Genomic DNA, 70781 nt, shown 5'->3' with positions numbered 1-70781 from the left:
AATCAAACTGATTGGATTTGTAAAAAGTCATGAATGTGGGGAATTTCATCATTTTTTCACCCAACTTTTAACCTAAATACACTGAGTGAATTTGAACATTGAATTGACGTTAGTTGACAACTCAACCAAATGTAAATCAAAACTAGACGTTGAACTGACATCTGTGCCCAGAGGGGAGGTTCTCCCCTCAGACCTTCTCCTCCAACATGCTTTGAGAAGGAGGTGAGGACATCAGACTCAAAGAATTAAGGAAATACAACTGAGATGCACCCTTCATCACTCCCAATCATTTATAACAGAACCAATATTCTGGAACCCAGGGCCTTTTTCAGGGTTGAACAAGCATCACACTTTACATTACGTTTTACAACTCCACAGTGGGTGGCCTCCTCGTCCAATTAGAGGGCCCTACCCACAATATCACACTTTACATTACGTTTTACAACTCCACAGTGGGTGGCCTCCTCGTCCAATTAGCGGGCCCTACCCACAATATCACACTTTACATTACGTTTTACAACTCCACAGTGGGTGGCCTCCTCGTCCAATTAGAGGGCCCTACCCACAATATCACACTTTACATTACGTTTTACAACTCCACAGTGGGTGGCCTCCTCGTCCAATTAGCGGGCCCTACCCACAATATCACACTTTACATTACGTTTTACAACTCCACAGTGGGTGGCCTCCTCGTCCAATTAGCGGGCCCTACCCACAATATCACACTTTACATTACGTTTTACAACTCCACAGTGGGTGGCCTCCTCGTCCAATTAGCGGGCCCTACCCACAATTTCGGAAACACTGTGCCATATCAAATTGAATCAAACTGTTATTTAAATGCCACCATGTGAATGGTCAATTACGTTTTACAACTCCACAGTGGGGCCTCCTCGTCAATTAGCGGGCCCTACCCACAATATCACACTTTACATTACGTTTTACAACTCCACAGTGGGTGGCCTCCTCGTCCAATTAGAGGGCCCTACCCACAATATCACACTTTACATACCTGTGCAGTCGAGTAGAGCAGAGAGAGAGCTAGCCCAGTCTCCCAGAGCAGGAACAGGAGTGGTTTCATCTTAGCTCCGCGGTTAAACGTGCTGTTATGTGTTGGTGAGGTGCAGCCTGGGATAGGGAGCACATGTTTCAGTCAGTGTCAAGACAGGGGAGAGAAAGGCAAAAACCCAGAAGGTGCACCGCTCTTCCCATCAAATCAAAATATTATTATGGCCAGTCTAATACTTACACAATACAGTGATGTTGCAAAAACATGTGTGAAAATACAGGAATAGGCGCAGCTGATTGTCACCGATGATAAAGTTAGATTGTATAAATTAGCCTAAATAGAAGGAATCAGATTGAGATTGAATGTATAGCCTATAAAAAATAGAGATATTGGCATATATGCGTCTGTAAACTACTATGAATGACACTAGGTAGGTAGTTTCTTTGGGTATCAGGGTTCAATATTGCATGAATGTGATTATAACGATGTACTGAAAAGCTGTTGGATAACTGACACATGTAACAGCACAACCGCTACATGGATGGAATCCTAGGAGAAGCACTTCCCTCCGCTGGAAATAGCATTGGCCAATTATTGATTTCTAGCTAATTCATTCTACTTGTCAGATAGGCTCCCGCTTTCTCGAAAGTTCATTCTAGACAGTGAAGGATGCTCCCGCAGGGTAGGGGTAGCTCTAATGGCACAGTTCAGCGATGTCTAAGGCTGTATAGCAGGCAGTTCACGTGTCTATAAAACGTATTTAGGATAATAACGATATTGACAACAGCGACAGAGAAGGTCTACCGTGTCAAAAAGATGACGCGGCGCATTTCTAAATGTAAACGGTGTTCTGTAAACATAAAATGCCAGAACAACAACAATATTTAGGCTGAAATAATCAACTTGCACTTGGTTAAACTGATTCTGTGGCGCGATAGAGACCATTCACAGGCACCAAATATTAAACAGACATTTGGACAGAATGACAGTACGATGTAACAGATATATAATGTTACCTTCTTTCGGAAGAATGCGCTGCGCTCATGTACAGATCAACATATCCCACTGATTCCTCAAACCTGATTTCCACCCGGCGCGACACTCCCCGATTTCAGAACCGCAACCAAAACTCGAAGTCAAATATGATGTATCAAATCGATACACAACTAATTCGCACACAACAACTAAATATTCCGTTGTGCTGTGGCCTACTACGGAGTCACAATAAAAGTCTGAATTCTCTCCCTCTTTCTCTCGCTCTAAATGTAGCGCGACTGGGAAGTAGCGATATGGAGCTCAAATAATGACCCGACAAAGTTAGAGCGCTGCGCAGCTGATTGCCGCCCTCGTCCCATCGCCAATATGGATTTGAGAATCGGCTACAGGAGAATAGGGGTACGTGATTATGCCAAATTTGTTCGAGCTTCACGTTTACTCAGTAGATTTCAACATCGTTATCATCATCATCATGATGATCATAATATTCATCTTCGTCACATTAATAATAACTATAATAACAACAATCATCCTCCTCGCCATCATCATCATCATTATCTTAATAATCATCATGGTCATCATACTCATGATTTTCACCATCATCATGATTAACAATCATCATGCAGTCATCATCATCTCATTTATTACAAGGGGCAAACAGTAAAGAATGAAGATAATGGCAATATTATCAGTACACCAGTTTCCAACCGTATGAACTGTAACTAGTTCCATAGGTCTTTTTTCTTGCGTACCCCAGCCACATTTTCATTCTGAAACTAGTATAACGTTTCAAGACCTCCCTAATAAACTTGTGTGCCACTGTCACACTGTGATCTTGGGCCTTTAATCAACCTAGATAGGCAAACTCCAGCACAGTTTTGTCTACATCTGAAATGACACCCTATCTCCTATATAGAACACCACTTTTGACCAGAGCCCTATGAGCCTTGGCTAAAAGTAGTAGCGAATAGGGTGCCATTTTGGACTCATATTATGCTGTTGCTGTCACCGCTGCTCACTCGCCTGGCCCTAATACAGGCACTGTAGAGAAGTGGTGTATTACAGCCATCACTCACCATGCCCTGTGGTGTGCCAGATCAAAGTGGCTATTACAACATGCTGGGGAGGTTCTCCTTTATTATGAGGTGAGGAATAGATGTTGGCAAAGCATAGGGGAGATACAGGGGGAGATAGGGCAGTGAGAGGGGGAGGGAGAGATGAGAGAGTGAGACGAGTGAGGGCAGTGAGAGGGGGGGGAGAGATGAGAGAGTGAGACGAGTGAGGGCAGTGAGAGGGGGGGAGGGAGATGAGAGAGTGAGACGAGTGAGGGCAGTGAGAGGGGGAGGGAGAGATGAGAGAGTGAGACGAGTGAGGGCAGTGAGAGGGGGAGGGAGAGATGAGAGAGTGAGACGAGTGAGGGCAGTGAGAGGGGGAGGGAGAGATGAGAGAGTGAGACGAGTGAGGGCAGTGAGAGGGGAAGGGAGAGATGAGAGTGAGACGAGTGAGGGCAGTGAGAGGGGAAGGGAGAGATGAGAGAGTGAGACGAGTGAGGGCAGTGAGAGGGGAAGGGAGAGATGAGCGAGTGAGGGCAGTGAGAGGGGGGGCAGTGAGAGGGAGAGATGAGAGAGTGAGACGAGTGAGGGCAGTGAGATGGGAGGGAGAGATGAGAGAGTGAGACGAGTGAGGGCAGTGAGAGGGGAAGGGAGAGATGAGCGAGTGAGACGAGTGAGGGCAGTGAGAGGGGGAGGGAGAGATGAGAGAGTGAGACGAGTGAGGGCAGTGAGATGGGAGGGAGAGATGAGAGAGTGAGACGAGTAAGGGCAGTGAGATGGGAGGGAGAGATGAGAGAGTGAGACGAGTGAGGGCAGTGAGAGGGGAAGGGAGAGATGAGCGAGTGAGGGCAGTGAGATGGGAGGGAGACGAGTGAGGGCAGTGAGATGGGAGGGAGAGATGAGAGAGAGGGCTTTGGACATGGATGAAATGGGGTATTACAAACTCACTTCACTTTCAACCAATGATCCTATTGTCTTTGTAACTCTGGCGTGCTTACCTGTAAACTCACAGCTAGGATAGATAGGGGGATGGATGGATGGACAGACAGATGGATCAAATGGATTGGTAGGTGGATGGATGAATGGATGATTCCACCCCCTGCACAACCCAATTGAATGCCTGGGTACAGTACAGGTGCCTCTTTAGTATTGACCCTAGGCATCACAGTCAGGAGGTAGTCAGCTTGCCAGTAATTGAGAGGTCAGGAATGAAGGCTGAGACAGAATTGGGGGCTTTTGATTGAACTAGGACATTACAAACCCTCTGTTCCTATACTGTATTGGGCTTGCCACAGTTTTTGTGGTATGCTTTTCTAGTTTTTGTGTGAGTCATTCTACTAAGATCACAGCCGGTGCAGGGGGACAATCTGAAACATACTTTCTCCTTTACACTCGATTGCTGCAGGGCTATTTTCTGGAGATTTGTCTCCCTCTGCTGTTTGATTAACCAAATGACCCAGAATTTTCCTGTCAAATTATTGTCAAGTGGGACTGTGACTGTTCTCATCCTGTCACAATCTCATAGAAATGATAATGAATGCCTAGGTACTATGTCATTGTTTATTTAGTACCGTGGTGTAAGATGTTCAGCAGTGTTTGGAGCTCGAGGCCAGACACATAGTGGGCACACAGTATGTAATGATCAAACACATTTCACCGATCTCTTGTCCATTATTACAACGACCAACTAATATTGTTTAGAATCGTTATATTGTGCTCGGTATATGATTAGCTGCGCCACAAAGTTACCACATCAAACTCACCCCAACCCTCATGCTCCTACAGAGCACCACCCGAATACCAGACTTTTATTAAACAGGCATGACAGAATGGAAGTGACATAATCAAATAATGAAAAACACAGATACTATAAAAGTAAAAATAGTGATATCAATTCTAATTTGGGTTAGTTTGTGAAATTAGCTAGGTCCATGTTTTCTACAAAAGATAAGAAAAGTTGCCAGATATCATACAATTGAATTGCAGATCATTTTAAGGAATAGTACCTTTTCTCTAGCTTGAGATGACCATGACTTCCTTTATCCAATGGCTGACAGTGGTTAGAGCGTTGGACTAGTAACCGGAAGGTTGCAAGGTCAAATCCACGAGCTGACAAGGTACAAATCTGTCGTTCTGCTTCTGAACAAGGCAGTTAACCCACCGTTCCTAGGCCGTCATTGAAAATAAGAATTTGTTCTTAACTGACTTGCCTAGTTAAATAAAGGTGAAATATAAAAAGATATACCTGTCCAGAGGGGAATCCTGTGGTGCCACTCCCAATAATACAACAAAGCAGTGGCCCATTGGTGCAGTTAAAGATGAGGGAGATTATACCTTTTTTTATGAACATGGCCTTATTTCTATTACAGCATATTGGATGACTGTTATTCATATTCCATTCACCCAGTTCAATGTAACATCGATAGGTTCAGGCGACTACATGATACTGTTATTTTCCCTATAACCATCATGAGGTTGCTACAACCTAGCCTGAATCAAAGTTTACAGGTCCATAGTATTTTGAGTAATCTAGGTGACAGACAGCGACACATTCAATACTGACTTTCACACTCTTGCCTGCATCTAGCTGATCTAGGGTGTAAGCATTAGTCTAACAGTTGCAAACGAGAGTTTCTATTGGACAAATTCAGATATGTTTATCCGGTTTCGTCCTGTTTGCTTCCGTTTAAGAATTGTTTTTCAAAATAATTGGTGCAATGAATACAGCCCTGATTACACGCAAACAAAGTCCACTTTCATAGCAGCCACATACAAACAGCTCATTGTATATATATAATTCCATATATATAATTCCTTCTCGCATCTATCTACGTGCTCTCCTCTCACTTTTTCCCTTCCCTTGTGGACTTTACATCAGCTGTCTGTGACCAGGCAAAAAAAACTCCCGCTAACCTCTACACACACCCTACATCCATGCCATGTCATAGTCAATGTAGCTCCACTACAATCATGCAGTACAGTGTACAGTCAGCAGCAAGCAGTTTAGCCGTTACACCCCGGTGCAGTACAGTGTACAGTTTAGCAGTTACACCCCGGTGCAGTACAGTGTACAGTTTAGCAGTTACACCCCGGTGCAGTACAGTGTACAGTTTAGCCGTCACACCCCGGTGCAGTACAGTGTACAGTTTAGCCGTCACACCCCGGTGCAGTACAGTGTACAGTTTAGCCGTTACACCCGGTGCAGTACAGTGTACAGTTTAGCCGTCACACCCGGTGCAGTACAGTTTAGCCGTTACACCCCGGTGCAGTACAGTGTACAGTTTAGCCGTTACACCCAGGTGCAGTACAGTGTACAGTTTAGCCGTTACACCCAGGTGCAGTACAGTGTACAGTTTAGCCGTCACACCCCGGTGCAGTACAGTGTACAGTTTAGCCCCGGTGCAGTTACACCCCGGTGCAGTACAGTGTACAGTTTAGCCGTCACACCCGGTGCAGTACAGTTTAGCCGTTACACCCCGGTGCAGTACAGTGTACAGTTTAGCCGTTACACCCAGGTGCAGTACAGTGTACAGTTTAGCCGTTACACCCAGGTGCAGTAGTGTACAGTTTAGCCGTTACACCCCGGTGCAGTACAGTGTACAGTTTAGCCGTTACACCCCGGTGCAGTACAGTGTACAGTTTAGCCGTTACACCCCGGTGCAGTACAGTGTACTGTTTAGCCGTTACACCCCGGTGCAGTACAGTGTACAGTTTAGCCGTTTACACCCCGGTGCAGCACAGTGTACAGTGTACGCTGGCAATAATAAAACCAAAAGCTTACGTTGATTTGGAAGAGTTCCAGTGTTGGACAGCCATAGCCAACTAGCTAACATAGCCCCCCTCTCTGTTGGATAGCCATAGCCAACTAGCTAACATAGCCTCCCTCTCTGTTGGATAGCCATAGCCAACTAGCTAACATAGCCTCCCTCTCTGTTGGACAGCCATAGGCAACGAGCTAACATAGCCTCCCTCTCTGTTGGACAGCCATAGCCAACTAGCTAACATAGCCTCCCTCTCTGTTGTATAGCCATAGCCATAGCCAACTAGCTAACATAGCCTCCCTCTCTGTTGGATAGCCATAGCCAACTAGCTAACATAGCCTCCCTCTCAGTTGGACAGCCATAGGCAACTAGCTAACATAGCCTCCCTCTCTGTTGGATAGCCATAGCCAACTAGCTAACATAGCCTCCCTCTCTGTTGGATAGCCATAGCAACTAGCTAACATAGCCTCCCTCTCTGTTGGATAGCCATAGCAACTAGCTAACATAGCCTCCCTCTCTGTTGGACAGCCATAGCCAACTAGCTAACATAGTCTCCCTCTCTGTTGGACATAGCCATAGCCAGCTAGCTAACATAGCCTCCCTCTCTGTTTGAGCCTGGTGTTGGAGTAGGCTAAACTAGCTAGCCAAGTAAGTGAAAGTGGAAAAAAAATACACTCTCTCTCGCTTCTCCTTAATTTTGAAAGAAATATTTTTTTCATAATTGTTCAAATATAGTCTTTCTCTTTGAGTCAACTACTCAACACATTTTATGCACTGCAGTGATAGCTAGCTGTAGTTTTTGCTTTCAGTACTAGATTAATTCTGTGATCCTTTGATATGGTGGACAACATGTCAGTTTATTCTGCAAGAGTTCTGACCGGTTTGGAAGACCTCCTCTGGGAAGTTGTCATAACTACTGTGTAAGTCTATAGAACGGGATGAGAACCAAGAGCCTACTAGCTTTTGTATTGAAGTCAATGTACCCAGAGGACAGAAGCTAGCGGTCTGCTGGCTATACCATGGTGCTACCCTACAGAGTGCTGCTGAGGATTCTGTAGACCTTCATTGAAAAACAGTGTTTCAATGAATTATTTGGTGACATGAATAAATATTTAGTATTGTCTTATCTAAAAATAATGACTATTGAAATGTATTTTTCTTAAATGAACTGTGGAGGATGGTCCTTCCCTTTCTCTTCTGAGGAGTCTCCACTGCAACAAAGGCAGAAGGTTCTATAGGCCTCTCCAGTACCTTGGAAAACATCTCAGAAATGGACTTACAGAAATCAATACATTTCATGTATGTCCAAAGCATGTGAAATAAGGTAGCAGGAGCCTTCTTAAATACATAGGTCACAAGTTTAGACCATTTCTGGTCTAAACTTGGATCATTTTGCCTTTGACCAATGCAGCCGAAGGACTATTTTAAATTGTATTATAGCATGTCTCAAACATGAAGAAGAAGAATGTATCTCTGAAGCATACTCTGCCAAATTTCATCTGAAATTCCTAAATCCTCTTCCACTGGTATGTCTGTCTGTTTAACAGGGGCTCACATCCTTTCGAGAGGAGTACCTCAAAATCCCTTCTGAAAGAAGTATAATTTCAGCACCCGTCCTGATGCTCACTAGAAGATGGCCGAGTCCATTGAGCGCATGGACCGCTCCATGAGCTCCGTTGAGATGATGACTGTTCTTCCTAGTCTGTGATTGTGGCTACTTCCTCCTTTATTAGTTATAGCTTATACAGTGCTTTTGTCCAGCCCATGATTGTGAAATTATTGCATGTTTCATTGTCACATGTTCCATGATGTGGATGCTACAGTAACTATACAACTGGGCTTGTGTATCATCAGATCCAAGACTGACCCAGAATCTAACTGTCTGTCCATAGCATCAACATCATAGTTGAGGGGCCATGGCTGGTGGATAAATTGAGAGAAAGTGGCAGAGAAGAGGTCAAGGTCATAGTGTACTGCAGATTTGTTGATTCCAAGGGAACCTACACCCTTTTTGAGGCACTGAAATGTTGTGTTATGCAGCATGCAGTACAGTACATCCACTGTCGTAACTATACATGATGCAATTGGCAATTCCTTCATGTAAAAAAAGACATGTAGGAATGTATGTAGGAATGAATTATTAACAAATCAGTACCAATATTATTTGTCTTTGATGACTGCAGGACCATTAAACGGGTCACAGAAGTTTACTTCCGCCTTCGGGAAGCACTGGAACCTTATGCCTGGACGACATCAGACGGGTGGTGCATTTGGGGGCTTCCAGTGACTTCCTTTCCTACTGGCAGGAAGTTGGGAGGGACCACAGGGAAGGATGTTTCCCTAGGTGAGGAAGGTGATCCTGTCCATTGGTCTTAACAACAAGGACAAGGGCACGACTCAGTCCCACAACAAGAGTGTTCACCTTTTGTTCAACACGGCGGCTCGAGTGTTCCCCAGAGCATCAATCTGGGTGCCAAGGGGCCCTCTCCAGTCACTTCTGCCTGACATTGGCTCAGATGACTTTACCACGAGGTTTGTCATTTATTCCAACGCTGGGCATTACATGGGGCTGCAAGACACAACTACGCACAGAGATAAGTTCCTACCACAGACAATTGAAACTGGCTGCATTTTTTGAAGATGACGAAACTGATCTGTCTAACAGGCATCGTTTCATGCCCAAATCCGTCTGGGAACCTCGGTTCAACAAACTACCTCCTGTCATCCTGTGCCTGATTCAAATCGGATAAAGATTCCATATCCAGACTGCCTGTCGTTGACAAAGAAACATCACACTCAGGCTGGTTAAAGGGTTATACTTTGCACAAAGTGAAAGCAGCATTTTAGAAACAAGTTTACCATCTGCATGTCTGCTGTTAGAGGTGTTCAATGGTTACACCATAAAGGAGATAAACACTCCAAATAGACATAATGGGACAACACCTGGGATAGTGAAGACAGACCAGAAGGAATGTCAAGCATCATTTGTTTTCCTTTTTCAACAGTTTAACCCTTTCTTTCTGACTCATAAGCATCTGCTGAAGAATGTGCTGCATGGCAGCCACTCCCTCCAGGCAGCCACTCCCTCCAGGCAGCCACTCCCTCCAGGCAGCCACTCCCTCAAATCAAATCAAATCAAATCAAATCAAATTTTATTTGTCACATACACATGGTTAGCAGATGTTAATCGAGTGTAGCGAAATGCTTGTGCTTCTAGTTCCGACAATGCAGTAATAACGAGCAAGTAATCTAACTAACAATTCCAAAAAAAACTACTGTCTTATACACAGTGTAAGGGGATAAAGAATATGTACATAAGGATATATGAATGAGTGATGGTACAGAGCAGCATAGGCAAGATACAGTAGATGATATCGAGTACAGTATATACATATGAGATAAGTATGTAAACCAAGTGGCATAGTTAAAGTGGCTAGTGATACATGTATTACATAAGGATGCAGTCGATGATATAGAGTACAGTATCAACGTATGCATATGAGATGAACAATGTAGGGTAAGTAACATTATATAAGGTAGCATTGTTTAAAGTGGCTAGTGATATATTTACATCATTTCCCATCAATTCCCATGATTAAAGTGGCTGGAGTAGAGTCAGTGTCATTGACAGTGTGTTGGCAGTAGCCACTCAATGTTAGTGGTGGCTGTTTAACAGTCTGATGGCCTTGAGATAGAAGCTGTTTTTCAGTCTCTCGGTCCCAGCTTTGATGCACCTGTACTGACCTCGCCTTCTGGATGACAGCGGGGTGAACAGGCAGTGGCTCGGGTGGTTGATGTCCTTGATGATCTTTATGGCCTTCCTGTAGCATCGGGTGGTGTAGGTGTCCTGGAGGGCAGGTAGTTTGCCCCCGGTGATGCGTTGTGCAGACCTCACTACCCTCTGGAGAGCCTTACGGTTGAGGGCGGTGCAGTTGCCATACCAGGCGGTGATACAGCCCGCCAGGATGCTCTCGATTGTGCATCTGTAGAAGTTTGTGAGTGCTTTTGGTGACAAGCCGAATTTCTTCAGCCTCCTGAGGTTGAAGAGGCGCTGCTGCGCCTTCCTCACGATGCTGTCTGTGTGAGTGGACCAATTCAGTTTGTCTGTGATGTGTATGCCGAGGAACTTAAAACTTGCTACCCTCTCCACTACTGTTCCATCGATGTGGATGGGGGTGTTCCCTCTGCTGTTTCCTGAAGTCCACAATCATCTCCTTAGTTTTGTTGACGTTGAGTGTGAGGTTATTTTCCTGACACCACACTCCGAGGGCCCTCACCTCCTCCCTGTAGGCCGTCTCGTCGTTGTTGGTAATCAAGCCTACCACTGTTGTGTCGTCCGCAAACTTGATGATTGAGTTGGAGGCGTGCATGGCCACGCAGTCGTGGGTGAACAGGGAGTACAGGAGGGGGCTCAGAACGCACCCTTGTGGGGCCCCAGTGTTGAGGATCAGCGGGGAGGAGATGTTGTTGCCTACCCTCACCACCTGGGGGCGGCCCGTCAGGAAGTCCAGTACCCAGTTGCACAGGGCGGGGTCGAGACCCAGGGTCTCGAGCTTGATGACGAGCTTGGAGGGTACTATGGTGTTGAATGCCGAGCTGTAGTCGATGAACAGCATTCTCACATAGGTATTCCTCTTGTCCAGATGGGTTAGGGCAGTGTGCAGTGTGGTTGAGATTGCATCGTCTGTGGACCTATTTGGGCGGTAAGCAAATTGGAGTGGGTCAAGGGTGTCAGGTAGGGTGGAGGTGATATGGTCCTTGACTAGTCTCTCAAAGCACTTCATGATGACGGATGTGAGTGCTACGGGCGGTAGTCGTTTAGCTCAGTTACCTTAGCTTTCTTGGGAACAGGAACAATGGTGGCCCTCTTGAAGCATGTGGGAACAGCAGACTGGTATAGGGATTGGTTGAATATGTCCGTAAACACACCGGCCAGCTGGTCTGCGCATGCTCTGAGGGCGCGGCTGGGGATGCCGTCTGGGCCTGCAGCCTTGCGAGGGTTAACACGTTTAAATGTCTTACTCACTTCGGCTGCAGTGAAGGAGAGACCGCATGATTCCGTTGCAGGCCGTGTCAGTGGCACTGTATTGTCCTCAAAGCGGGCAAAAAGTTATTTAGTCTGCCTGGGAGCAAGACATCCTGGTCCGTGACTGGGCTGGGTTTCTTCCTGTAGTCCGTGATTGACTGTAGACCCTGCCACATACCTCTTGTGTCTGAGCCGTTGAATTGAGATCCAGGCAGCCACTCCCTCCAGGCAGCCACTCCCTCCAGGCAGCCACTCCCTCCAGGCAGCCACTCCCTCCAGGCAGCCACTCCCTCCAGGCAGCCACTCCCTCCAGGCAGCCACTCCCTCCAGGCAGCCACTCCCTCCAGGCAGCCACTCCCTCCAGGCAGCCACTCCCTCCAGGCAGCCACTCCTCCAGGCAGCCACTCCAGGCAGTCACTCCCTCCAGGCAGCCACTCCCTCCAGGCAGCCACTCCCTCCAGGCAGCCACTCCCTCCAGGCAGCCACTCCCTCCAGGCAGCCACTCCCTCCAGGCAGCCACTCCCTCCAGGCAGCCACTCCCTCCAGGCAGCCACTCCCTCCAGGCAGCCACTCCCTCCAGCATTGAGGTCTCGAACCACCTTCTCCTCTGAGTTCAAGTGTTATTGTCACATGCACAGGAACAGTGAAATGCATAAGAATAGAGCCAACCATCCCAATTTCAGTTTAGATGTTTTTCTTGGTCCTGTGCAGACTTTGTAAATCAAACAAATACACGTGTGAACACCAAAATATGTTTGTTTTTTTGTTACAACTTTTGTTAGAATAAATAGTGAATGATTTATAAACTGTATGTCATTCATTACCTGAGGGGAATAAGAAATCCTGAAGATCATATTGTGTTAATCATAACCCTATGCACCAGAGAGACATTAACCTCAAAACACAGCCAAGTGGTTCTCCCTTGGCCTGTCTCCCGGCAACGTTCTTTGGCCTGTCCCGGCAACGTTCTTAGCATGTTTCCCAATTTACAGGGTAACCAGTGACAAATGACAGTAATCAGATGGGACATATTTCCTGTATTTATATTGTACAAGTGCTTGATTATTTATTGCATGAAGCACTTTCAGTGTTTACAACATTGAGACCCTTTTGGAAATAGGCCCCTACCTTACAAGACGTGTTGTGTGAAGTTTGCTCTGCTGAACTTGATATCTTGACATTTGCTGTGCCTGAACTACATTACTGAATAATTGAATATTGCATGTTACACTGAAATTATTATATCAGCCTTTTGTATTGAAAACACTGAACCTGCCATTCTAAGCCCACCAGCCCCTACAGCTTGTGTACTATTTTAAACATCTTTGTAATAAAATATATATTTTGTGATAATCCTGTGTTGTGTGATTCCATTACCAGCATCCAGGTGTGGTCTCCATTGATCCTGCCCTATCATAAAACCTGTGGTTGTTACAATGTTCTATTCAGATTTTTGCATATGTTACAAAGGAGGTCAATGAGAGGGTCCGATTTGGTGAGCAAAATATGCAATTGCTAATTTGCTACATGAGGCTTCGTTGATCGAATAAAAGTTTCGTTATGGTTAGGTTGTTGCGAATGCACTGATATAAGTGGACGCATGTGGAATTTCGGCAACTTTGAAAAGAAAGCGGTGAGGGAGGAGCGCCTCTCTCAAATGGAGCAGTAATCTGCGCCGATCGGCCATGATGTCAAATTGAAGGCAGCATGTTGTATCTTCCAGAAACATACAACATATTTTTTCGGTAAAATATACGTTTGAATTTTCAAACTAGTTTTCATTGGGAAGGCACGTAAAGCATTTTTATCAAAACGAATCACTTTTGCATGTGAAAACACAGAATCCTACTCATAATTATGTCACTTTTTGTAGACGACGTCACCGTGAGATTTGAACGGGGCGCCTGGCTCACGCCCAGGAGGCAATTCGGTTCCAAAACTAATGCAATCAACTTTCACTCGATACACAACACGCAATCCCGGGCGCTCGGCCAGATTAATCGAATCCCCTTAATGAAAGTAGGTTTGCTGCTACAGGAGGTTAGGTCTGCGTCCAGTACGAAAAAAACATACTGCAACGTTCAATTAAACGGAAATGGTGCTGTTCTGAATGACCAGTTGAACAACTAGGAGGGGTTGGGTTGTGGGTTCAAAATGCATCGTAGCTCCGTTTGCAACGTAGCAAACATTTAATCGAACTGAATTGGTGCATTTTCCAGAGCCACTCCTGCAACTAATCAGAGCAAACAAACAATTCATTCAAATGGACCAATGGCCTTAAAATTCACAATCAGATGACTACAGTATTGTTTCTAGTAATGGTACCTCCACACTCTTAGAACATTTAATTGTGTAGGAATGTCATGTGAAATCTCTAATAAGTGTAATGCACGTTTCTTTTGTCATTGATAGGCTTTACACGTACCTGCGTATTCCACGTTCTTCTACGGATGCCCTCCATTTATTTATAACATACACTGATTATTCATTTATTCTCCATTCCTCTGCGCCACCACCTCCAGCACAGTAGGTGTCAGCATTCACCTCAAACGTTTGTTTGCGGACCACCATTATACCAAAGAAGAAGAAGAAGAAGAAGAAGAAGAAGAAGAAGAAGAAGAACTCAGTGCAAACCAATAATGTATAACATCCTGGAATGTAATTCTATCTATTGGCCATTGAGAGCACACCCCAGTAGGAGCAGTCCTCCACAGGAATGAATGGAATTCTACAGTATTTCAATTAATTGTTTCAAGGACAAAATGACATCTATTTAAGTACTTATTTTGTCATGTTGGGGACAGTAACATTAGCTATCTCTAAAAAGTATACTTGTTTTACTTGCAATGTTTATATATTTTTGTCATGTTTTATTTGTATGTTTAGCTCACAGAATAGTAATGTAAACGTATTTATTAAGGTGTATGTAATATAATGAATGTGGCAAAAACGAATGTAGACATTAATACATGCATATCTATAGCTTTCTAAATGTTTTACAACGTTGGGGGAGTGCCAAGATGGAGGCACGGTGGCTTCAACACAGCGCCCCCTAAAAGTCATCTAGTTGTATACATAAATTATTGGTGCAAACTCATCCCAAACCCAGCGCATGCAGTCACATGAGAACGCGCCATGGCTTCAGTTACCTCAACCAGTCGCTCAACTCGCTCCTCCCGACGAAGCGGCGCCGGCCCGTCCAGCACCAGCCCAACCCGGCTCTCCCGAAGCCAGGAGAAAGAGGAGCTTAGCCACCTGAACGACCGCCTGGCCGCCTACATAGAGCGGGTCCGCCAGCTGGAGAATGACAAGTCCTCAATGCTGCTTCTCCTGGAGGAGAAAGAGGAGTCTACGACCCGGGAGACGGCCAACGTTCGGCGGCTGTACGAGACCGAGTTGGCCGACGCGAGGAAGAGCTTGGACGTGCTGGCTAACGACAGGGCCCGGCTGCAGATAGAGATGGGTCATCTCTCTGAAGAGCATAGCAACCTACAAGCCAGGTAACGTTAGATATAATAATCTACAAACCAATCTATGTTTGTACTGTGTATTCGCGCTGTTGTCATTGAGTGTTGAGATCCATAGTTTTAAAAAATAAAAATAGCATAAATTGTTAGTTTGCAATTAGGCCTAAATTGTTGCAGTAAAAAGTTTTTTATATTTTGGGATAGGGTACGAAAGTTGAACTAAGCTAATGATGCATTTCTAAGTTAAATTCTTCAAAAATCAATGTCTAGCCTTTATCATTAATTAAACAATCTCAAATTCTCCATTTAAATAATACTTATTAGGTGGGTTTTTTGCCTATCCCAACTCCCCTTAGACACTCTTGGAGTATGGGGTTCCCATTTAAATAATATTAATTAGGTGGGTTTTTTGCCTATCCCAACTCCCCTTAGACACTCTTGGAGTATGGGGTTCCCCATTTAAATAATATTAATTAGGTGTGTTTTTGCCTATCCCAACTCCCCTTAGACACTCTTGGAGTATGGGGTTCCCCATTTAAATAATATTAATTAGGTGTGTTTTTGCCTATCCCAACTCCCCTTAGACACTCTTGGAGTATGGGGTTCTCCATTTAAATAATATTAATTAGGTGTGTTTTTGCCTATCCCAACTCCCCTTAGACACTCTTGGAGTATGGGGTTCCCCATTTAAATAATATTAATTAGGTGTGTTTTTGCCTATCCCAACTCCCCTTAGACACTCTTGGAGTATGGGGTTCCCCATTTAAATAATATTAATTAGGTGTGTTTTTGCCTATCCCAACTCCCCTTAGACACTCTTGGAGTATGGGGTTCCCCATTTAAATAATATTAATTAGGTGTGTTTTTGCCTATCCCAACTCCCCTTAGACACTCTTGGAGTATGGGGTTCCCCATTTATGATCATATTGTTTGTCTTTGCAAGATATGATCTACAGATAGTAATGATTACCTTTTGAGGCAGAGACCTCAAGAGATTTGGTTGTCATCTTTCTTTCCTAATAAGAAGCATGAGAATATCCTCCTGTTATTATTATCCTTCTGCTATCTCTTGTTTGAATAACCACAATATCATTATAGTAACCTAATATCATAATAGTAGCCTAATATCAATAGAACCATATGCCGTGTATTAACATCCACAATTAAAGTAACAATTGAATTACACCCAGAATAAAAAACGATCTCTAAAATCACTCCCTTCAGGAAGTGAAGCATATAAGCACTTGACTTCTGTCATCTCTTTTCTATCCTAACAGGAACCATAGTAACCATCAGACTTCTGTCATCTCTTTTCTATCCTAACAGGAACCATAGTAACCATCAGACTTCTGTCATCTCTATTCTATCCTAACAGGAACCATAGTAACCATCAGACTTCTGTCATCTCTATTCTATCCTAACAGGAACCATAGTAACCATCAGACTTCTGTCATCTCTATTCTATCCTAACAGGAACCATAGTAACCATCAGACTTCTGTCATCTCTATTCTATCCTAACAGGAACCATAGTAACCATCAGACTTCTGTCATCTCTATTCTATCCTAACAGGAACCATAGTAACCATCAGACTTCTGTCATCTCTATTCTATCCTAACAGGAACCATAGTAACCATCAGACTTCTGTCATCTCTATTCTATCCTAACAGGAACCATAGTAACCATCAGTCTTCTGTCATCTCTATTCTATCCTAACAGGAACCATAGTAACCATCAGACTTGGTTCCAAGCCTCTCTGCCAATAACAGATAGTTGTCAGTTTTCCCCTCCACATTCAGACCACTCTGACAGTCCTAGCAAAATTCTTGCTTGAGAAATTACTCTTTGCTAAGAAGCTATTTTAAATATATATAAATATATTTTTTTATACTGTTTTCAAATAAAATGTTCACAGTAAGATACTTAATTGTTACCCAGAAATGATTTGATATTGAGGTAAAAATGGCACCCGTGGACCTTTTTTTTATTTAAAAAAAAAAAAAATTAAGAGAAATTAGGTTTCAGTCTTGGGGGTGTGGTTTGATAACACGCCCACATCGAACCACACCCACAAGACTGAAATCTTTTTTTCTTTAAGGTCCATGGGAGCTGTTTTTCTCTGAAATATTTTCTCTTTTTTATTTGTCGCTTTTGACACACCGTAGCAACAACAGAGCCACTAGCTTACCACCTCCCCAAAATAGTCACAATTGATCTAAGATTAATCAAGAAATCTGTAATTAATTTTGACGTTTTTGCAGAGGACATTTTTGTTGTGCAATTTTACATCCTAGCTAGGTGTTTGGTGCAGTATTTCTCAAGTTCAAAAATGTGCATGAAAACTAGCATTGCAATGCAGATGAATATCCCGTCTGCTGCTGCACACACGGAGCTGTTTATTTGGTATTTTATTCGGATCCCCATTTCACTGTTGCAAAAGCAGCAGCTACTCTTCTTGGGGTCCATACAGAACATGACATCATACAGAACATGAATAAACAACAGCTGCACAGGACTGATTCGTTCCAACCTTAATCAGCAAGCTGACAAACAATTGTAAATAAAGCATAAGCTACACGCTGTTTATCAGCGCTCAAAATCACTAGCAGGCTAAGTTCCATCTGTGTTTGTCAATGAAGCTAGCTAGCAGGCACATTGAGCAGGAAAGCCACGTTAGATGAATCAGCCTATCAAATCACTGGTGGGTGTGACGTGTGTGCCTCGGTGCCGTTATGTTTTTTTTCAACTTTCTCTCTATTAGTATGCATCTTTCTGGCACTGTTTCATAGTGAATCATGTAAAGCGGCAGGTCGCCTAGTGGTTAGAGTGTTGGACTAGTAACCGAAAGGTTGCAAAATCAAATCCCCGAGCTGACCAGGTATAAAAAATATTTTGTTCTGCCCCTGAACAAGGCACTTAACCCACTGTTCCTAGGCTGTCATTGATAATAAGAATTTGTTCTTAACTGACTTGCCTAGTTAAATAAAGGAAAAATAAATAACAAAGCAAGTCATGGCAGGATACAAGGCTACCCTGGGGCGGCAGGGTAGCCTAGTGGTTAGAGCGTTGGACTAGTAACCGGAAGGTGGCAGTTAGGATACAAGATGCTCACTACTGGGTTCAGAATGTTGGAATGTTGACAAGTGGCAGTTAGGATACAAGATGCTCACTACTGGGTTCAGAATGTTGGAATATTGACAAGTGGCAGTTAGGATACAAGTGCACACATCATCTCCAGTCAATTCTCAGACTGCTTGACTTGGGCAAGAGGTCAACTGCTTGAGTTCCTGCACCTCAAATAGAATATTAGCTCCAAAGTATGATGGAGTTCCTGCACCTAAATATAAACAGTACCTGCACCCAAAAGGAGTATCACCTATCAGTTCAAGTCAACCACTAGGCAGACTACAGTGATCCCTATCAAACACCTCAGCAAGTGGCCACTTCATAAAGGGCTTCTGGGCCAAGTTTTCTTTCAACATAATAATGGTCAAGTTCATTTTGCTTGGCCCGGTGCCCCCAGGTAGGCAGAGTTTGCTCATTTTAGACCATTCCATTGGTTCTTAATGTGAAATCTCCACCCACCCGGGGCATCGGTCCCTGGCGCCATGCAAAACCAACTCCACCATTTGGCAATGTGTTGTCTTATGTAAACAAGTCCGAGGTGCAAGTCTCTAACTGTACGTGTTCTTCGGTATGATTAGACAGAGCGCAATCTGCACAGCTGTTTCTCGGTGCATGACAATTCGCCATAGGCGCTACAATCCCTTTATAGTGGGCATGATCGAAATCAAAACCCAACCCCAAATAACTCGTTAGACAAATATCCCACTACTTTGTTTTGGAATAATACTGATTTTATGCCCAAAATTATCATACTTACACTTTTTTTGTCAATTTTGACACTGGAATACATGTTTGACTAATGCCACATTTCAACCAGAGAAGTTGGTTCTTCCATTCATTTGCACTTTAACTTCAGTCATGTTCAGAACAGAACGCTAGGATGGATAGACAACAATGCAACGTCACATACTATTGGTGCAATACACATGAAGGCCACTAGATGGGGACCTAGTCCCACTAACAGGTAGTCCCTGTAACACCATAGTTGGCTAACCTGAATTTTGTAGTCATGAAAGGTTGCCAGTTCGTATCCTGAGCTGACTAAATGAAAAATTTGTCGATCTGCCCTTGAGCAAAGCACTTAACCCAAAATGCTCCTGTAAGTCACTCTGGATAAGAGCCTCTGCTAAATTACTCAAATTTAAATGTGATCTCTTTTTCCTCCCACCAGGAACAATGGAAGCCATCTCTTGTCATCTCTTCACTCCTTCCAGGAATCATACTAACCTCCCTGACCTCTCACTTCTTTCTATCACTTTTGCCTCCTTCCTGGAACCAGAGTAACCACCTGTCTTCTCTCTGCTCTCCTCCTTCCAGAAACCATAGTAGCCACCTGTCTTCTCTCTGCTCTCCTCCTTCTAGGAACCATAGTAACCACCTGTCTTCTCTCTGCTCTCCTCCTTCTAGGAACCATAGTAACCACCTGTCTTCTCTCTGCTCTCCTCCTTCCAGGAACCATAGTAACCACCTGTCCTCTCTTTTTCATCCTACCAGGAACCAGAAGAAGGAAGCAGAGTGTAACATGGCCATGGGTCAGTGGAGGAACTTGGAGGCGGTCCTCAACTCTAAAGACGCAGAGCTGGCCAATCAACTGGCAGATAACAGAAGACAGGCGGATGACGTCACTGACCTACAGGCCCAGGTGGCCAATGTAAGGACTAGACTGCCATCTATAGGCCTTCTAGTGAGGTTCATTTAATGTTTGTTTAAAGTTAAATACAATTAAACCAACACCACATACAGATGTTTTTGCAGCATTTTGACAGTGTTATGCATCAGGTTCTGTGTCGGCTGTGAACGCAGCTCTGAGAAGGAGTGGTTGACAACGCAAAAGGCATTAAAAAGCATCAGACAAAACAAAGTATATTCTGCCTAGAGATGCGCTGATTCAACCTTTTGATTCTCATGTTATCATGTTTTTTTAAATAGTTTGGTTAGCCATAGGTTTAAGCTGGTACTAGTGTAGGGTGGCTAACATTAGCTTGCGAGCATCTACTGAGAAGACGCTTATGGGCTGTTATGAGACGTGGCTAGGTCATTTATGAGGGGGGTTGCTTCGTTTTGGCTAAATGTAAAGTCCTTGAATGCACCAGGTGATCTCTTTGACTCCTTGTCTCAGTTGGAGTGTGGGCTGGCGGAGACTAAGACCCAGCTGAACTCTGAGATGTTGAGGAGGGTGGACCTGGAGAACCAGGTGCAGACACTACGGGAACAGCTGGAGTTCCAGAGACACATTGGCGAACAGGTAACACACACAAACACTTGAAACCGGACACACACAAACACTTGAAACCGGACACACACAAACACTTGAAACCGGACACACACAAACACTTGAAACCGGACACACACAAACACTTGAAACCGGACACACACAAACACTTGAAACCGGACACACACAAACAAACACACACACAAACACTTGAAACCGGACACACACAAACACTTGAAACCGGACACACACAAACACTTGAAACCGGACACACACAAACACTTGAAACCGGACACACACACTGAAGTATCTGCTGCATAAGAAAGACCTCACGTGGCCCACTATTACCACAGAAGCGACACAGAAGTCAGATTGATTGGTTGTTGAAGTGGGTAACTACTTACAAATACTAATAATAGTAAGATATCAAACTCAATGTTGTCTCTGCCTGTCTTTCTAGGAGGTGTGGGGTATCCACAGCATGCAGGAGGGAAGGTGTTAATGAAGTTGCTAGGGGTAGGAGGGTGAGAAGAAATGGTTAAGAGCTGGGGATTGAAATGGAATGTGGCCCATGTCGTTTCCTCCATGTTGAGTAGAAGGGGTCGTGGTGGGGGGAATAGGGTCTGGGAGAGGACCAGGGGTTCGAATGGAATGTGACCCATGTCGTCTTCCTGCGGTAGACGTGTGTGTCTGTTCATGTCTGTGTGTGTGTGCGCACGCACGCGTGTGTGTAGGAGGTCAGGGAGATCCGGAGCAGACATGAGAGTCGCCTGGTGGAGGTGGATTCTGGGAGACAGAAAGAATTTGAGAGTAAGTTGGCTGAGGCCATGCAGCAGCTACGACAGGAGCACGACGGACAAATCCAGCAGTATAAAGAGGATCTGGAGAAGAATTTCAATGCCAAGGTACACACTCTTTCTTTCATCCTCTCACTCTCCCTCTCTGCCTCCCTGCATCTTTTACTTTTTTAAATATATACTTTCCCCTCGCCCTACCTCCCCTAATTGGAGTAAACTAATGGACAACAACAGTTAGGCTTCTACTTCCAGCGTATTGTTTTTGGGTTAAGTGCTTTGCTCAAGGGCAGATCGTTTTAGTCCCACCCAGCAATCCTCAACCCATCCCATCTATCTGAAGACCATTCAGTTTTGATTTCTATATGCCATGTATTTTTCAACTATGCTGTGATGTTTAACAAAGTTCTGAACCTATGTACATTTTACAGACACAGTATATTTTGGATTATGTTGAGGTTTGTGTGTATGTACAGTACCAGTCAAAAGTTTTTATTTGTACTATTTTCTACATTGTAGGATAATAGTGAAGACATCAACACTATGAAATAACACACATAGAGTTATGTAGAAACCAGAAAAGTGTTAAACAAATCAAAATATATTTGATATTCTTCAAAGTAGCCACCCTTTGGCTTGATGACTGCTTTGCACACTCTTGGCATTCTCTCAACCAGCTTCACCTAGAATACTTTTCCAACAGTCTTGAAGGAGTTCCCACATGCTGAGCATTTGTTGGCTACTTTTCCTTCACTCTGCGGTCCAACTCATCCCAAACCATCTCAATTTGGTTGGTGAATTGTGGAGGCCAGGTCACCTGATGCAGCACACCATCACTCTCCTTCTTGGTCAAATAGCTCTTACACAGTCTGGAGGTGTGTTGGGTCATTGTCCTGTTGAAAAACAAATGATAGTCCCACTGAGCGCAAACCAGATGGGATGGCATATCACTGCAGAATGCTGTGGTAGCCATGCTGGTTAAGTGTGCCTTGAATTCTAAATAAATTGCAGTGTCACCAGAAAAGCACCATCACACCTCCTCCTCCATGCTTTACGGTGGGAACCACACATGCAGAAATCATCAGCTCACCTACTCTGCGGCGGTTAGAACCCAAAATCTCAAATTTCGACTCCTCAGACCAAAGGACCGATTTCCAGCGGTCTAATGTCCATTGCTCCTGTTTCTTGGCCCGAGCGAGTCTCTTCTTATTATTGGTGTCCTTTAGTAGTGGTTTCTTTGCAGCAATTTGACCTTGAAGGCCTGATTAACACAGTCTCCTCTGAACAGTTGATGTTGAGATGTGTCTGTTTCTTGAACTCTGAAGCATAGGACTGCAATTTGAGGCTGGTAACTCTAATGGACATCCTCTGCAGTAGAGGTAACTCTGGGTCTTCCATTCCTGTGGCGGTCCTCATGAAAGCCAGTTTTATCAAAGCGCTTGATGGTTCTTGCGACTGCACTTGAAACTTTCAAAGTTCTTTCAATTTTCCTCATTGACTGATGTCCTAAAGTAATGGACATTTCTCTTTGCTTATTTGAGCTGTTCTTGCCATAATATGGTCTTACCAAATAGGTCTATCTTCTGTATACCAAACCTACCTTGTCACAACACAACTGATTGGCTCAAACGCATGAAGAGGGAAATAAATTCCACTTTTGAACTTTTAACAAGGCACACCTGTTAATTGAAATGCATTCCTGGTGACTACCTCATGAAGCTGGTCCTGAGTGGCACAGCAGTCTAAGGCATTACATCGTTGTGCTAGAAGAATCACTGGGTTCGATCCCGGGCTGTATCACAACCAGCCGTAATCGGGAGACCCATAGGGCGGCGCACAATTGGCCCAGCGCTGTCTGGGTTAGGGAAGGGTTTGGCCGGGGGGCTTTACAAGTAGGCAGTCATTGTTAATAAGAATTTGTTCTTAACTGACTTGCCTTGTTAAAAATAAAATAAAGCTGGTTGAGAGAATGCCAAGAGTGTGCAAAGCTGTCATCAAGCCATAGGGTGGCTACTTTGAAGAATATCAAATATATTTTGATTTAACACTTTTCTTTGGTTACTAAATGCTTCATTATGTGTTTCATTATTTTGATGTCTTTACTGTTTATTCTACAATGTAGAAAACAGTCAAAAATAAAGAAAAACCCTTGAATGAATAGCTGTGTCCAAACGTTTGACTGGCACTGTGTGTGTGTTGCTGGTGTATAACTGTATGTGTTTCTCTCAGAGAGAGCTGTGTGTCTCTCAGAGAGAGCTGTGTGTCAGGGAGTCTCTGTGTGTGTCGTGCACACTGTTAGAGCAGGAGTGCATGATGACGGAAGAGAAAAGAGGAGTGAGAAAGACTCCAGTGCAGATTAGGGAGAGCTTTGTCCAGCTGATCAAGGTATTCTCACCGGTCCAGCCCGTGTTAGGTAGAAGTGTCCTCATATTGTAGCCAATAGCAAACACTTGAGGTACACCTTATTTGGCTTGCTCTGTAAAATGGAACCAACTGACTTGTCCCAAAAGTGCAAACCCAGTCCACCATATGTACTGGTCAAATCAAGTTCACCTCAAGTATTCAACATGTATGCAGTTGACTCTGGTATGTTAGGTACCTCCACTCATATGAAGTTATTTAGAAACATTGCTGTAAATCCAAATGTTTTTTGTTTGTTTTTTTTCTTCAAATTTGTGGCTTATGGTAAACATATAATGTAGCTCAGTCTTGTGTCAAAACATATGACATTAACACATTGCTTTTCCTTTGGTGTGTATGTAACATGGGTGTGTGTTTTGACAGCTGGAGAACGCCCATCAGACGGCGCTGAAGAGTAGTGACTTTGCCTCGTCCACCAGAGAGGAGCTGTCTGCCACCAAGCTCCGCATCGAGACCCTCTCCTCACAACTCAATCACTTCCAAAAACAGGTACTTGCTGTATGTGTGTAGGGCTAAGGTTGCCCATAGATGCTGATCTTGGGTCAGTTTTGCATTTCCCCCACTATGGTTATGCTTAAGATTGGGGAAGTGAAGCTGATCCTAGATCTGTAGCTAGGGAACACTTCACCCCGGCGGTGTGTCTGAGTGACATTCCAGAAACCGGTACCTACCAGGCTGCTGCTAGGGCTTTATTATAGTACCGGAACATTTGACTGGTTTCAGACTGAAAAACAACAGACTAGAGATGTATGTACAGTCGTGGCCAAAAGTTTTGATGATGGCAATTTGCGTATACTCCAGAATGTTATGAAGAGTGGTCAGATGAATTGCAATCAATTGCAAAGTCCCTCTTTGCCATGCAAATTAACTGAATCCCCAAAAAACATTTCCACTGCATTTCAGCCCTGCCACAAAAGGACCAGCTGACATCATGTCAGTGATTCTCTCGTTAACACAGGTGTGAGTGTTGACGAGGACAAGGTTGGAGATCACTGTCATGCTGATTGACTTTGAATAATAGACTGGAAGCTTCAAAAGGAGGGTGGTGCTTGGAATCATTGTTCTTCCTCTGTCAACCATGGTTACTTGCAAGGAAACCCGTGTCGCCATCATTGCTTTGCACAAAAAGTGCTTCACATACAAGGATATTGCTGCCAGTAAGATTGCACCTAAATCGACCATTTACCGGATCATCAAGAACTTCAAGGAGAGCGGTTGAATTGTTGTGAAGAAGGCTTTAGGGCACCTAAGAAAGTCCTCAAGCTACAGGACCGTCTCCTAAAGTTGATTCAGTTGCGGGATCGGGGCACCACCAGTACAAAGCTTGAATGGCAGCAGGCAGGTGTGAGTGCATCTGCATGCACAGTGAGGCGAATACTTTTGGAGGATGGCCTGGTGTCAAGAAGGGCAGCATAGAAGTCACCTCTCTCCAGGAAAAACATCAGGGACAGACTGATATTCTGCAAAGGGTACAGGGATTGGACTGCTGAGGACTGGGGTAAAGTTATTTTCTCTGATGAATCCCCATTCCGATTATTTGGGGCATCCGTAAAAAAGCTTGTCCGGAGAAGACAAGGTGAGCGCTACCATCAGTCCTGTGTCATGCCAACAGTAAAGCATCCTGAGACCATTCATGTGTGGGGTTGCTTCTCAGCCAAGGGAGTGGGCTCACTCACAATTTTGCCTAAGAACACAGGCATGAATAAAGATTGCTACCAACACATCCTCCGAGAGGAACTTCTCCCAACCATCCAGGAACAGTTTGGTGACGAACAATGCCTTTTCCAGCATGATGGAGCACATTGCCATAAGGCAAAAGTGATAACTAAGTGGCTCGGAACAAAACATTGATATTTTGGGTCCATGGTCAGGAAACTCCCCAGACCTTAATAACAGTGAGAACTTGTGGTCAAACCTCAAGAGGCGGGTGGACAAACAAAAACCCACACATTCTGACAAACTCCAGGCATTGATTATGCAAGAATGGGCTGCCATCAGTCAGGATGTGGCCCAGAAGTTCATTGACAGCATGCCAGGGCTGGATTGCAGAGGTCTTGAAAAAGAAGGGCCAACACTGCAAAAATTGACTCTTTGCATCAACTTCATGTAATTGTCAATAAAAGCCTTTGACACTTATGAAATGCTTGTAATTATACTTCAGTATTCCATAGTAACATCTGACAAAATATCTAAAGACACTGAAGCAGCAAACTTTGGGTAAATTAATAATGGTGTCGTTCTTGAAACTTTTGGCGATGACTGTATGTTGACTGGTGTCAGGGAGTCTGAAAGTTGTCTGTGTGGATGACTTTCTAACAACCCCTATTTCTCTCTGATTCTTCTCTCTGTCTCCTCCCCTCAGAACGGGGCCTTAGAGGGGCGAGTGCGGGAGCTGGAGCGGACCCTGGACCGGGAGCGCGAGGTGTGGCAGCAGCGACTGAGCCACAAGGACGAGGAGATGTCGGCCATGCGGGCCCAGATGCAGAGCCAGCTGGAGGACTACGAGCAGCTGCTGGATGTCAAGCTGGCCCTGGACATGGAGATCAACGCCTACCGCAAGATGCTGGAGGGAGAGGAGCAGAGGTACGTACACCTCAGACCTGGTTCAAATACGTTTTGAAATGGGGAATTCTACTAAATCAAATCTGAGTAAAGCAAATCTATTCTGAATTATTCAAATCTTTGGGGCAACCTTAATTTCAACCTAGGTTTGGCGCACACACACACACACACACACGTTACAAGGTCCTTTCACCAAACATAAAGAACCTAAGGGGACCAAGACACTCCATGTAATTAGTTAAAAAGCCTTTCTTTAAACTGGCCTTCATCAGGGAGTAACAACAAACCATCTTCTGAACCCTGATTTGAAGAGGAAGTGGTTACAGAATAGTCATTGGTGGACACAACATAGTAAACGGTATTTCCATTTGAGTCATTTAGCAGAGCTCTTATCCAGAGTGACTTACAGTAGTGAGTGCTTACATTTTCATATTTGTTCGTACTGGTCCTCTGTGGGAATCGAACCCACAACCCTGGTGTTGCATGTGCCATGCTCTACCATCTGAGCCACACGGCAGTAGGAAATATATATATATATATATATATATATATATTCAAAATTGTGATGTAGATATATTATCCAAAATGCATGTTAAGGTTAGAAGTATTAGAAAAGACAAAGTAGTCGTGGTCTTGAATAGGGGAGGGTACATTTAGTGAGAACAAGGGAGTCATACATAAAACAAGTCACTAGATGGCAGCAAAGATGGAGCACAGTAGATAAAACAGAGAAACCAGGGTTTCCCAAACATCTCCCTGACATTGTTCTGTGTTTCCAGACTCCACCTCTCCCCGAGCCCCTCCCAGCATGGGGCTGTGGCACGCACACACGCACACGGCGCCCGCCGAGTTGTCCGCGGGAAGAAACGTAAGAACGAAGGTGGCACGGGGTCCTCGCCAGCCTACAAGGTCTCGCAGCACGCCAAGGCCCACAGTCACATGATGGTGTCGGAGATAGACCTGAAGGGGAACTACGTCATGCTGAAGAACAACTCTGAGAAGGTACCTACCTACTGCCTTGCTCTGACCAATTAGGAGAGTCTGTGAACTTACCACCCACTCTGACCAATTAAAGATGGAATCCGCAGTAGGGGGAAACGGTGCCACTGGCCGCCCCACCAGCATTGTTGTTGCTGAGCTGAGGAGCGTTGTGCAGCATGGTTATGAAATGCAGTACGTATTGTGTTCTTCTATCGTGCAGCATGGTTATGAAATGCAGTACATATTGTGTACTATCGTGCAGCATGGTTATGAAATGCAGTACATATTGTGCTCTACTATCGTGCAGCATGGTTATGAAATGCAGTACATGTTGTGTTTGTAATTTCTTTGTTGTAATATCACAAAAGGACAAGGCAGTTTGACCATTAATAAGGATTCAATCTTGAAGTACCTACCGCCTCGCTTTGACCAATCAAGTGTTGAGTGAATCTGAAGCTCTACGTCTCTCCCTAGTGTCCTACTTTGAGTCTAAAGTCACCCAGGCCACTGGTTAACCAGTAGAGTACTAGATGAGGGATAGGGTGTCATTGAGAGTCTCTTTAAGTGTTTACGAACCTGTTTTTGTGTTTAGTAACCTGTGTTTTGTGTCATTGCAATGCAAATGTATCCTGACAACGATTTCAGTCTCTGAAACTGTGTGAAAGATCTGGGTTGTGTTCAGTAGGGTGAAGCGTTTTTAAACCGGAGGTGCTACTTGAACTTGTCCAATTTAGAAAGGAGACTATTGTTTTCCATTGCAAAACATTTTGCTCAAGTACGCCCAGCTGAATGTGCCGCTGTCCCCAATCTGAATTTCATCTGGGTCGTATTCATTCGGGCTCACCGTTGTAAATGTTTTGTAACAGAACAAGCAGTCCTTATTGGACATGTCTAATGAATACGACCTGGCTGTTTTTTTCTGCTGTTCCAGGAGCAGCCACTAGGGGGCTGGGTGGTGAGGAGCAGTCACCTGGACTCTCCTGAACTGTTCTTCCAGATCCCCCCTTCCTACATACTGGCTGGGGGCAACACCCTCACTGTGAGTACACGCATGCACCTAATACACACATACGCATGTACGTATTGGGGGAAACTAATCAGGCCTCCATATACAATGGTCCTCATCTCCAAAACTGAAATAACATTTAAAACATGCATTGTTGCCAGCTGACCGTGTGGGACTGTGATTGTGTGTGTCAGATCTGGGGTTCGGAGGCAGGCGTAGAGGCCTCTCCAGGTGACCTGGTCATGAAGAACCAGAGGAACTGGGGTCCGGTCAACAACGTGATTGTCACCCTACTGAACCCAGATGAAGAGGTGACCCATTCTTACTGGCCACCACGACTCAGTCTACTGGCCCAATCTACTTAATACATTTCTACATTTTTGTGCACCAGGGGAAAGCAAGTTAATTTCATTCATATCCTTGTACACGGGTGACTATATAGTTAATTTGATTTCTATCCGTGTGCACTTGTCAAATAGCCATCTAGCAAAGATCTTTAAGCTCCTAAGCTCGCAGAGATGTCTGTTGCATTTCAGGTTGTCTTCATTGCAGCTGTGCTGCGTAGATGGATCTGGGGCCATATGTATCAAACCTCTCAGCCTTTTACATCACAATGAATAAGATGACATGGACAGGGGGGACCTGATCCTAGATCAGCACTCCTACTCTGAGACGCTTGATATCTCACAAGACCCAGAGAAGTGTTTTGTGTCTCACGAACCACACAAATGATGATTTAAGCACCCTGCAAATAAGATGAACTGGAATGCAACCATTAGTGTAAGGAATTTGCAGCTGAGTGAAGTTTTCTCTAGGTTTAGATCTAGGATCAGCTTCCCCTCCACCAGTTCAAATCTTAAACTGAGTTAGTGGGGGAAATGGAAAACTGACAAATCAACGTCTAGGGGGAAACCTCACCCTACTCCAATCAGTATAGCTGTGAGCGGATGTTTGATGTTCATTGGCTGTCATCATCACTAGGAGACCGCAGAGCTGCGTGTGCAGGAGAGAGGAGAGGACGACTCCGATGTGGAGGTTGACGAAGAGTTTATGGAAGGGAGTGATGTTCACTACCTCAGGAGACAGGTAAACACACACACCCCAGGAGATGTGTAAATCCACACTGATCTGTCCACGCATGCATGCATCCCTCCCTCCCTCAGAAAACCTCTGAACACGCTGCTCCTCAGCAGACAGGTAAATGCTGTACCCAGGCCTGTACCCATGGGAAACTCATCAGTACTGTGTTTTTGATCTCCATTCCCCTTGATGGAAAAGCCCAAGAGAAGGAAAAGGAAGTGCTGTCTGGTGTTGTGAACAGCCTGTCTCATGACACAGACCGATGGAGGTGAGGTGACTGTCTACAGCGCGGCTGTTGACTCCCTGGATGTGTCTCAAATCGCCCCCTATTCCCTATATAGTGCACTATAAAGATGAGGGGGCCATTTGGGTCGAAGCCCCTGTTTGTCTAATCCATACTACAGCTCTTAATGCTCCATAACCTAACCTGTAGGGTGTCATAGCAAGTCCCATTTGGCATTCTATTCCCTATATAGGACACTTGTTATGGCTTTTGTGGGGTCCAACATTCTTAAATAGCCATTTCTTTTAGACACAAATGCAGGTACTGGAGGTTCCAACTTATTTCCCATTTATCCAGAAATCCAATCAATATGTGTGAGTTCCTGATTGCAATGATCTTCACATGTACTACACACAAGGTCTGGCTCTTTCACACAGTTCCAGGATTGGGTAATGAAGACATTGCAGGTATTTTGAACAAAGCTGCTGATGATGATTATGGCAAAATTATTTTAAAAAATGGCACTAAAATGATCAGAAGCCAAACAAAATGACATGGTTGGAAACTCTGCTTGGCGTCTATCAGCCTATTCCAATGACTGAATGGCACCATACACATTTCTAATACATAATCCATAATCATTTCAAAATGTTTAATATCAAAATGGTTCTTAAAGCACTAGTTTTGAACAGAGCCTGTGGGCTGAAGTACGGCCTAGGGTGCATCCGAAATGAAGTGGCCTGCAACACCTCATTGCAAATGGCTGCTGTTCCTCCCGTGTGATGACACAGCTTGCTCAGCTTGCTGTGTGTTCCTCACCCCTGCATGAACCATGCTTGCTGTGTGCTGGCCAACGCACACATTATGAGTCTAATTGTTTGTGTGAGGTGTGTGGGTGATCATTGCTGTACTAATTGTATGTTTGAGTGTTTGCACGAGGCATGTGTCAAGAGGCTGAGCGTGTGTATCTCTTAACTGACACTGTTGTATGTTTTCCAGGCTCCGGGGGGAACAAACGAGAGTTGCTCTGTTATGTAACTCCACCTTCCCCCTTTCACAATTCTGAGCTGAGAACATGCATCCGACCCGGGAATTCCCAGGAATACCACTGGAACGGCTACAATGACATCCTATCCCCTACATAGTGCGTTACTTTGCCATGAACCACAGCGTGGGCACTGCACAGGAAAGTGGGTGTCATTTCACACTGGCCATGTCACCAATGGTATTATTAATGTGCCCTGTGGGAGCTTGATGGTGATTTGGGAGCACTGCTACACAAATGTGTGTGATTTCAATGCAGATTTTTCCTAAACTAATGCAAGAGTTTGGCTGGTTGTATAGTTGCCTGTACCTGGAAAAATAGTGGGTAGCCCTTTAAAATTGCAGATCTGTTAGTGCTGTCTAGTCAACTCCTATGGTCATTTGTCTAAACAGCACAGACAGATCTGGGACCAGGCTTGTAGTCTTTAAGCAGCGACATGGCGTTTGTCCTGCTATTCTGGTGTTCCTAACACATCTCTCCTCCCGCTTGCTGCGAGTGACATTCATATGCCCCTTACTGTCTTTAATGCCACATCATTCAATTGTCAAAGTTTTTAAGAAAATATGTTTCATTTGTCATACAGTATGAATATGCCTTGTGTCCTGACTGTTTAAAATCCTGTTTGGGAAAATGACAGATTGTTCCACTTGTATGGTGTTACAGTATGTTAGTACTATAACTAACTGTAAGATGAATGTTTTCTGGTGTTTTTACCCTTTAAACTGCAGCACTTTTTGCCATTGAGAGAGGAAGTATGTGGACAGGATGCTTTTCCTGTGTTTGACAGGTACTTTGGTGGCTTTGCAATATTGTTTCTTTATTTTATTTCTGAAACTTTATTTTCTTTCTATTTATAAAAACAACTAACTGTAACATCCTCTGAACGTCCGATTGACGTCCGTAGAAACTCAATGTTGGCTTGTCCTTATGCACCAAAATACTTATGATTTCAATAAAGATTTTTCCTTAACTAATGTCAGTGTTTGGTTTATTGTTGGTGTGGTTTGGTATAGCCTGTGCCTGGAAAGACAATGGATAACCCTTTACATAAAATGGTTCTCTTATACCTCTGTAGTAATGCTGAAGTTACTCTAGTAGTGATATTACAACAGTAATTAGCCACAGTGTTTGTAGTGACAAACTTAGTATAAAGTGGAACTAAAGATTTGTATAAACATCACAGATCGTCAAAGCAACATTTCTGACTTTGTGGTCCTCAGGAAAGATTGTTTTCAAATGTCACTTAAAGCGACATTACACTTTCAAGTCAAAGTTTGTCAGATGTTTTCAAACCTCAAAGTAGTCGGATGTAAAAATGTAGCCACATCCCACAACGTTGGTTGTTAAGAAGCAGGAAACCAGGAAATTAGACAGTGTTCATCATTGAGGAATATAGCTACCAAACCTTTTGAGTGAAATGTCCTTTAAAGATGTTTGCACGTCTAAGGTAGTTATTTGCAGGTGTAACAAAGCGTGTTTAGTGAACGATAACTAGTCATTCTAAACAAGAGTCCAAGAGTTGTTGTTTTTCATAGTCTGGGAACAGGGTTGGATAAAACTCTGGGCCCAACATCAACTGGGAGTGGGACATCAATTTCATTGTCATTAATCTCATCACTCTTTTACAAAACAGTCTTTAGAAAATAGTTATGTTCAACTGAGTAAGTCTCAAAGGCTGGTGTCTATAAATATATAAAAAGGATTCTCCGCAGAGAAAGGTTTGGTCCTCTGAAGGTTCCTTGGTAGAACATTTTCATTGCTGTCTCCTTGATCCAAGTCTTTGTTAAAAAAGTGTAGAGATGGGGCCTTATTCTAAAGAAATGAACCTTGTATCCTTGTTGAAGCAGCATGAGGACTGGGCCCAGTCCCATTACAGCAACACCACTGTATCCTTAGTGAGATCTGGCCTGGTTTCAATCCAGCTACACCACAGTCTCCTTGCTGAGCGTACAGTGGATACTGGGACCAGTCCCACTCCAGCTACACCAAAGTATACTTGCCCAGGAAACCATATACATTAAAACCAGTAGATGGTGATAGCGCTGACGTCATCCACGAGTTCCTATGAAAGCTCCCGATGGCGCATGGAATTATTTGAATTTGAAGCGGACCATATTGCTGAATGGCGCCAAAGAATCACTAAGGATCATGGTGAAAGTGGCAGTAACTAGCGAAGGATCATGGTCGATGTAGTCGTTTTCATCCTGCCTGAGAGAGCCTGCTCGTAGCTTTATGGTCCCTGATTGGACTGAGTCAGCACCTGATCCTGTGTGATGACAAATGTAGCAGTCAGAATGGATCACTATTTAATACAATTTCTCGATTTGTAGCGAACTTTTAAATAATTCACCATCGGGATTGAACACATTTTGGAGTCCAAAACGGGCGTAAAAATATGTATATGTTTATATATGTTTGGCCGTTCTGGCGATGGTTGACATAGGCTTTTTAGGGCAGACCAGGGCTTTTGGCACCACTAGGTTGCTATGCAGTAGCCAACCAGCAGAGCTTGTGACTTCACGCTCCAGACCGGACACTGGGGACCTGTTAAATGTGACACTAGAAATGTGACACTAGACCCCGTCCCATTCTGGCTACATCACAGTCTTCTTGCCAAAGTATCGTGGACACTGCACCCAGTTCCACTCCATCTACACCACAGTCTCCTTTCTGGTGTCCTTGCTAAGGAAGCTGAGGTTCAGTGTGTGGTGTGTGTGCATGGTTCGTGCTGGTCGGGGGATCTGTAGCCTAACTCTCTGGTCTGTCTGTTTCCACGTCCTGAACAGGTGGATGTGGTAGCGCAGCGACACCTGGTGGTGGAAGAGAGCAGTTGATTTTTACCAGACAGTGGCTTAAAGGGACGTTTTTTTAAATATTCAACTTCATGTTCACTCCAGCACCACCCCAACATCAACATATGTGAAAACAGAGCATTTCTATGTTTTGTATTAATAAAGATAGAGGAAGATAAGTGTTTCTAATGACATTAACCAATTGGTAGTACTAGTACATAGATAAACATGCTTTCCACGTGAGAGTACATAGGTAAGCATGCTTTCCACGTGAGAGTACATAGGTAAGCATGCTTTCCACGTGAGAGTACATAGGTAAGCATGCTTTCCACGTGAGAGTACATAGGTAAGCATGCTTTCTACGTGAGAGTACATAGATAAGCATGCTTTCCACGTGAGAGTACATAGGTAAGCATGCTTTCCACGAGAGAGTACATAGGTAAGGTATGCTTTCCACGAGAGTACATAGACTACATGCTTTCCAGGTAAGCATGCTTTCCACGAGAGAGTACATAGGTAAGCATGCTTTCTTAAGCATGTGAGAGTACATAGGTAAGCATGCTTTCCACGTGAGAGGTACATAGGTAAGCATGCTTTCCACGAGAGAGTACATAGGTAAGCATGCATGCTTCCACGTGAGAGTACATAGATAAGCATGCTTTCCACATAGAGCATGCTTTCCACGTACATAGGTAAGCATGCTTTCCACGAGAGAGTACATAGGTAAGCATGCTTTCCACGAGAGAGTACATAGGTAAGCATGCTTTCCACGTGAGAGTACATAGATAAGCATGCTTTCCACGAGAGAGTACATAGGTAAGCATGCTTTCCACGAGACATAGAGTGCTTTCCACATAGGTAAGCATGCTTTCCACGAGAGAGTACATAGGTAAGCATGCTTTCCACGAGAGAGTACATAGATAAGCATGCTTTCCACGAGAGAGTACATAGATAAGCATGCTTTCCACAAGAGAGTACATAGATAAGCATGCTTTCCACGAGAGAGTACATAGATAAGCATGCTTTCCACGAGAGAGCATACATAGATAAGCATGCATGCTTGCTTTCCACGTGAGAGTACATAGGTAAGCATGCTTTCCACGAGAGAGTACATAGGTAAGCATGCTTTCCACAAGAGAGTACATAGATAAGCATGCTTTCCACGAGAGAGTACATAGATAAGCATGCTTTCCACGAGAGAGTACATAGATAAGCATGCTTTCCACGAGAGAGTACATAGATAAGCATGCTTTCCACGAGAGAGTACATAGATAAGCATGCTTTCTACGTGAGAGTACATAGGTAAGCATGCTTTCCACGAGAGAGTACATAGATAAGCATGCTTTCTACGTGAGAGTACATAGGTAAGCATGCTTTCCACGTGAGAGTACATAGGTAAGCATGCTTTCCACGAGAGAGTACATAGATAAGCATGCTTTCCACGAGAGAGTACATAGATAAGCATGCTTTCCACGAGAGAGTACATAGATAAGCATGCTTTCCACGTGAGAGTACATAGGTAAGCATGCTTTCCACGTGAGAGTACATAGATAAGCATGCTTTCCACGAGAGAGTACATAGATAAGCATGCTTTCCACGTGAGAGTACATAGATAAGCATGCTTTCCACGAGAGAGTACATAGGTAAGCATGCTTTCCACGAGAGAGTACATAGATAAGCATGCTTTCCACGAGAGAGTACATAGGTAAGCATGCTTTCCACGAGAGAGTACATAGGTAAGCATGCTTTCCACGAGAGTAGTAAGCATAGATAATAGATAAGCATGCTTTCCACAAGAGATGTACATAGGTAAGCATGCTTTCCACGTGAGAGTACATAGATAGGCATGCTTTCCACGAGAGAGTACATAGGTAAGCATGCTTTCCACGAGAGAGTACATAGATAAGCATGCTTTCCACGAGAGAGTACATAGGTAAGCATGCTTTCCACGAGAGAGTACATAGGTAAGCATGCTTTCCACGAGAGAGTACATAGATAAGCATGCTTTCTACCTGAGAGTACATAGGTAAGCATGCTTTCCACGTGAGAGTACATAGGTAAGCATGCTTTCCACGAGAGAGTACATAGGTAAGCATGCTTTCCACGTGAGAGTACATAGGTAAGCATGCTTTCCACGTGAGAGTACATAGGTAAGCATGCTTTCCACGTGAGAGAGTACATAGATAAGCATGCTTTCCACGAGAGAGTACATAGGTAAGCATGCTTTCCACGAGAGAGTACATAGGTAAGCATGCTTTCCACGATAGAGCATGCTTTCCACATAGATAATGCTTTCCACGCATGCATTTCCACGAGAGAGTACATAGGTAAGCATGCTTTCCACGTGAGAGTACATAGATAGGCATGCTTTCCACGAGAGAGTACATAGGTAAGCATGCTTTCCACATAGATGCTTTCCACGTGAGAGACATAGGTAAGCATGCTTTCCACGTGAGATGCTACATAGGTAAGCATGCTTTCCACGAGAGAGTACATAGGTAAGCATGCTTTCCACGTGAGAGTACATAGATAAGCATGCTTTCCACGTGAGAGTACATAGGTAAGCATGCTTTCCACGAGAGAGTACATAGATAAGCATGCTTTCCACGAGAGAGTACATAGGTAAGCATGCTTTCCACGTGAGAGTACATAGGTAAGCATGCTTTCCACGTGAGAGTACATAGGTAAGCATGCTTTCCACGTGAGAGTACATAGGTAAGCATGCTTTCCACGTGAGAGTACATAGGTAAGCATGCTTTCCACGAGAGAGTACATAGGTAAGCATGCTTTCCACGAGAGAGTACATAGGTAAGCATGCTTTCCACAGAGAGTACATAGGTAAGCATGCTTTCCACGAGAGAGTACATAGGTAAGCATGCTTTCCACGAGAGAGTACATAGGTAAGCATGCTTTCCACGAGAGAGTACATAGGTAAGCATGCTTTCCATGAGAGAGTACATAGATAAGCATGCTTTCCACGTGAGAGTACATAGGTAAGCATGCTTTCCACGTGAGAGTACATAGGTAATGCATGCTTTCCACGTGAGAGTACATAGGTAAGCATGCTTTCCACGTGAGAGTACATAGGTAAGCATGCTTTCCACGTGAGAGTACATAGGTAAGCATGCTTTCCACGTGAGAGTACATAGGTAAGCATGCTTTCCACGTGAGAGTACATAGGTAAGCATGCTTTCCACGTGAGAGTACATAGGTAAGCATGCTTTCCACGTGAGAGTACATAGGTAAGCATGCTCAAACATGCTCACTTGAGAGAGGGAACGTCCACGTACACGTACACATTAAAAAGGTTTTAAATGGGAAACTGCCCAATAACAGCTGGCTTTGGTTTACAGTATCATCTCTGACAGATAGTAATGAATGGAAGTCTATGGGATCAGCTAGCTTTAGCACAATCAGCTAGCTGATCCCATAGACTTTGTCATTGCGCTTAACGCTAGTTAGCATTGGTGAAACTACCTCTAGCTTTCTTTATACTGGCCACAGAGACTTAAAAATGTGTCCATGAGTTCAGCTGACTCTGGGGAAGTAGAAACAATCTTGCATTAACCCATTAATAATTAGTTTTATTCTATTTACTTTGTTCCACCATTACACTATATACCAGTGGAGGCTGGTGGAAGGAGCTATAGGAGGACGGGCTCATTGTAATGGCTGCAACGGAATAAATGGAACAGAGTCAAACATGGTTTCTGTGTTTGATACTGTTCTGTTTATTCCATTCCAGCCTGTCCTCCTATAGCTCCTCCCACCAGCCTCCACTACGATACACAATCCCAATGTAACCCCAACCCACAACAGCCCCAACAACTCACCACAGTCCAGAAGCAGTAGATGGTGAAGAGAGCCAGGGTGAGCACCATGAGTCCAACAGCCTCCATACTGTTACTGAAATACAGGTCCATGGCACCCTGCACACACAGCCATCCTGATAGGCTAGCCAGCGGCGTGATGAACAGGAAGCAGATGACGTCACCGCAGAGCGTCCGTCTCTGGTGCTGCATGGCTGGTGAGCCCAGCCACTGAGGAAAGGAGGGAGGGAGATAGGGGACGGGGGAGGTGGGGGATGTACTGTAATTAGAATGGATAGAATGACGGTAATATCAGTTCAATTCAAAATGACATTAAGCATCGCATGACTTCATTCACTGACACAGAGAGGAGGCCAGGGAACATAAAGTTAGAGTGGGTAGACCAGACAACAGAACAATCTAAATCACTGTTATGTACAAGTACAGTATCTACACTAGATGGTGTTGGCTTTTGGCTTTTGGATGAGTATCGAAAATCACATTTCACTTTAGAATTTGAGACTTTAAAATGTTAACCACTGAATATTAAACGCTGTGGTGATGGACCAGGCCATATCTCCATTCATCTGTCAGATCAGCTGTTGTTTTGTCTCCTACTCTGTGTGTGTGTGTGTGTGTGTCTCGTACATTAGCTCCCTCCATACAACACATGGTTCTTAACAGATTACCCGGTGCCAGTGGCCAACACACATGCGATAGGCTGGGAGGAGACCATTAATACAAGACGACGTAATGTCCTATCCTGTCCTGAGGAATCTCATAGAGATGCATTACAAAGCTCATATCTTTGCAATGGCTGCTTCTGTTTCAGCATGGGCAGTGCCATTGAGGGCAATGCTGTCTCCATTTAAAGTAGACAATCTCCTCTTTTTCTACTTCTGAGAGGGAATTGCCAGTTTCTAAATAAACGAAAAAGGTGCAGAGCACCACTTACTGTGCTGGAGTGTATATAATCTGGAAGTATAGGCTAAAGCCAAGGTTGGTTATTCACTGCCACCTGCCATTATGGAATGTTTTCTCAGGAATATATTTAATTGGCTGACCCCTTCTGCTGACCTGGATGGAATTCTGGGATCCTTCCTTAAGCCATTGCAAGTCCCACCCAGTTGACTACTTCACAATGATGAAAGCCCTTGATATCACTGTGCCCATGCTAAAACAGTGTTTGGGCCAAGTGAACCATCTATCAAACTCTATGGAGCAGCTGCAGCTCAGCTACAGCTAGTGACAGGAAACACCATCTAATCTGTTTCTCAGGCTAAGTGGCTTTACTGGTAAAAGCAGTCAGTGACATCAGACACTCCAATGTGAATCCAGCTAGGGGCTCTGTTCAGGAGGGTGAATTGTTACACAATGGCCAGATAGAAATGTATTGAATAGAATAGATAGGGTTATGTGGACTGTAGTATCGGGAATCGTTGCAGTTCTACACATTATATATATCTATCTGCAACCTGAATAATGTTTGTTTTCTTCTCTTCTATGAAGACTATCGTTGAGACAGCAGTTTGTATATTCCTTAATGGGTTTGAAATGAAGTGACAGGCGGGTTGGGGTAAATTCCATTTCAATTGAGTCAATTCAGGAAGTGAATTGAAAGTGACCTCAGTCCTGATAAATTGAGACTGCATAATATAGTTGATGTACAGTACATACGGAAAGTACTTTTCCCACATTTTGTTACTTTACAGTCTTATTCTAAAACGTATGAAATAGTTTTTCCCCCTCATCAATCTTCACACTATACCCCATAATAACAAAGAAGAAAATGTTTTTTCACATTTTTAGCAAAGTTAATAAAGTAAACAAACTGAAAATATCACATTTACATAAATATTCTGACCCTTTACTCATTACTTTGTTGAAGCACCTTTGGCAGCGTCACTGCACAGCTATTTTCAGGTCTCTGCAGAGATGTTTGATCGGGTTCAAGTCCGGGCTCTGGCTGGACCACTCAAGGACATTCAGAGACTTGTCCCGAAGCTACTCCTGCTTTGTCTTGACTGTGTGCTTAGGGTCGTTGTCCTGTTGGAAGGTGAACCTTCACCCCCTTCTGAGGTCCTGAGCTCTCTGGAACAAGTTTTCATCAAGGTTCTTTCTGTACTTTGCTCTGTTCAGCTTTCCCTCGATCCTGATAACTCTCCCAGTCCCTGCCTCTAAAAATATCCCCACAGCATGATGCTGCCACAACCATGCTTCACCGTAGTGATGTGTCTATGCCTTCATGCATGTGAGCGCATATGTCTCCGTCTCACCTAACGCCACAGTAAAATTTCCATGAAGTACAGATCTAGGATCAGCTTCCCCTCCCTTAATCCTAACCTTAACCAACAGTGAGTATAAATGATCAACTGACCCAAGATCAGCGTCCAGGGGTAACTTCACCCTACTCTTTCTCCCCTACCTCAGTGAGTGGCTTGGGCAGTCTCTCCAGGGCGTACTGGTGGTGGCAGAGTTCACAGCGGCTGCTGTTGGAGGCAGTGAGCCAGTGTTCCAGGCAGCCTCGGTGGACCATGGCCAGCGTCCCTGCACACTCACAGGGGGAGAGCAGCTCCCCGACACCCCCTCCCTCGTGGCAGATACGACAGAAGGGCTCCTCACTGCTAAGACTGCAGGACAACAGAGAGACAAAGTCAACACAGGGCAAAACAGAGAGTCCAGGGATGAGTCCCTAATGGCACACTATTCCCTTTATATGACACCACAGGGCTCTGGTCTAAAGTAGTGCACTATATAGGGAATAAGGAGACATTTGGGACCCAGGCAAGGAGGATGTAAGAGAGAGTCAATGGATGTTATTGTACATCATTTAAATCCCCTTATTAAATGATTCTTCTATGAATAACCTCACATACAACTTCTCTAACCCCCCTCCTTCTTGTACCATGTGTTCTTATCCTCTCTCTTCCTCACTGTGTTTCACTCTCTCTCCCTTGCCTCCCTTTGTGGGTGTTTCTGTGTGTGTGTGTGTGTGTGTGTGTGTGTGTGTGTGTTCTGTCTGTTGTCTGTTTGTTTCCTGACCCACCTGTCGGTGCTGGGGCTGTGAGTCATTGAGGGGGAGTGGCCATAGCAGTCCATCACTTCCTGGGGACAGGGGTCAGACTCCTCCCCTCGTTCCTCCTCAGGCAAGACCTTTATTTCCCCTACAGGACTGAATACCTGCGGGCCCAGGAGCTGCTCTGGGGTCATGGCTGCTACAGAGGGGGCCATTCAATCAGACTGGTGTGGGGTTCTGCTACACATTTGGACAATAATATATTAGCATTATATAATATCAGTGTACACTGTGATCATATATCTTGCAATGGTATTTGTTGGCAGGAGAATCAGTTCAAAACAATGAAGCCATGTGGCTAAATCCAGGAGTTTGACCATCCAACTATTTGACTGTGAGGTTGATTATGGCAAAAATCAACTCCCAATTTGAATTGAATTATGTCAGGAATACGCTCCCATATACAGTAAGTAGCTTTGACATAGCCACTACCAATGACCTCTTGCCATTTACACTAATACATAAGACTATTATGGAAGGTCTATGTTCAGTATAGTCAATCCCAGTCTCTGGCCAGACTGAGGGCACTCTGCACGCTACAGCGGCTGTGAGAAGAGAGATGAATCACAACTGAAATAACACATCCTCTCTAGGTCCCTTATTTGATTATACGTCCTTCTGTATAAGAGACACTGTTAATTAATGGAATCTAGTTACTACCATGTCAGATATAAAGATGAATTTGTTATTATATCTGAACTGCACATAATGCTTTATGGTGGGGAAACATGTTGACACCAATCAAACTGTAATACCTATTGAAGCAAGAATCTTTAGTTGCTACATCCATTTTTGGATTTATAAACACTTATAAATGCTTCATGAGCTTAGATCAACTGTTGTAACCCATCAGAACCCAAAATATAAGCTTGTTTTACTCCAATGTTTGTCAACAACGTAAATGTAAACACACACTGTATAGCGTTAAAACATGGTTAAAACTGTCATTTTAATACCATAGATGGTCAGTCTTTGCATCCATAGCTCTGTCTATGAATTTGAGAGTGGTTACATTTCTCCAGCCCCGTCCCTCAGTTTTTACCAAAACAAAGGTGGGGTTTCTGTTTTGTTATTATATTAACTGCAGATTCTAGCTTTAAGCCTAATAATGCAATGATTCATATAAAACATACAACTAATGTTCAATTGAATTGACTAAATATTTGCTCATTTCAATTCATTTAGTATTTTTTTCTAAAGTTGAGTACTTCTTTCACTTCCAAAGCCTTCTTGCAGAGACAGTATAGCCCACATGTTCAGTATCACAAACAATTTCACTGAATCACCAAAACACTAGCGCCAATACACCAATACCTAAGCTGCTACTGTAGGCACAGCCAAGATAACACCAAACACACATGGGTCATCATTCTATGAGTAGACTGCCTTTAGGGTCATGTCATTCTGTCAATCTATTCATTTCACCTCATTGTAACATTCTGTCATGAAGAGCACGTGTTGAACTTCATAATAAATCATGTTTTCCCAGGTCAAGAGGTTAAATAAAGTGGGTTCAAATCTTGATGTGGGACATGCCAAAATGGGAATTTTCTGAGGAAACAACTAGTTAATTTGAATGTAAACACACTGGTATTGACATTTTTAGAGAGAGAGAGAGAGAGAGAGAGAGAGCGAGAGAGAGAGAGAGAGAGAGAGAGAGAGAGAGAGAGAGAGAGAGAGAGAGAGAGAGAGAGAGGGAGAGAGAGCGAGAGAGAGAGAGAGAGAGAGAGAGAGAGAGAGAGAGAGAGAGAGACAGTCAGAGAAGTAAACAAGTGATCTTACCATCCCAGTAGAGTTCTTCATGTCACCAGGCCTCAATAAAAAGTGTGAAGCCCTACTCTCAAGGGCTGCTTGCTATTTCTCTGTCTCTCTCTCTTCTCTATATCCCTTTCTGTGTGAGTTTCTGTGTGTGTGAGACAGAGAGAGTGGGAAACTCAGTCGCAGCAGTAGCAGCGTGTGTGTGTGTGTGGCTGCAGATGAAGTATCCTGAAGGTCGAACGGTCGGCCAGGGGGTGAGGAGAGAACAGTAAAGGATTATCTGGAGTAGAGGAGGGGAGAGGAGAGTAGCCCTCCCCCAGCCTCGGCCCTGATCAGACCAGACACACAGAAATCCTATTCACATCACAGCCAGTTACACCGGGAGCCACTCCTACTCACCATAATATCCCCATAATCCTGTTACAGACAGCCTCAACCAAGGCCCTTTCACTCATTGAGCCTGCGTCTCGGTCCATATGGTAATGCTCCTAGAAAAAACCTTCCATGGAGGAGCGGAGGTGGTGGCTGAGGCAAGGCTTTTGGTGTACTCTTTTATTTTGGTTGATATTATTCATTTGACAGGGAAGTACACGTGAATTCTTTGGATGAGGGAAGAGAAGTTTTGTTATACTTCATTTTTGTATTCTACGTTGACAGAGAACTGTATAATGATGCAGTAGTTTTGTCATAGTGGTGTGTGTGTGTGTACTGTGTGTGTGTGTGTGTGTGTGTGTGTGTGTGTGTGTGTGTGTGTGTGTGTGTGTGTGTGTGTGTGTGTGTGTGTGTGTGTGTGTGTGTGTGTGTGTGTGTGTGTGTGTGTGTGTGTGTGTGTGTGTGTGTGTTTGAGAGTGTTTCTGCACTTTAGAGAGCACACTTGCTGTGACCATCTATTCGGCCAGAGGAAATTCGAAGTGGGATAGAGATCTTTTTTACCACATTCCTCATAGCAGATCAACTAAGCCTTGACTATAGAATTCAATAGGTCTGACACTCTGTCATGACTGTCAATGGAGGCAGCAGACTGTAAAGTGTTTAATACGTCTCCCACAGAGCCCACAGCTCAGACCCTCCAGTTGTCTGTGTCTGAGAGCCTACTCAATGAGGCAACGAGGGCAGGATGGAAGAAGTACTTAGGTAGGCAACAGAATGACATCAGAGGGGTGCATCACAAAGCAGGATCCTATAAGTAAGCCAGCTGACTTCGATAAACGTTGATATGTACTTGGGGATATTCTATTTTATTAGGAAGGAAGCATTCATTTGTGTGGGAGATATATCCAGTAAATCATGCCATTATAGTTTCTAGTCAGTCTTTTCTGTGAACTGGGATTATATGAAGTTGTTTTGTTGTTGACTACTTAGGGAAGAGAACTGGTTCTTTGATCCTGCCTTGTGACGTCACTTCCTGCCTCTATCACCAAACTGAGTTTGACTTGATAAATAGATAAATAGTCAGGGTTGTTTTTCCCTCGGGTTTTGTGCAAGCAGTGATTCAGAGTTTATAAAAAGCCAGTGTTGATTTAACCTGTTATTGTCCATGTTATGGGAAGGAGTTGGTGTCTAAACAATTGTGTCAAGAACATTTTGAAATCATTCACAATAGGGGGAGAGAAACTGTTGCAATATTTTTAATGAAAAGTGTCAGGGAGGAAAATTTTGTAGCCTATAAACTGAGAGAACGTGAGAAAGCATTTGCCACTGTCTGCAAGATTAGAGATTAGTAGCGAGCAGGCAAGGCCAGTAAAAGAGGCCTTTCCATTCATATCTATATGGCTTCTTATTCTCATTATACGTTCACACTAAGCTCAGATGAAAGTATTGCTGGAGCACTCTGAAGAGGACTTGTTGGAGTGGAGAGAGACTTACTCTAGGACTGGCAAAGCTGGTCTCTGTGAGTTTCTCTCTCTCTCTCTCTCTCTCTCTCTCTCTCTCTCTTTCTCTCTGTCTCACATGCTCTCCTCCTCTCTCCTCCACCCCCCACCCCCCCTCTCCTTCTAATCCTGTCTGCCATTCATTCACTGGCTGCCTCTTGACAAAGCCCAGAGGTACAGAGTTCCGGACATCCTTGGGCATTCTGTCATGAACAACCGGAGAGGGTGGATAATTCCTCTGACACTCCTGCAGCAGTAGCACACATAACCCCAGACGCAACAGATTACCTCCCAGAATAGAAACACCACAAATGATTCCCAATGTCACATCGCCTTGGAAAAAGGACTTCCTATTTTTAGAAGGGGGGTCTGTCAAGACGGGCTAGGGTGAAGTTGGGGGCAGGGGTTTAGGATGAGATGGAGTTGTGTCTCGTCGCCACTCTCTCTTTCAATTTAATTTCAATTTAAGGGCTTTATTGGCATGGTAAACATATGTTTACATTGTCAAAGCAAGTGAAATAAATCATAAACAAAAGTGAAATAAACAATACAAATGAACAGTAAACATTACACTCATAAAAGTTACAAAAGAACAAAGACATTTCAAATGTCATATTATGTGCAAATAGTTAAAGTACAAAAGGGAAAATAAATAAACATAAATATGGTTTGTATTTACAATGGTGTTTGTTCTTCACTGGTTGACCTTTTCTTGTGGCAACAGGTCACAAATCTTGCTGCTGTGATGGCACACTGGTATTTCACCCAAATTATATGGGAGTTTGTCAAAATTGGGCTTGTTTTCAAATTCTTTGTGGGTTTCTGTAATTTGAGGTTAATATGTGTCTCTAATATGGTCATACATTGGGCAGGAGGTTAGGAAGTGCAACTCAGTTTCCACCTCATTTTGTGGGCAGTGAGCACATAGCCTGTCTTCTCTTGAGAGCCATGTCTGCCTATGGCGGCCTTTCTCAATAGCAAGGCTATGCTCACTGAGTCTGTACATAGTCAAAGTGTGAGATCTCCCCAAGGAGATGTGGGTGTGGAGTCAGGCACAGGAGAAACCAGTTCCAAAGAAAAGGGTGTTTTATTGAACTAGCTCAAAAAACAACAGGACACCGGACTACAGTAATAGCCACGAAAACCCCCACTCAGACACAGTCCAGGGAAAAAACACCTGTAAAACATGAGCTAATAAAAAGAAAACCCAAATTCACTGACAGTTCAAACGAAAACAATTCCGCATAAAACCCCAAAGGAAATGTCGAATTAAATACTCCCCTAATTAACCCAAATGAAACCAGGTGAACCACAAAACAGACATAACCAAAAGAAAAGGAAAAAGGATGGGTGGCAGCTAGTAGACCGGCGATGACGACCGCCGAGCAGCGCCCAAACAGGGAGAGGAGCCACCTTTAGTGGCAGCTAGTAGACCGGCGATGACGACCGCCGAGCGCCGCCCGAACAGGGAGAGGAGCCACCTTTAGTGGCAGCTAGTAGACCGGCGACGACGACCGCCGAGCACCGCCCGAACAGGGAGAGGAGCCACCTTTAGTGGCAGCTAGTAGACCGGCGATGACGACCGCCGAGCACCGCCCAAACAGGGAGAGGAGCCACCTTTAGTGGCAGCTAGTAGACCGGCGATGACGACCGCCGAGCACCGCCCAAACAGGGAGAGGAGCCACCTTTAGTGGCAGCTAGTAGACCGGCGATGACGACCGCCGAGCGCCGCCCGAACAGGGAGAGGAGCCACCTTTAGTGGCAGCTAGTAGACCGGCGATGACGACCGCCGAGCACCGCCCAAACAGGGAGAGGAGCCACCTTTAGTGGCAGCTAGTAGACCGGCGATGACGACCGCCGAGCACCGCCCAAACAGGGAGAGGAGCCACCTTTAGTGGCAGCTAGTAGACCGGCGATGACGACCGCCGAGCACCGCCCAAACAGGGAGAGGAGCCACCTTTAGTGGCAGCTAGTAGACCGGCGATGACGACCGCCGAGCGCCGCCCGAACAGGGAGAGGAGCCACCTTTAGTGGCAGCTAGTAGACCGGCGATGACGACCGCCGAGCGCCGCCCGAACAGGGAGAGGAGCCACCTTTAGTGGCAGCTAGTAGACCGGCGATGACGACCGCCGAGCGCCGCCCGAACAGGGAGAGGAGCCACCTTTAGTGGCAGCTAGTAGACCGGCGATGACGACCGCCGAGCGCCGCCCGAACAGGGAGAGGAGCCACCTTTAGTGGCAGCTAGTAGACCGGCGATGACGACCGCCGAGCGCCGCCCAAACAGGGAGAGGAGCCACCTTTAGCGCCGCCCGAACAGAGCACCTTTAGTGGCAGCTAGTAGACCGGCGATGACGACCGCCGAGCACCGCCCAAACAGGGAGAGGAGCCACCTTTAGTGGCAGCTAGTAGACCGGCGATGACGACCGCCGAGCACCGCCCAAACAGGGAGAGGAGCCACCTTTAGTGGCAGCTAGTAGACCGGCGATGACGACCGCCGAGCGCCGCCCAAACAGGGAGAGGAGCCACCTTTAGTGGCAGCTAGTAGACCGGCGATGACGACCGCCGAGCGCCGCCCGAACAGGGAGAGGAGCCACCTTTAGTGGCAGCTAGTAGACCGGCGATGACGACCGCCGAGCACCGCCCAAACAGGGAGAGGAGCCACCTTTAGTGGCAGCTAGTAGACCGGCGATGACGACCGCCGAGCACCGCCCAAACAGGGAGAGGAGCCACCTTTAGTGGCAGCTAGTAGACCGGCGATGACGACCGCCGAGCACCGCCCAAACAGGGAGAGGAGCCACCTTTAGTGGCAGCTAGTAGACCGGCGATGACGACCGCCGAGCACCGCCCAAACAGGGAGAGGAGCCACCTTTAGTGGCAGCTAGTAGACCGGCGATGACGACCGCCGAGCGCCGCCCGAACAGGGAGAGGAGCCACCTTTAGTGGCAGCTAGTAGACCGGCGATGACGACCGCCGAGCACCGCCCGAACAGGGAGAGGAGCCACCTTTAGTGGCAGCTAGTAGACCGGCGATGACGACCGCCGAGCGCCGCCCGAACAGGGAGAGGAGCCACCTTTAGTGGCAGCTAGTAGACCGGCGATGACGACCGCCGAGCACCGCCCGAACAGGGAGAGGAGCCACCTTTAGTGGCAGCTAGTAGACCGGCGATGACGACCGCCGAGCGCCGCCCAAACAGGGAGAGGAGCCACCTTTAGTGGCAGCTAGTAGACCGGCGATGACGACCGCCGAGCGCCGCCCGAACAGGGAGAGGAGCCACCTTTAGTGGCAGCTAGTAGACCGGCGATGACGACCGCCGAGCGCCGCCCGAACAGGGAGAGGAGCCACCTTTAGTGGCAGCTAGTAGACCGGCGATGACGACCGCCGAGCGCCGCCCAAACAGGGAGAGGAGCCACCTTTAGTGGCAGCTAGTAGACCGGCGATGACGACCGCCGAGCGCCGCCCAAACAGGGAGAGGAGCCACCTTTAGTGGCAGCTAGTAGACCGGCGATGACGACCGCCGAGCGCCGCCCAAACAGGGAGAGGAGCCACCTTTAGTGGCAGCTAGTAGACCGGCGATGACGACCGCCGAGCACCGCCCAAACAGGGAGAGGAGCCACCTTTAGGCAGCTAGTGGCAGCTAGTAGACCCTTAGTGGCAGCTATGACCGCCGCCGAGCGCCGCCCGAACAGGGAGAGGAGCCACCTTTAGTGGCAGCTAGTAGACCGCGATGACGACCGCCGAGCACCGCCCAAACAGGGAGAGGAGCCACCTTTAGTGGCAGCTAGTAGACCGGCGATGACGACCGCCGAGCGCCGCCCAAACAGGGAGAGGAGCCACCTTTAGTGGCAGCTAGTAGACCGGCGATGACGACCGCCGAGCACCGCCCAAACAGGGAGAGGAGCCACCTTTAGTGGCAGCTAGTAGACCGGCGATGACGACCGCCGAGCACCGCCCAAACAGGGAGAGGAGCCACCTTTAGTGGCAGCTAGTAGACCGGCGATGACGACCGCCGAGCACCGCCCAAACAGGGAGAGGAGCCACCTTTAGTGGCAGCTAGTAGACCGGCGATGACGACCGCCGAGCGCCGCCCGAACAGGGAGAGGAGCCACCTTTAGTGGCAGCTAGTAGACCGGCGATGACGACCGCCGAGCGCCGCCCGAACAGGGAGAGGAGCCACCTTTAGTGGCAGCTAGTAGACCGGCGATGACGACCGCCGAGCGCCGCCCGAACAGGGAGAGGAGCCACCTTTAGTGGCAGCTAGTAGACCGGCGATGACGACCGCCGAGCGCCGCCCGAACAGGGAGAGGAGCCCCTTTAGTGGCAGCTAGTAGACCGGCGATGACGACCGCCGAGCGCCGCCCGAACAGGGAGAGGAGCCACCTTTAGTGGCAGCTAGTAGACCGCGATGACGACCGCCGAGCGCCGCCCGAACAGGGAGAGGAGCCACCTTTAGTGGCAGCTAGTAGACCGCGATGACGACCGCCGAGCGCCGCCCGAACAGGGAGAGGAGCCACCTTTAGTGGCAGCTAGTAGACCGGCGATGACGACCGCCGAGCGCCGCCCGAAACAGGGAGAGGAGCCACCTTTAGTGGCAGCTAGTAGACCGGCGATGACGACCGCCGAGCGCCGCCCGAACAGGGAGAGGAGCCACCTTTAGTGGCAGCTAGTAGACCGGCGATGACGACCGCCGAGCGCCGCCCGAACAGGGAGAGGAGCCACCTTTAGTGGCAGCTAGTAGACCGGCGATGACGACCGCCGAGCGCCGCCCGAACAGGGAGAGGAAACACCTTTAGTGGCAGCTAGTAGACCGGCGATGACGACCGCCGAGCGCCGCCCGAACAGGGAGAGGAGCGCCCGAACAGGGAGAGGAGCCACCTTTAGTGGCAGCTAGTAGACCGGCGATGACGACCGCCGAGCGCCGCCCGAACAGGGAGAGGAGCCACCTTTAGTGGCAGCTAGTAGACCGGCGATGACGACCGCCGAGCGCCGCCCGAACAGGGAGAGGAGCCACCTTTAGTGGCAGCTAGTAGACCGGCGATGACGACCGCCGAGCGCCGCCCGAACAGGGAGAGGAGCCACCTTTAGTGGCAGCTAGTAGACCGGCGATGACGACCGCCGAGCGCCGCCCAAACAGGGAGAGGAGCCCCATTTAATGGCAGCTAGTAGACCGGCGATGACGACCGCCGAGCGCCGCCCGAACAGGGAGAGGAGCCACCTTTAGTGGCAGCTAGTAGACCGGCGATGACGACCGCCGAGCGCCGCCCGAACAGGGAGAGGAGCCACCTTTAGTGGCAGCTAGTAGACCGGCGATGACGACCGCCGAGCGCCGCCCGAACAGGGAGCTAGGGAGAGGAGCCACCTTTAGTGGCAGCTAGTAGACCGGCGATGACGACCGCCGAGCGCCGCCCAAACAGGGAGAGGAGCCACCTTTAGTGGCAGCTAGTAGACCGGCGACGACGACCGCCGAGCGCCCCCCGAACAGGGAGAGGAAACACCTTTAGTGGCAGCTAGTAGACCGGCGACGACGACCGCCGAGCGCCGCCCAAACAGGGAGAGGAAACACCTTTAGTGGAAGTCGTGACACAAAGACTTCCTTAAGTTTAGGTCTCTCTTTCTCTCTTTCTCTCCCTTGTCGCTCAATTCAAATCAATTCAAGGGGATTTATTGGCATGGGAAACATGTTAATGTTGCCAAAGCAAGTGAAGTAGACAATAAAACAATAAAGACATTACAAATGTCATATTATATATAAATATATATACAGTGTTGTAATGATGTACACATAGTTAAAGTACAAAAGATAAAATAAATAAACATAAATGTGGGTTGTATTTACAATGGTGTTTGTTCTTCACTGGTTGACCTTTTCTTGTGGCAACAGGTCACAAATCTTGCTGCTGTGATGGCACACTGTAGTATTTCACATAGTAGATATGGGAGTTTATCAAAATTGGGCTTGTTTTCAAATTCTTTGTGGATCTGTGTAATCTGAGGGAAATATGTGTCTCTAATATTGTCATATATTGGGCAGGAGGCTAGGAAGTGCAACTCAGTTTCCACCTCATTTTGTGGGCAGTGAGCACATAGCCTGTTTTCCCTTGAGAGTCAGGTCTGCCTATGGCGGCCTTTCTCAATAGCAAGGCTATGCTCACTCAGTCTCTATATAGTCAAATCTTTCCTTAAGTTTGGGTCAGTCACAGTGGTCAGGTATTCTGCCACTGTGCACTCTCTGTCTAGGGCCAAATAGCATTCTAGTTTGCTCTGTTTTTTTGTTAGTTCTTTCCAATGTGTCAAGTAATTATCTGTTTATTTCTCATGATTTGGTTGGGTCTAATTGTGTTGCTGATCTGGGGCTCTGTGGGGTATGTTTGTGTTTGTGAACAGAGCCCCAGGACCAGCTTGATTAAGGGACTCTTCTCCAGGTTCATCTCCCTGTAGGTGATGGCTTTGTTTTGGAAGGTTTGGGAATCGCTTCCTTTTAGGTGGTTTTAGAATTTAACGTCTCTTTTCTGGATTTTTATAATTAGCAGGTATCAGCCTAATTCTGCTCTGCATACATTATTTGGTGTTTTATGTTGTACACTGAGGATATTTTTGCAATTTGGTGTTTGTCCCATTTTGTGAATTCTTGGTTGGTGATTGGACCCCAGACCTCACAACCATAAAGGGCAACCTTTTGATGGCATAGAAGGCCCTTATTGCCTTCTCTCTCTCCGACTACCTCTGTCTGTCTGTTTGTCTCTCTCTCTCTCTCTCTGCCTGGCCCCTGAGTTCACTTCCTTTGTCTAGGGATGGGGCCCCTGTAATCCCCCAAGCGGACGACTTGAGGGGCCACTCTACAGTCACTCCACAGAGTACACACAGAGGGTTAAATCCAATGGATCCCTCCTCTCGTGAAGTGTGAATAAGCAGTACCAAACTTTTGAGACATTGACATATTAGACATTTAAATGGTTTAAATGTTGCTTTTTAAATGTTTTTTTATATTTGTCATTTTGCTCACAAGCAGGAGTGTGTTCTGTTGATTGTGTGCGACCCACTCTATTCAGATCATTTTTATTCTGTTAGACTAACATTGTGTGACAGAGTGCTGGCACCAGGACAGACAGACCCATTGATCGATCGACAGGCAGACAGGCAGACTAACAGACAGAGAGAGCTGAGACCCAGACAGACAGAGTAACAGACAGAGAGAGCTGAGACCCAGACAGACATACTAACAGACAGAGAGAGCAGAGACCCAGACAGACAGACTAACAGACAGAGAGAGCTGAGACCCAGACAGACAGACTAACAGACCGAGAGAGCTGAGACCCTGACAGACAGACTAACAGACAGAGAGAGCTGAGACCCAGACAGACAGACCCAGTCATACATGCTGAGACCCAGACAGACAGACTAACAGACAGACAGAGACAGACTGAGACCAGACAGACAGACAGACAGACAGACAGACAGACAGACAGACTGACAGACAGACAGACAGACAGACAGACAGACAGACAGACAGACAGACAGACAGACAGAGAGCTGAGACCCAGACAGACAGACCCAGTCATACATGGCTAGACAGACAGACAGACAGACAGACAGACAGACAGACAGACAGACAGACAGACAGAGACAGACAGACAGACAGACAGACAGACAGACAGACAGACAGACAGACAGACAGACAGACAGACAGACAGACAGACAGACAGACAGACAGACAGACAGACAGACAGACAGACAGACAGACAGACAGACAGACAGACAGACAGACAGACAGACAGACAGACAGACAGACAGACAGACAGACAGACAGACCCAGTCAGACATGTCTAGACAGGGCTGTTGGAAGTAAGACAACGGTTCAGGGACTGTTTTATCTGTGGGGTCTCTGTCATTTGATGGTGGCAGACGTTTCAAGGGTCTTTTTTAAAGCACTGATAACAGGATTGGCTAGTGATCAGAGAGGAGCAGCCACAACAACAAGACAGAAGATAAAATATCATTCACTTTATTGTCCGTTGTTTTACCCTAAATCTTTCTATTTTGGTAGAATGTAAGCGAACTAAGGTTGCACAATTCCAGTCACTTTTCCAAAATTCCTAAGTATTCTAGAAATTCTGGTTGGAAGACTCTTGGAATAAGGATGAGAATAAGGGGAAATACTCCAGTGAATTTTGCAATCCTAAAGCAACATTCATTTCCCATTGAAAGTGTGTTTCTGTACAAGCTTCCATCTTGTAAGCTAAGGGTTAAAAATAGTTACATTTGCTAAGAGACAGAAAAACATTTTATAGTCATTCATAATCTATTTAAATAAAGTTGATATCGCAAACATGAATATACAAATACAATAAACAATTTGCGTATTCAACTAAATAAACCAACAGTACTCAAGGCTCCAAGAAATCGACTTAGCACCTTCTTCAAGTCAAAAGTGTAAAAATGCTTTTAAACTTTTCAATCTTTGATAACGAAAAATACCTCTGTTTGGATTCTGTATCAGGGTAACATTTATACATTGATGTTCATTCATGGACAAGCTCATTGCTCATTGCCATGTCTTCAGGCCGCAGAGTAATCTATAAAGAATGTACATCAGCCAGCATTATCAGTCAGCTCTCTAAAGTAGTAGGGAGAGTCTCTTAGAAGGGGGTTTAAAACGGAACCCTGAAGACAAGAGGGAGAGGGCATGCCATGGGAGTGGTGTCAGGTGGGCGTTTGTCCAGCTGGCTAGCTGGTGTAGTGTGTGTGTGTGTGTGTGTGTGTGTGTGTGTGTGTGTTGTGTGTGTGTGTGTGTGTGTGTGTGTGTGTGTGTGTGTGTGTGTGTGTGTGTGTGTGTGTGTGTGTGTGAAAATACATGTGTGCCTTTGTGTCCGTCTATGAATGTGTGTGTGAGACTGTTTTTGTGTGTGTGTCCATTCATTTGTGTATGTGTGTATGTGTGTATGTGTGTGTGTTTAGAATCATTCCTTATCTTTGAAGAAGTGCCGGGATGGGATGGCTCACTTGCCGAGATGACTCCACTTCTCTGGTTCAGAGACAGGAGACAGGAGAGTGGCTGCCTGTCTATTTACAGAGGAGCCGGGACTCCAGTGCATCTACAACCAGTGGATATCCTAAGAGTCTTGTACTACAGGACGGCTGGCGTGAGGGGAGGGCTCTACTGCAGGGCAGCCAGTGCTAGAGGAGATCAGTGTATTGCTGTATATTTTAGGGCAGGGGGATAAAGTCTGTATGCTAGTACAATCAAGGTTAGAATGGGTCCAAGACTGGAGTGGGTCCAGGGCTGTAGCCCCAGCTCAGAGTGACGGTCCTCTGATATTTCCTCCTAAGACAGCCAGGGTTGGAGTGGACCCAGAGGAGTGTTGGAGCTGCAAGTCAGAGCGGTGTATTTCAGAACAGACAGGGAAAAACCATCCAGGGCTTTATTACATCTACAACACAGGAGGGTGGATGAAGGGAGGTGTTGCCCTTCTTTGACCACTGTGTGTTCCAGGCAAGCTATCCAGGGCTACAGTGGATCTACAGCACCTGTTTCCTGTACATCCAGGACTGGCGGAGAGGAGAACTGGATCTGCCTACACTATAATTGATTGGATTTACATAACGCTTTTCAGTGTGCAAAGCGCTTTACATGCCGCTGTAGGCTACACCAGGCAGCTCTCCTTCTTCCCCGAGACGCCAGCGGTCAGAGTGCTGTATGTCAGTACATCCAGAAGAAGAGTGGATCCAGTGCTATATCTGATCTAAAACCAAGGAAGAGCATGGAGGTTTGGATGAGACCGCTGTGTTCCTAGACCGCTGTGTTCCTAGACCGCTGTGTTCTGTGTTCCGCTGTGTTCCTAGCCGCTGTGTTCCTAGACCGCTGTGTTCCTAGACCGCTGTGTTCCTAGACCGCTGTGTTCCTAGACCGCTGTGTTCCTAGACCGCTGTGTTCCTAGACCGCTGTGTTCCTAGACCGCTGTGTTCCTAGACCGCTGTGTTCCTAGACCGCTGTGTTCCTAGACCGCTGTGTTCCTAGACCGCTGTGTTCCTAGCTGTGTTCCTAGACCGCTGTGTTCCTAGACCGCTGTGTTCCTAGACCGCTGTGTTCCTAGACCGCTGTGTTCCTAGACCGCTGTGTTCCTAGACCGCTGTGTTCCTAGACCGCTGTGTTCCTAGACCGCTGTGTGTTCCTAGACCACTGTGTTCCTAGAATGTGTTCCCACTGTGTTCCTGACCGCTGTGTTCCTGAGAGCTGTGTTCCTAGACCGCTGTGTTCCTAGACCGCTGTGTTCCTAGACCGCTGTGTTCCTAGACCGCTGTGTTCCTAGACCGCTGTGTTCCTAGAGCTGTGTTCCTAGACCGCTGTGTTCCTCCTGTGTTCCTAGACAAACTGTGTTCCTAGCCTCCTGGACGCCGTCCACCAGCACTCCACCATGATTGGACGCCTCTGGCTCACTGTCATGGTGATCTTTCGCCTCCTCATCATTGCCGTGGCGACTGAGGACGTGTACGCCGATGAGCAGGAGATGTTTGTGTGCAACACCCTGCAGCCGGGCTGCGCCACAGTCTGCTATGATGCCTTCGCGCCCATCTCCCAGCCGCGCTTCTGGGTCTTCCACATCATCAGCGTCTCGACTCCGTCTCTCTGTTTTATCATATATACGTGGCATAATCTGTCGAAGCTGCCGCAGGGACACAGCGGGCAGGGCCAGGGGGTTCACCCAAGGGACTTGCCTCGAGACGGGGGGAAGGATGGAGGTCGAGAGGCATTCAACCGGAGCTGTGACTCGGATAGCTGCTCCATCCATTCACACCGGCACTTAGGTCACAGCTTGGCCAATGTCTTGGAGGGAATCACTGCCCAGAGTCAGAGCCTCCTAAAGGGAGCTGCCACCACTACAGCCACCACCGCCACGTCTCTAACCCAGGCCAGGGCTCGCGTCTACAGAAATAGCCACTACGATGCACCAGGGGGTCCTGGAGGTGGAGGAGGAACCGGAGGCGTCCTCTCCAAGTACTACGTGTTCCATGTGTGTTTCCGGGCGCTGCTGGAGGTGGGCTTTGTCATGGCCCAGTGGTTCCTCTTCGGCTTCCGAGTGCCCGTCCACTTTTTGTGCAAGGCCCCACCCTGCACGCAGCCCGTGGACTGCTACGTGTCACGGCCCACAGAGAAAACCATCTTCCTCCTCTTCATGTTCTGCGTGGGGCTCTTCTGCATCCTCCTCAACCTTCTGGAGCTTAATCATCTAGGATGGAAGAAGATCAGACACTCAGTGAGGCTCAGGGAGGGAGGATTATGGGGGAATTATGGGGTAGAGAAAGGGGGGCAGGAAACCTTTGAGACTTTCTCTCCCGACAGCCCCTCACTGATGTCGTCTCTGGGCCTTAGGGGTGTCACCAGTACGACGTTGCTACCGAACTTGGATCTGGTAGTCGACCACCGGCCTGACTGGACCTGTGCTAGGAACTGTTCCCCATTTAATAAGGAGCCTGATGCTGGTATAGAGACAGAGCTGCAGCTTCCCAACAACCAGGAGCTCCAGAGAGGAGAGACACAGCTTCTGAAGAGCAAAGGGAAGGGCTGGAAATCCAAGCTGCGCAGTACGGAGGTCTGGATATGAATGAAAGAATTGAAACGCTGTATAGTTCTCTGGCATTATTCCATGACAACTACTAGGGAATGACTTGTTACAGGACGCTGTATTTGCAAGTCCATACAGATGTACTGTGGTACTCATCACTGGTAATGTTGTTTCCCAAGAAAATAGAGAAAATACACCAGAGTACCTGAGTGTCTGAGGTGTGGATATGAGCCAACATTTCACCAAGCTTCCCTCAGCACTGTGCTGTTTACAACTGTGGTTCTCAAGCATTTATGACGCACAAAAACCTTTAGGAATAGTGACACATTTTGACTGACTCAACATTTTTTACTAAAGCTAGAATAGAACAAGTCGTTCCAGCCACAACCCAAAAGATTTCAGCCCTCTCCTGCCATTTGGGAATCACTGGTCTATAGACATGATATACTTGGTGAGTCTTAAAACCTGAAATCCACTAAAAGGATGAAAATGTACATTTTCCACCAATGTTGTACTGTACCAAGGTCAGTTCTATGCGTGTCAATTGTCCTATATGTGGGAAATGCTACTTCGTAGCAGGGCTCTGAGCCCTCAATTATGAGGACTATTTATATAATTTGTAGAACTGAAGCTATGGAAGGGCTGAAGTCAATTCCATTTCCACTCAAGTCTATTCAGGAAAGGAATTAATTGTCCATTACTTTCAATACTTATGAGGATTTTTTAATGTTTTTCATTCACTGGGTTGGTCGTTGGAATGGAACTGAGCCCAACCTGCTAAGGTGAGTGTATAGAGACTCATACATACTGGAACTGTGCTGTATATGGTAGGAACAAATAAATACTGAAAAGGCAAACGTGTTAAAAGTTATTCAACTATTTTAAAACAACATCAAAGATGGCTCAGTATTTGCTTTTCATTTATTTACGCAATATACAGTACGTATGAATATATTCATTTACAACATCAATAAAACACATTTTATATAGATTATGTTCCAGAAAATAAATCAAATCCAAAAAGGAGGTGATGAAGTATGTACAGCCAGTTTCCATGGACTAAGTTTGGGGTGAAGTGACACTGAACACAGAGGTTTCAGAGCTGGTTAAGTAGATCAGAGAGAACAGTAACATTGGACATGGACATATAGTCCAGCTGTAGTGTTGGGGAGGTGTCATCCAGTCATCACACAGTGGCTTTGTCCCAAATGGGACGGACACACACTGTCAACCATCAGACAGACACCTTAAGAAAGCAGCAGGCTATTACAGAACAGAAGGGTTGGGCTTCAGAACTCTCTTCTTCCACAGTGAAGGTTTTTCCATTTCTTATGCTGCCTCCTACAAAAATCTGTTTTCTCTCTCACAATCAAATCCATGGCTACAGTCTTTCTTTTTAAATCATGCAAACAGGGGTTTTCCATATTCACTAGCAATATGAAAACAGTGTGTATTATCTTTAGATATGGTCCTACATTTCCCCTGTTGTTTAGTTCGTGTAGTTGGTCCAGAACATGGTTATACTTAGAGAAAGAAGATGCTTATGAATGTTTAAGTGTATTTTGGTAGAAATACCCAATCCAGACTTTTGGGTAAAGGGAATGTCCACACACTACAGTGGCTTTTTAAATACTGTTTTTCTAAATGAAAAAGGAAAACCAATGACCATCCATGGTGATGATTCAGTTATGGCATTGTTGTTCAATCCTTCTGGAGTTATCCATTCTGTTGAATGGTGAACATATAAAGTCCAGAGCTATATATACACAGTACATAATACTTATTATAGGGCTCTGATGAATTCCATTCTCAGCAGAGAGAGAGAGGCTATTGGCAGTTAAAAACCAACTATCAGGCTAAAGAGACGTGTCAAATAGAAGGTCAGGTCAGAGCAACGCTGCACTTCCTAAATAAGCCCAGGGTTATCGGACTTCAGACATGATACTAGACAGGCATATCTCATTAAAGGCACACTTCATTGCTTCTATTTCTGGTCACCTGTGAGGCCTTAGATAACACCTGTTTGTTTTGAAGGCTTGAGAGTCTTTGCGAGTGCAAAGTACAAAGACAAAGAAGAGCCTGACTGATGTGAATCAAACAATGTTAGTTTGGTTTCAAGTGTGTAAGTACTTTGTGGCACTACCACAGGGGAAAGAAAAGTGACAAAGTATGCCTTTAATGTGTATCATTTTGAGACTTCATTCAATCTACAATGGTGGTCTGACGTTACATGGCAGACAAACTGTTTCATCACATACAGAACATATCGTGGTCCATATCAATCTATTTATTCACCATCAGACGGTACTGTACTCTCATGGTGAAGGACATAGAAAGTGCAGTGCTTGAGGAGAAACTAGAAAACATACAGTATGTGCATGTCCGGAGGTGTGCGTTCGGGTCTAAAGCTTCAGTGCAATACAGACAACATTTTAAAAAGCACTTAAACGGTCCAAGTGGGTCAAGGCATTCACCCCCGTCTGACACAGAACAGTGGTACAGTCCTTAGAGGAGTCTTTATGTCACAGTAAGACCAGACCATGTAAACAGAGAGAGAGAGAGGGACATTCAGAGTTGTAAAATCAGTTCCTTACAGTTTAAAAATATGTGTTTGGGATAACACTTAAGAGCACAACAGGCAGACAAGCAGGCAGACGGACAACAGGAACAACTCTGGGCACATGTTAAAGCCTACAATAACCTAGAACTAGGGACTAGAGTTTGTATTGGTCAGGTAACATGGTCAGGCATAACTCCTGGCCCTACAGATAACAGCAGAGAAAAGGAACAAAAAGACCACTCCTAACTCAACATCAACACTTGAAGTTACACAGGAAAACCCTAACCAAACGGAGATGCACAGTAGCAATGTGGATTTTTCCAGGAGACTCCATTTTGTTTTCTCATGGTGGCAGATCATGAGAAAAGCATCATCTTTGATAACCTGGAATTACTTTTCTTCAGTTAGTCCACACCTGTTACACAGCGATTTTCAGGTGATTATTTTAGTCGTCTTGTCTGATGGCGTCACCTGTAGCTGCTCCAAATGGAACACAGTTTGGGGGAGGAACCCTGATTTTCACATTCCACAAACCATGAAAAGAACAATGTAGAAAATAAATATTGTAAAAGACAAAGAGAAAAGTAGTACACTTATTGAATGTCTGTGGCGAAAAGCAAGGCATGGTCATCTGAGGAGGACTTTGATGAAGTGTGTCAATTTCATATGAGGATTTCATGGAGTTTGTGGTTTGGGTTAGGGGCTGTGTGGGTGCTGGGGTATTGGAGGGTTGTAGTCTGAGACTAGGGATTACATGTCGTTTTGACAATAAATTAGACAGGTTTGTGCTAGGAGTTGTTGTGCTAGGAGTTGTTGTGCTGAGAGTTGTGCTGAAATCCCAAATAAACCCATATCCCCTCTAACCCCTACACACTCCCATTGATCTTAAAGGATTGGTATTAACACGATCAGATTAGCTTCACTCTGCCTTCTGATAGACTGCTTAGAATGTCCACTTCCTTCCTTATACCTGTCCAATCTTTTCAGATCTACAAAAGTGTCTAGGGTATAGGGTCATTTTGGGATTGAGTACTGTGTTTCTAAGGCTGATGATGTAAGGGTAGGGACTGGAGGCTGGGGGTTGATGACAGGAGGCTTGAGGGTGGGGATTGAAGTCTGATGAAATGGACACTGTGTATAATCCCAAATCGACACCAAGACCCTATGCACCTGTGGAGATCTGAGCAGATTCGACCGGTGCAATCTATATGGAAATACCTCTCAGATCAAAATAACAAAATCCTCTCAGATCTCCACAGGTGCATAGGGTGTAGGGACCAGGGGAGGCTGTGAGGAGGTTGGGCTCTGGAGATTGGTCCCTGATTGGGTGGTGTCCTGTCCGTTTCTGTCTCACTGGGGCAGGGGTACGATAACCTCCACATAGTTGATTGGGAAGAAGCCAGAGTCTCCGTTTATCATGCCTTCGTACCAGTTGTCATCTATCTGGTTGGTGAGGATGATGATGTCACCCTCCTTAAAGCCCAGCTCACCATCGTTCTCTGGCTCAAAGTCATACAGGGACCTGGCACACGGCTGGTCCAGCACCTCCGATTCTGGAGGGAGGGAGGAGAAGGGGTGGGGGGAGAGGGAGGATAAGGGGTGAGGGAGGGAGGAGAAGAGTAGAAGGGGGAGAGGGAAGGAGAGGGGGATGGGGGTAGGAGGAGAGGGGGAATAATAGAGAACTGTCAAACACCAGCATGTATCGTCTTCTGTTCCCAGGAATGTCTCTTCCTCTGATAAGGATCTGATGTGGGTTGGTGCAGCAAAACAAATCCAACACATTAAGACAAACAGACAGTGGTGTGATAGTGACAGTATGGAGGAGTAGAGGACAGTTACAGTAGACTGGGTTGTTGTTGGACCAAGGTCTGAGGGTGTGTGTGTGTGTGTGTGTGTGTGTGTGTGTGTGTGTGTGTGTGTGTGTGTGTTACTCACGGTGGCCGTTGAAAGTGGGACTCTCTGGCCAGGACAGAGGAACGGTGGTGAAGGGATCAGCTGGGTGAGAGATGGATGGAGAAACATGGAGATGGAAGATGAGACAAGCACCAACAAACACAATGCCTGTAACTTTCCTAAAATTCCCAGGTTTTCCAGAAATCCTCAAAGGATGACCCCCGGTTGTACTGCTTTTTCAATCCCGATTCCAGGAATCTTCCAACACAATTTTTGTTGTTGTTGAAATATAGGTGAATTTTGCGACCCTACCCTACTCATGACATGATGACTCCTGCCATGGTTGAAACAGCAACCAATATCTGATGAATGAATAATAAATTGACTGATGCCTCCCGAGTGGCGCACTGCATCGCAGTGCTAGAGGCGTCACTACAGACCCGGGTTTGATCCCAGGCTGTGTTGCAGCTGGCCGCGACCGGGAGACCAATGAGGCGGCGCACAATTGCCCCAGCGTTGTCTGGGTTAGGGGAGGGTTTGGCCGGACAGGATGTAATTGTCCCATTGCGCTCTAGCGGCTCCTTGTGGCGGGCCAGGTGCATGCATGCTGACTTCGGTCGCCAGCTGTACAGTGTTTCCTCCGACACGTTGGTGCGGCTGGCTTCCGGGTTAAGCGAGCAGTGTGTCAAGAAGCAGTGAGACTTGGCGGGGTCGTGTTTCGGAGGACGCATGGCTCTCGACCTTCGCCTCTCCCGAGTCCGTACAGGAGTTGCAGCGATGGGACAAGACTATAACTACCAATTGGACATCACAAAAAAAAACTGACTGACAAACTTTAATCTGAGGGGATAACAGCTTTTATCTTAATAGGTTAAACCTATTACAGATGTGATCTTTTCAGTGTGCTATTTGTAACTGCTCTTAGCGGTGTAGGGTGAAGTTGACCTTAGACGCTGATCCTGGGGCAGTTTTGCATTTCTCCCACTAATGGTTTAACCCAGAGCAATTTTCATGGAGGTTGTTACACCCTCTAACCACATGAGGGCAGAAAACTGCTTTTTTAAAGTCACATTGATGGAGCCAGAGAACTTGCAAGTTATTATTTGGCTGCTAAAAATGATCATGACTTCACAGGAGTTTTGATTTGTCTCAGATTATCTCTAGAGAGGCAGAATAAGTCATTTTTAAGACTATGTATGGGTGCGACACCTGTTTGATGTGATCAGTCCAAGTATACCTACTTTTCCCATTTCCATTTACTGTGTGGTTGATCTGGATGTCTGCAAAGAACCACAGACACATATAACATGACTTATGACTTGGGAAAAATAACAATGGGTGAAAGGATAACATGGACAAACTGATGGGGCTGATCAAAACAAATATGAGCAGAATTGATACACACACACACACACACACACACACACACACACACACACACACACACACACACACACACACACACACACACACACACACACACACACACACACACACACACACACACACTACCATACAGTACAGTACCTGAGGACTTGAGTGAGGAGCTATATGATCCATTGTGTTGAGTGTTGTCTATGGTCTCAATGCTGCTCATGATGGACTTTGGTTTAAATTCTCTCTTCGGTCGACTGCTGGCTGAGGATACCCTGTGGGAGGCATTATGATGTTATCCACTGTGGCCCAACAACATGTGTACATTACTGGTTGAGGATACCCTGTGAGAGGCATTATGATGTTATCCACTGTGGCCCAACAACATGTGTACATTACTGGTTGAGGATACCCTGTGAGAGGCATTATGATGTTATCCACTGTGGCCCAACAACATGTGTACATTACTGGCTGAGGATACCCTGTGAGAGGCATTATGATGTTATCCACTGTGGCCCAACAACATGTGTACATTACTGGCCCTGTGGAGGCATTATGATGTTATCCACTGTGGCCCAACAACATGTGTACATTACTGGTTTACCCTGTGGCCCAACAACATGGGAGGCATTATGATGTTATCCACTGTGGCCCAACAACATGTGTACATTACTGGTTGAGGATACCCTGTGAGAGGCATTATGATGTTATCCACTGTGGCCCAACAACATGTGTACATTACTGGCTGCATAGTCTAAAGTGGTTTCCTCCTGTCCTTGTCCTGTTTCCTTCAACTGGTTGGTTTTCCTTCAATTGGTTGGTTTTCCTTCAATTTGGTTTGCAATTTAGTGCAATTAGAATATGAACTGAGGATGATTTTTTAATTCAGGCAGTGAATTTCAACTTGAATCAGAATTACTGAATTGAAAACTGAAAAGGTGAAAGCAAAATGGCGGATGCTCACTAGGAAGTTGCTTTCACGTGTCCAGCTCTTTCACATCAGTGCAGAATAAAGGAAGGAGACGAGGAGGCAGGCTGTTTAGGGACTGTGGAGTGTGATAGCTGTAGTTAGTTAGTTGCCTGTTTTGTAGTTGGGTGTTGAGGTCTTCTAGGATCTCCAAGGACTGACGGTGGTAGTCTAACGCCGCTTCAACCAACGCTGACAGCTGACTCACCTGCTCCACCTACCAAACACACAACACAAGAATATTATCCATCTTATCAAGCACTTTATCTTGTATGAAGAACATGTAGTGAACTATTTCTTGGTAAGATTGACATTGCGATTGTGCTGTAAAGTGCTGCACTTTGTGACAACTGTTGTTGTCAATACGGGATAGACAACTGGTTCTGATTAAAATCCTGTTGTATTTTTTCATGCTTTGTAACCAACAGGTGTGGACTAACAGTGAAATGCTTTCTGATGGGAAAGAAAATAGAGAAATAATAGAAAAGTAAAACAAGTAATAATAAAAGTAATAATAGATACATAATGAGTAACTATAACTTGTAACTTATAGACAAAAGCTACCAGTACTGAGTTGATGATAACTTACTTATATACAAGAGGTACCAGTACTGAGTTGATGTGCAGGGGTATGAGGTAATAACTTGGCTATATACAAGAGGTACCAGTACTGAGTTGATGTGCAGGGGTATGAGGTAATAACTTGGCTATATACAAGAGGTACCAGTACTGAGTTGATGTGCAGGGGTATGAGGTAATAACTTGGCTACATACAAGAGGTACCAGTACTGAGTTGATGTGCAGGGGTATGAGGTAATAACTTGGCTACATACAAGAGGTACCAGTACTGAGTTGATGTGCAGGGGTATGAGGTAATAACTTGGCTATATACAAGGTAGGCTACATACAAGAGGTACCAGTACCAGTACTAGTTGATGTGCCAGTACTGAGTACTATATACAAGAGAGTTGATGAAGCAGGGGTATGATGTGCAGGGGTATGAGGTAATAATAACTTGGCTATATACAAGAGGTACCAGTACTGAGTTGATGTGCAGGGGTATGAGGTAATAACAGGGGTATGGCTATATACAAGAGGTACCAGTACTGAGTTGATGTGCAGGGGGTAATGAGGTACTGAGTTGATGTGCAGGGGTATGAGGTAATAACTTGGCTATATACAAGACCAGTACTGGATGTGCAGGGGTAATAACTTGGCTATATACAAGAGGTACCAGTACTGAGTTGATGTGCAGGGGTATGAGGTAATAACTTGGCTATATACAAGAGGTACCAGTACTGAGTTGATGTGCAGGGGTATGGCTATAGGTACTGAGTTGATGTGCAGGGGTATGGCTATATACAAGAGGTACCAGTACTGAGTTGATGTGCAGGGGTATGAGGTAATAACTTGGCTATATACAAGGGTACCAGTACTAGGTTGATGTGCAGGGGTATGAGGTAATAACTTGGCTATATACAAGGGTACCAGTACTAGGTTGATGTGCAGGGGTATGAGGTAATAACTTGGCTATATACAAGGGGTACCAGTACTGGTTGATGTGCAGGGGTATGAGGTAATAACTTGGCTATATACAATGTGCAGGGGGTACCAGTACTACTGAGTTGATGTGCAGGGGTACCAGTACTGAGTTGATGTGCAGGGGTATGGGTAATAAGGTAATACTGAGTTGATGTGCTTGGCTATATACAAGGGTACCAGTACTGAGTTGATGTGCAGGGGAGGTAATAACTTGGCTAGGGTACCAGTACTGAGTTTGATGCAGGGGTATGAGGTACATATACAAGGGGTACCAGTACTGAGGTTGATGTGCAGGGGTATGAGGTAATAACTTGGCTATATACAAGGGGTACCAGTACTAGGTTGATGTGCAGGGGTATGAGGTAATAACTTGGCTATATACAAGGGTACCAGTACTAGGTTGATGTGCAGGGGTATGAGGTAATAACTTGGCTATATACAAGGGTACCAGTACTGAGTTGATGTGAGGGGTGTAATAACTTGGCTAGGGTACCAGTACTGAGGATGTGCAGGGGTATGAGGTAATAACTTGGCTATATACAAGAGGTACCAGTACTAGGTTGATGTGCAGGGGTATGAGGTAATAACTTGGCTATATACAAGGGGTACCAGTACTAGGTTGATGTGCAGGGTATGAGGGGTAATAACTTGGCTATATCCAAGAGGTACCAGTACTGAGTTTGATGTGCAATGAGGTAATAACCAGTACCAGTACTGAGTTGATGTGCAGGGGTATGAGGTAATAACTATGGCTAATACAAGGGGTACCAGTACTAGGTTGATGTGCAGGGGTATGAGGTAATAACTTGGCTATATACAAGGGTACCAGTACTATTGATGTGCAGGGGTATGGGTAATAACTACCAGTACCAGTACAAGGGGTACCAGTACTGAGTTGATGTGCAGGGGTATGAGGTAATAACTTGGCTATATACAAGGGTACCAGTACTAGGTTGATGTGCAGGGGTATGAGGTAATAACTTGGCTATATACAAGGGGTACCAGTACTAGGTTGATGTGCAGGGGTATGAGGTAATAACTTGGCTATATACAAGGGGTACCAGTACTAGGTTGATGTGCAGGGGTATGAGGTAATAACTTGGCTATATACAAGGGGTACCAGTACTAGGTTGATGTGCAGGGGTATGAGGTAATAACTTGGCTATATACAAGGGGTACCAGTACTAGGTTGATGTGCAGGGGTATGAGGTAATAACTTGGCTATATACAAGGGGTACCAGTACTGGGTTGATGTGCAGGGGTAATAGGTATGGAGGTAGATAGGTACATATAACTATAAAGGGACAGATAATAAACAGTAGCAGCAGCATATGTGATGAGTCAAAAAAGTTAGTGCAAAAAGGGTCAACGCTATTTGGTGAACTATTTAACTAACTACTTATCATTTTACGGCTTGAGGGTAGAAGCTGTTCAGGGTCCTGTTGGTTCCAGACTTGGTACATCGGTACCACTTGACATGCAGTAACAGAGAGAACAGCATATGACTTGGATGGTTGGAGTCTTTGAAAAAATGTTGGCCTTCCTCTGACATCGCCTGGTATAGAGGTCCTGGATGGCAGGGAGCACGGCGCCAGTGATGTACTGGGCCGTCCGCACTATCCTCTGTGGTACCTTGCAGTTGGATGCCAAGCTGTTGCCATACCAAGTGGTGATGCAGCCAGTCAAGATGCTCTCAATGGTGCAGCTGTAAAACGTTTTGAGGATCTGAGGGCCCATGCCTAATATTTTCAGCCTCCTGAGGAGGTGTGTTTGGACCATGATAGATCCTTAGCGATGAGGACACCGAGGAACTTGAAGCTCTCAACCTGCTCCACTACAGCACCGTCAATGTGAATGGGGGCGTGCTCGGCTCTCTGTTTCCTGTAGTCCACGACCAGCTCCTTTGTCTTGCTGACATTGAGGGAGAAGCTGTCTTGGCACCACACTGCTTGATTGATTCTGCTAGCAGGGTGTTTAGGCCTCAGAGCTCCAGCGAGTGTCACAGAGAGAACGTGTTTACAAAACCCTATAACTTTTAATCATGAAACCCTCACTGTACCCTCTCTCTGGTTCGGACATAGAGATAAACTCTGTGACTTTTCAGCTGCAGCAGAGGCTACCATCCCCCACCTCAGCCTCAGGCCTGTTAGGGACCAGGTTGCCAGGGAACACAGTCAGATGACCTGGTCAGCCAATCACAGGTCCTATCTGGTGAGGTAACAGACCTATTCAAGCCTGTGCTTTAGTTGGACACAGGAGGTGCAGAGAGACAACAGGTCAGAAGAACTCTGCACCACCTCAACACAACTCAACACTGGGCCCTTCCTACAAGGACAAGAAGTCTGCACCACCTCAACACAACTCACCCCTTCCTACAAGGACAAGAACTCTGCACCACCTCAACCCAACTCACCCCTTCCTACAAGGACAAGAACTCTGCACCACCTCAACACAACTGACCACTGGGCCCTTCCTACAAGGACAAGAACTCTGCACCACCTCAACACAACTCACCCCTTCCTACAAGGACAAGAACTCTGCACCACCTTCCTACACAAACTCTGCACCCCTCCTACACAAGAACTCTGCACCACCTCAACACAACTGACCACTGGGCCCTTCCTACAAGGACAAGAACTCTGCACAACCTCAACTCACCCTTCCTACAAGGACAAGAACTCTGCACCACCTAAACTCACCCCTTCCTACAAGGACAAGAACAAGAACTCTGCACCACCTCAACACAACTCACCACTGGGCCCTTCCTACAAGGACAAGAACTCTGCACCACCTCAACACAACTCACCCCTTCCTACAAGGACAAGAACTCTGCACCACCTTAATGTTTATATATATATATATATATATTTACCTTTATTTAACTAGGCAAGTCAGTTAAGAACGGCCTACCAGGGAACAATGGGTTAACAGCCTTGTTCAGGGGCAGAACAACAGATTTTTACCTTGTCAGCTCAGGGATTCGATCCTGTAACCTTTTGGTTACTGGCCCAATGCTCAAACCACTAGGCTACCTGCCACCTCAATACAACTCACCCTGGACCCTTCCTACAAGCCTGGACTTCCCAATCGTGTGTTTGTGCGTCACTGACCACAAAACCACTTTCAACGATTCTATTCCTCTTCCTCTTTGCTGTGTGTGTGTGTGTGTGTGTGTGTGTGTGTGTGTGTGTGTGTGTGTGTGTGTGTGTGTGTGTGTGTGTGTCTGTTTGGTGTATGGAAATGTGTGAATTGTATCCCTGCCTCCTACTGGTCATCTCCATCCTCTAACCGGGGTGCTTGGACAGTTCACCTATAATGGAAACAGACACCTCTATTGCAGACCACCACATGGTGGCACTCTTTTTCAGAGAGAGAGAGAACGAGAGAGCGAGAACCGTTACAACAGGTAGCGTATGCCTCTACTATTCACTCACATCGTTCTCCAGGAAGTTGAACATGCTCCTCTCGGCCAGCTCTTTGCTCTCCTCAAACTTCTCAACCGCCTGACGGATCTCCTCGTCAGACACCTTCCCCTGACGCTTCTTCTTATAGTCAAAGTCCAACCGCCTCCCCTCCAGCTTCTTCAGGTGGTGCTGCACACAAAACAATCAGGAGAGATCATTGACAAGGGGCAATATGGGGCAGTACAGAGGCTCTTCCCAGGAGGAATTGACGACGGCCCTCCTCAAAACCTTCAAGAAACATTTAAAATAACTAATACAAATTAAACATTGCAAAATACAATTTTACAAAATTGCAAGTATACAACTTTTATGCACATCCCATATGGGCCCTGGTCAAAAGTAGTGCACTATAAAGGGAATAGGGTGCCATTTGTGATGCACACATGGAGTTCTGAAAGCTAATAGAAACTGAGATGTAATATACCACTGACCGTGATCTCCTTGAGGTCTTTGTCCTGTAAGTTCTGGAGTGGGTCAATAAAGTTTTGTTTGACACTGATGTCCAGAGAGTCTTTCACGTCGGCCATCTGCCTCATGGCCTCACCGATGTCCACCAACGCACCGCCTGCAGAAAAAAAACACCTGGGTCGTATTCACAAGGTACCAAACAGAAGAAAACAGGCCAAAACTGGGAGGGACCTACCCGAACTTGTCCAATAAGAAACACTTGTTTTCATTTTCTGTTGCAAAACCTTTTTCTACGGTTTAACATAATACGACCCTGCTGTCAGATACGAGCGAAACATGTGAAACAGAAACATGGTGGTTCTGACGGTGAGTGGGTTTGAGAGTAAGGTGCTAGCAAACACCAGGGTTGAGGGTTTGATTCCCGCATGGGCCACTTTCACTGAATTCATGTGTCGCTAACAACTTACAGCAAGAAGGTGATGCAGGATCAATTAATTAACTATCTAGCAATTCTATATAGAATTCCATATCAGTGTGCATTATTAAATGGAATTGCAAAGTTAAAATCGAGATCCCTGAGAAATAATGATTTGGTTTCTAGATAGTTGATAACTGGATAATGTAACACCTGTTTGAAGTTTATACTGAATATTAAGGTCTGGTTTTCAAGACACAGAGGCTGGGATTCATTCACAGAGCAGCACACTGTTGAAGGTTATTCATGCTTGAACCAACATTCGCAGCATTCATTATGAATGTGATCTCCGAATTTATTTTAAAAGGCGCATTGTCTGCTGTCAAGTGTACTGCTCTATAGCACACCTTCCATTGAGTCCTGGCCTTAATCTCTCACTAAGATGGGAACATGGGCTTTAGTCTAGAACTACCCTTAATTTGTGTCTGGGAAACTGGGCCTATACTAATGATATTATGAAAACCCATGTTCAGAGTAAGTACATTTGTAGCCACCAGGTGTCAGAGTTGAGACGGGAAGCAGCTCAACAAAGCCACAGGTTTTCACAGGCGGAAACACAGTACAGACTAGCTGGCTGCACACAGGGTGTGTGTGTGTGTGTGTGTGTGTGTGTGTGTGTGTGTGTGTGTGTGTGTGTGTGTGTGTGCGAGCGAGCGTGGGTGGGTTGGTGGGCGTGTGCACAGTCAGGTTAGGATGAGAAGCTGTTCAAAGGCTTCCTCTCGTGCTCCTCACAGCCCTCACATAGCACAGCGTGTGTGTCTGTGTGTGTGTGTGTGTGCACGTATGTGTGCTGAACGTGTGTGTGTGTGATTCATACCAAAGGAGGACTGGTCTCCCAGATCATGTCCATAGCGCATCATACAGTCCCCCAGTAGGCCCTCGGTCTGTGGATATCCTGTGGTCTTCACCTGTCCTCTCATCTTCGACACTGTGTTTAACATCCCCAACTTGGCTCTGGAAGCTACAGCAAAACACATGGAGTGATCACTTTTTATTTGTGTTTGTTTTATTTGTCACCAGCAGCATATCACCCTGCATCACACTGCTGACTTGCTTTCATCCATCCATCCATCCATCCATCCATCCGTACACCCCATCCTTCCATCATCCCTTCATCCATCCATCCATCTGTCCACCCCATCCATCCATCCAACCACCCCTTCCATCCATCCATCCATCCATCCACCTCTTCCATCCATCCATCCATCCATCCACCCCTTCCATCCATACACCTCTTCCATCCATCCAACCCTTCCATCCATCCATCCACCCCTTCCATCCATCCATCCACCTCTTCCATCCACCCATCCATCCATCCAACCCTTCCATCCATCCCTCTTCCATCCATCCATCCATCCATCCACCCCCTCCATCCATCCATCCATCCCTTCATCCATCCATCCATCCATCCGTCCACCCCATCCATCCATCCCTTCATCCATCCATCCATCCACCCCATCCATCCATCCAACCACCCCTTCCATCCATCCAACCACCCCTTCCCATCCATCCATCCATCCATCCATCCATCCATCCATCCACCCCCCTTCCATCCATCCATCCACCCCTTCCATCCATCCAACCCATCCATCCATCCATCCACCCCTTCCTTCCATCCATCCATCCATCCATCCATCCATCCATCCCCTTCCATCCATCCATCCATCCATCCACCTGATCCATCCATCCACCCCTTCATCCATCCATCCATCCATTCATCCCTTTCATCCATCCATCCATTCATTCATCACTTCCATCCATCCATCCATCCATCCACCCCTTCCATCCATCCTAACCATTCACCTACATAGTAAAGTTCTTTAACTTCTGCATTATTTCACTAACTTCAAAGATATCATCTTCACCAACTCTGAACATTAGTCAATATTCTGTAAAGTGTTGTCTCACCTGGGTTAGGTTGTAGGTATTCTGTTGTTTTGGTCAAGAGGTCCAACACTGATTTGTTGGTGACATCGATTTTCTAGAAACAAGACGATCATGTTAGCTCAATAGAGAGGGTCTTTATTTCAGCACCTATTGGTTACAAGAAGACAACTGTTCTTCCACCTTGGTCCTGGAGACTAGAGGTCGACCTCTACTGGAGACCCTTCCAGCCTATTGTAGGTCTGTGTTTCAGCCCAGTACCAACACAGCCGATCCAACAACTCAAACACTTGATGGTGAGTTGAGAAGTTGAATCAGGTTTTTTTGTATTGAGCTGAAACAAAAACCTGCACCCCTGCAGGAACCTGACTCAACCACTTAAACACTCAATGATAGGTTGATTCAGGTGTGTTTCCACTGGGCAATTACTGGTTGAATCAAGGTTGTTTCCACGTCATTTTACCCCAAATCATCACCGTAAGGGCATTTCGCCTTTTTTTCACCCAACTTTTATCCCAAATCCAATGACATGGTGAATGTAAAGTTGAAGTCTGAAATTTACTTACACCTTAGCCAAGTACATTTAAACT

General features: G+C 45.7%; 5 protein-coding genes across 11 annotated transcripts in view; 2 read left to right on the top strand and 3 right to left on the bottom strand.

Annotated features, from left to right (window-relative positions):
* adamtsl3 (ADAMTS-like 3) overlaps window positions 1–2355 on the bottom strand; it is a gene marked incomplete at its 3' end in the record, with an annotated part of 209578 nt that extends 207223 nt beyond the window's left edge. Inside the window, 2 exon segments of the mRNA XM_042318865.1 lie at window positions 1013–1128; window positions 2026–2355. Coding sequence (XP_042174799.1) covers window positions 1013–1081 — 69 coding nt within the window.
* Window positions 2356–14183: 11828 nt separating this feature from the next.
* lmnl3 (lamin L3) lies at window positions 14184–31730 on the top strand. Of its 4 annotated transcripts, none has more exons than XM_042318846.1 (13): window positions 14184–14670; window positions 14954–15344; window positions 19931–20087; window positions 20556–20681; window positions 21383–21553; window positions 23672–23827; window positions 24227–24352; window positions 26226–26446; window positions 27205–27427; window positions 28338–28445; window positions 28607–28723; window positions 29394–29498; window positions 30715–31730. In XM_042318846.1, the coding sequence occupies exons 2-13, from the start codon at window positions 14980–14982 to the stop codon at window positions 30751–30753; spliced, it is 1914 nt and encodes a 637-aa protein (XP_042174780.1). In that variant the 5' UTR covers window positions 14184–14670; window positions 14954–14979; the 3' UTR covers window positions 30754–31730. The 4 variants fall into 4 exon arrangements, with proteins under 4 accessions (XP_042174780.1, XP_042174781.1, XP_042174782.1 ...); XM_042318847.1 differs by lacking the exon at window positions 14184–14670 and adding an exon at window positions 29691–29760 and having other exon boundaries at window positions 14699–15344; XM_042318848.1 differs by lacking the exon at window positions 14184–14670 and having other exon boundaries at window positions 14700–15344; window positions 23693–23827.
* Window positions 31557–42498, bottom strand: zgc:158785 (uncharacterized protein LOC791214 homolog). 3 transcript variants are annotated; one of them, XM_042318852.1, is made up of 6 exons: window positions 42220–42498; window positions 40408–40617; window positions 39787–39991; window positions 37386–37592; window positions 37030–37090; window positions 33482–33570 (listed from the first exon to the last, which is right to left on the bottom strand). In XM_042318852.1, exons 2-5 carry the CDS (start codon window positions 40590–40592, stop codon window positions 37061–37063), a joined length of 627 nt encoding a protein of 208 aa, XP_042174786.1. In that variant the 5' UTR covers window positions 40593–40617; window positions 42220–42498; the 3' UTR covers window positions 33482–33570; window positions 37030–37060. The 3 variants fall into 3 exon arrangements, with proteins under 3 accessions (XP_024264160.2, XP_042174784.1, XP_042174786.1); XM_024408392.2 differs by lacking the exon at window positions 37030–37090 and having other exon boundaries at window positions 31557–33570; window positions 42220–42493; XM_042318850.1 differs by lacking the exon at window positions 37030–37090 and having other exon boundaries at window positions 31557–33570; window positions 40408–40614; window positions 42220–42493.
* Window positions 42499–53071: 10573 nt separating this feature from the next.
* On the top strand, window positions 53072–56475 carry gjd6 (gap junction protein delta 6). Its single transcript, XM_042318835.1, has 2 exons — window positions 53072–53203; window positions 54428–56475. Exons 1-2 carry the CDS (start codon window positions 53072–53074, stop codon window positions 55661–55663), a joined length of 1368 nt encoding a protein of 455 aa, XP_042174769.1. The 3' UTR covers window positions 55664–56475.
* A 52-nt stretch (window positions 56476–56527) lies between these two features.
* sh3gl3a (SH3-domain GRB2-like 3a) overlaps window positions 56528–70781 on the bottom strand; it is a 46802-nt gene continuing 32548 nt past the window's right edge. The window contains exons 3-11 of one of the 2 annotated variants that reach the window (XM_042318809.1): window positions 70216–70288; window positions 69125–69268; window positions 67856–67989; window positions 67395–67553; window positions 62532–62635; window positions 61605–61726; window positions 61319–61357; window positions 60120–60179; window positions 56528–59737 (exon numbers count right to left, since the gene is read on the bottom strand). In XM_042318809.1, the coding sequence (XP_042174743.1) occupies window positions 59535–59737; window positions 60120–60179; window positions 61319–61357; window positions 61605–61726; window positions 62532–62635; window positions 67395–67553; window positions 67856–67989; window positions 69125–69268; window positions 70216–70288 (1038 nt within the window). In that variant the 3' untranslated portion in view covers window positions 56528–59534. The remainder of the gene's footprint in view (window positions 59738–60119; window positions 60180–61318; window positions 61358–61604; window positions 61727–62531; window positions 62636–67394; window positions 67554–67855; window positions 67990–69124; window positions 69269–70215; window positions 70289–70781) is intronic. The other variant, XM_042318810.1, reaches the window with a different exon arrangement.

The sequence above is a fragment of the Oncorhynchus tshawytscha genome, unplaced genomic scaffold (genome assembly GCF_018296145.1).
Source record: "Oncorhynchus tshawytscha isolate Ot180627B unplaced genomic scaffold, Otsh_v2.0 Un_contig_8142_pilon_pilon, whole genome shotgun sequence".
NCBI lineage: Eukaryota > Metazoa > Chordata > Actinopteri > Salmoniformes > Salmonidae > Oncorhynchus > Oncorhynchus tshawytscha.
Note: the sequence above shows the minus strand (reverse complement) of the source record. Positions and strands in the feature narration are given on the sequence as shown.

Excerpts from the sequence above, each read along its gene's own strand:
- lmnl3 (XM_042318846.1), top strand. The coding sequence starts at position 14,980 with ATGGCTTCAGTTACCTCAACCAGTCGCTCAACTCGCTCCTCCCGACGA. Across the intron at positions 20,682-21,382 it reads AGAGACACATTGGCGAACAG|GAGGTCAGGGAGATCCGGAG; the intron begins GTAACACACACA and ends GCGTGTGTGTAG. Across the intron at positions 27,428-28,337 it reads TGAAGAACAACTCTGAGAAG|GAGCAGCCACTAGGGGGCTG; the intron begins GTACCTACCTAC and ends CTGCTGTTCCAG.
- zgc:158785 (XM_024408392.2), bottom strand. The coding sequence starts at position 40,592 with ATGGCCCCCTCTGTAGCAGCCATGACCCCAGAGCAGCTCCTGGGCCCG. Across the intron at positions 37,593-39,786 it reads TGCCCAAGCCACTCACTGAG|TGGCTGGGCTCACCAGCCAT; the intron begins GTAGGGGAGAAA and ends TCCTTTCCTCAG. Across the intron at positions 33,571-37,385 it reads TCTACTGCTTCTGGACTGTG|GTGTCGCTGCGCTACCACAT; the intron begins GTGAGTTGTTGG and ends TTCCACCACCAG.
- gjd6 (XM_042318835.1), top strand. The coding sequence starts at position 53,072 with ATGACTCCACTTCTCTGGTTCAGAGACAGGAGACAGGAGAGTGGCTGC. Across the intron at positions 53,204-54,427 it reads TGTACTACAGGACGGCTGGC|ACAAACTGTGTTCCTAGCCT; the intron begins GTGAGGGGAGGG and ends CTGTGTTCCTAG.